Raw genomic sequence first — 72,089 nt, 5'->3', positions numbered from 1 at the left:
AACTTTTTTTTTTACATTTTCATTCCCTCCACACTGAGACTTCCCAAGAATACCAGTCAAATACAAAGGAAACCACTTAAACCATTATTTTAGTCACACCAATTTACTTAAAACAAAAATAAAGAGAGAAAATTATCAAATACTTATTTTGAACACTATAAAAATGTGAAAAAATTAAGTATTTCACAAATGGCATTTTGGTTCAAGTTATGCCTAAATATCACATTCTCAGAGTTAAAAATGACTTGAAAATATGTGGGGTTTTCTGTTTTGTCAATAATAAAATATTTTGGTTTTGCAAAAAAAAAAAAAAAAAAAAAAAAATTACCTTTATAGAACAGGGGGAGATAAAATTACCTCCCAATTGATCCAAAGTAATTTTCCCAACTCTCTGCTATTGTTCAACCATTACAGAAACAAGCGTGATACCAGAGCACACAAAGGCAATAAGTTGTGTAAGGAGCAGATATAAGTATTAAAAACACAGGACCTGTAAAGGAGCCCTACTACCCTACTTTAACTGCAGTGCACATAGCTCTCATGTCAGATACTTTGTGCATAATGTACTCCAGAACTTTAAAAGGAAGGGGTGCTGTGCTCCAAGGCTCAAAAGGAACAGCAGAACCATGATGATCAATATTTCTCTGCGGGAGCTCCAACAGTGTTAAGGTTACCTCAAGAAATCCTGGTAATATCTCTGAGTCTTTAAACAGAGTCCCTCAAACACAGGTATTTTGGGGAGCCTTGTGCAAACTCACAGAAGATTTTCTGCAAGGTTCCATGTTCCCTTGTTGATGCACATAATTTTTTTGTATGTTGTAATGTCAGGTGAGAAAAACTTAGGAGCTCTGTTTTCTTTATTCTGGCTCTAGTGCCCAAAATGGTCAGCAAGACACTTCACCAAAGCCCCAAGGAGAGAACAAATCATAAGCAAGCTGCTCCAGCACCTCTGATTAAGGGCTAAGTCTTTGCCAGCTATAACTATTCTGCCTGTGAAAACAGTCAGACCTTTTTATCACTGTTTCTCAATGCATTGGTAAATGTTGTTGCATAGAAAGGTTTGAACAAGAGTGTGTGGACAAATTCTTGCACGGTGATGAGCAAACGTCCCATTTCTACCATGCTATCATGAATTAGGGTGGCATTAGTAAACTTTACTTGCCCATCAAATTTGACTAAAACATCCAGACTCCTCAGTAGCTGACATTACATAAGGCTCTGGTTACACCTCTATTATCTCAAACAGGCATCCCTTTGCAACAAGAATATTGTATTTTACTTCCCTATGTCCTTCAGTGGCAATTCACCAGTTTGTTGAATTTGTCTAATTCACCTACAGCAGAGTTGCAATGACTAAGCTCTAAAAAAGAGGTGATTCCTATATTTTACAAATCACAATTTTTGGGTTCATATTAAAGCCTTTTGCATTCTTCATGCTTTATTTTCAGCTGGCCATGAGTAACTGATGGCAGGGAAATAAAGCAGGCAGTTTCAAGACTTTTTTTCTGCATTTGTTCTGAAGTATGAAAAATGGTTCTTTGGCTACTCTTTCAAAATTGATCAGATAATAAGAACCCATGAAGAGTTTGCCCTGCTGTTTGTTTTTACTCTTGCAGCCCCAGTTCTTTTAGGAGCTCATACATTTGATTCAGTGAACAGCTTACAGACCAACTGGATGTGTACAACAAAGTCCCTCCATCCAGACTTGTTTGGAACACTTCCATACACTAGAATGTTCCCTTTAGCTCTCAGATTTTGTTTATTTTAAAACAGCATCACTTATTCTAAGTGTCAAAGCACATGGACTGCTGCTTCTGAAATTACCAATGGGGTGGAGGCTACCAGAAGGGTGTTGAACTCCTCAGTCTCAATGCAATGCTACTATTACATTGTACTCCAGAGTAATTAACCTTTACTTTTTTTTCAGAAACTCAGGTTATAATCCATTCCTTTTCAAAGGGCTATTCTGAGGTCTGTCTATGCATCATTACAGTTTAATGATGTCTGTAAAGTACAGGAGGTACTCAAACGCAACATTCAAAGTTAACAATGTAGTCTTGCAAAGTAAATATATATTTGCTTTTGGTTTAGAATTTGTGGTTCATTCAGCCTTCTACTCCACACATCTTCTGTATTTTTTAAATTAAATGTTAATTTTTAAAATAACTATCTGCCTCTTTAAGTGTTTTTGCTATATTTTCTCATTGCAGAAAGGCATAAATTGCCATTTTGAAAACTTCACTTCCAGCTGAGCTCTCATTTAGCCCAACAGAACTTTCTTACACTTTTCATTATGATGACAAATCCTTTTTTTGCTTGAGGTGAGTGGAACACCTCATGGTAAATGCCCAACAGCATCCCTGAGTGATAAGATTTACAGAGATACTAGTTTTGCAAAATTTCACATCAATATATTGAACAAACTACTGCTTGAGCTGGGCTAAAGAGATGTAATAGTGTTTAAATATATATTATTTTCAGAGGAAAAGGAATTTTGATATAACAATGGGCTGCAGGGGGAAAGCTACTGGTGCTGGAGACATGGTGTACAGAGTTATAAGAGTAATTCAGATATTGAGGGCCCACATCTTGAATGCCTTCAGGAAAACAAGGCAAGTACTATCCTCTACTCCTCAGCTTGTGTTATTTCTTAAGTGTTCCCATAATGTCATCTCAGTGAAATATTCCTCTGATGAGGAATATTTCAAGAAAATTTTTCTATTTTAGGAAAACAACTTTAAATCTTTTTTTTTTGGTCATACTTTTCAGAAGGAATCCTGTAAGAAGGGGTTCTAGAGTCAAAACACTAATGATTTTGGAATTGGAATACACTGTCCATCTGATTTGGAACAGCTTCAGAACCTAGATATTCTGCAATGGTGCAAGTGAGTACTCCTGAATCAACAGAAGTTGTCGATTATCTACTCCTCCTAATGACAATTCTTCTCTCCAAAGCAGAACAAATTTTTTTTGAAAATTAAATACCTTCTAGGCAGTACTCATATCCATCCAACATCTCATGCCCCTGTGTTGGTAAAATATTCTCCTTATAAATTCTTACTATGTTAGTAGAAGCACAACTAATTGGAGCTTGGAGCAGTGATTCCCTGTTTTTTTTCCCAGCAAATACAAAGAAACAACTCTACAGTGGTCAAGAAAAATAACCTTTTACATAATTTTTCTCTTGCCTCCCATTAACCCTGGCACAAGCACCCTCTCAGCTTTGTTATTTAATTTTTTCAATCACATCTACGACATTGCTTACCATAGCATATATATATGAACATCACCATAGATTTGATGATTTCTATGTTTTTAAGAGACAACGTTCAAGACAACAGTCATGAATGAAGCTGATTAAAAAACAATACCAGAAAATCTTAAGCATCAGTAAACCACCATTTTTACCAAATATTTAGGCCAAAGGAAACTAACACACAAAAAAAACCAAAAAACAACAGCAACAACACCACTCTAGAATCCAAGGCCAAGAGTAAGCAGAATTTTTGTGGGTTTAGTATCTTTGGAGTAGAAATAGACATGACACTTGTAAATTATGGATGTTTCTATGAGTCATCATGCAGCATCAGATGTTCAGATGGGAAATAAAGTTTCCTACTAAGATACAACATCTAATGTTTTTACATATGGAGACCACAAGCCAAGCTGCTCACACATAAGCTTTTCCAGAAGTAATTAATAACAAACCCAAAAAAACAGGGCATCTCTGCTCTGACTTTAGATCTTCAAAACTGCAACATCTATTTCCTAAGTTCATATAACACTAATTTTTAAATATTTTAAACAATAACACACATTACTTTCAATACTTGAAGTGACAGAATAATCTTCTTGGTGTGCTCAGAAACACTCATCACTTGACTGAGCTGAGCAGCTCAGTGGATTTCTCACATCTAAGTCCCACTAATGTGCATTAATGAAACACACCTTTAACTTCTTTTCCTGTCTGCCATGCAACTTGTGCTCCAAGTCCACCTTCAAGTATTTCAATATTTTATGCAGTGATCCCTTAATGTAGAACAAAGAGTTCTCCAAGCACAGCTGAAACACAGAATTTCCATCTTCAAGCTGGATGACCCAAGCACTTTCCTACAGACTCGGTCTGCAATTTTTTAATGTCTGTCTGGCTCACTGAATTATATAGAAAGTAAACAAATTCCAACATGCCTGCAGATCTGTAGAATTGAAAAGATGGCCATTTGCCCAGGGGCACTGAACTCAAACCTTTAAGGTTGCTTTCATCACTGCTGCATCAGCAAAAGTGAGGAAAATGGGCAGGACATCCTCTCTAAGCTCCTCCTTCTGAAGTGAGATTTAATTAATTAATGAAGGAGCAGCTGTTTCCTTTCAGACAGACCTCCTTGAAAAAGGAAGAGCTCCTGTCTAGTAGTGGTAATGTGGCACCAACATCCCTGAAATACCATGGTCTGATTTAAATGTGACCATGTCCTCAGGGAATTCTTTTGTTTATCTCAGAAAACTCCTCATTCTGAGACACCTAACATCTTTTGAATATCCCCTGAAGGGAGCACAGCTCTCATATTCAGCTCAAATGCCAATGCTATTTTGGTTTTAAAATCCCATTATGTAAGTTCAGAATAAAACCTAAATTACTTCAAAATACAAATTGATTCTAATGCAGACTGTGCTCCTAAATCAAAAAAACAAAATACCCACAAAAGATATATAGAAATTTGTCTCACATCCCAGACTGCCAGCATGGACTAGAGACATTTAAAAATCCATTTCTAATTCAAAGATCTTAATAGGTGATATATTTCTCAGAAGTACTGACTGCCAGTCACTTAATGCAAAAAATCTTTACTGCCTAGAAGAAGCATTTTAGAATTCTTTTTAAAGGGAACTTTAAGCCTTATGCAACTATTTTCCACGAATGCACAGATTTTACATAAACTCTGGGTGGGATTAGGCTCAAAAGAAGCAATTTCTTGTGAAAGAGAGACAGAAAGTGGCTAATTACAGTTCAAATAAGAGGTACTTTCTCCTGGAAAATATAGAGTATCCATTTAGCCCATACACAGATAGCCTACATGAGTGTTTGTAAAGCTTATAAAAACTAGATTGACTAGTGGTGATTATTTTAATATAATACAAACATTTTTATCTCGCTGCAGCTCTTTAAGAATGATATAAATTTAAGTGTTTACTGCATATTTTCAATTTTCTTTGAAGTAACTCAATTGTGTTACCTGGTCTGTATCAAAAGAATTCATCTAAATCAAATATAAAGTCAGCATTTAGTTTGACAAGTGTCAGTTTTATTTTCTTATCCCTATCCCAGTTTCAACGCATCTTTAAACATATAAGTAAATCCTTTCTTCTTCACACACAAAAGTTTGAATTTCTGCTACTACTCTGTGTTGCCATAAACAGTCTTTAAAATTCCCATATTTGGAATTTTGGCATTTTTAAAATATCTATTTTAGCATTTAATGGATAATACATGTGTATTTTAAAATTCATGTGATATAATTAAATATATTAAATTATTAATATATTTAAATAATGTTAAATATTAACATAATAATGTTTAAAAATAGCTTATTTTCCTTCAACTAAAATATAGTAACACTAAATAAAATCTATTTATATTGTTTGCACTCTACACACGCAATGTACAGTATTGGTCACAGTATACTATACTCTTTTTTACACTAATAAAAGATTTACATAAAATCAAACAGATACAATAAATCTGAAAAATGGGGCATTTTTCTGAAGAGAAATGCAACACTAATGTATCCAAAATCAGATTACATATGGGGCTGCCTTTAAAGTGAAATCTTGCAAATTGTCATTGGATTGACAGATATCTCATAAAGCCAAACTTTGCACTTTTGCCCAAGTTGTGGCTCTGAACTGAGACTGACAGAGGTTTGGGCTGAGAAATGACTGCAGGTTTGTTGCATTTAGCCTGTTGACAGACATTTTAGTTTGTGGTTAAGACTATCACAGCATTAATGAAAAGAATCAGATATATCACAGTCTGCCCTTGAGTTTTGTTCCAGCTTTTCTCCCTGATTTGACTAAGTGTGCCATCTGTGCATTCTATAGAAAAATTTCAGTTATTTAAAAAAAAAAAAAAAAAGTAGGTAAATTCTGTGGGAAGGTTTTCTTGGTGGTTAGGAAAATAAATAAACTGCTTGTGATTCTACCCTGGAGACAGATGAGTCTTATTACAGTCATAATAACATGTTGGATTTATTTACTAATTCTTGATTTTCAGTGGTGTACTTTGTCTTGGAAGTGCTATTTACTAAAAAGTGTTTCTGTCAGCTCCTCTTTTTCTTTTTTTCTTTCCACATGAATGATTAAAGATACATTATGAATTTGGTCTTCCACTCAGTGAGGATTTTTAAGGTCCTTATTGTGTGGCCATAGAAGATAAGGTACCCAGTCACACCATGTACACAGTAATTTTGACCAGAATTTTATCCAAAGATCAGACACTATTAACGTGTTTTTTTGTGGTTTCACATTCCAAAATAAAATAGGTTAGCTTTGCTAAGTAAAGAGATCTGTCCCAATGAAAATTTCCCTCATGTTAAATTAATTAGTTCAGGAAAAGGAAAAAAGGATTTTCTGGTTTTTTTCCCCCCAAAAAAAACAGGTTTTAAATGAAAGCAAAGCAAACATTGGGTTAGTTTGGTATTTGCTTAACTGGAATCTCCAATGTTGAAAAAAAGCTAAGTAAAGAACTCAAATCACCTTTCATTGGGATTTAAGCTGCTAGGTGAGCAAGATGCTTTGGAGATTGTTATGATCTGCAGAGAAAAAATGTCAATTTTCAAAATGAACAAATAATTGTCAAAATTGTTCCTGGTTTCATAAAAGATTTTTCTGTGGGCAAAAGCTTAATGGCTTTATCTCTTCTACCTCTGCTAGCACAGAAAGCAGGCTTTTCTCCTGAGAGCACACATTTCTGTTCTGGGGGAAGATTACTGAGTGAAAGGTCTTTTATCTAACCTTTTCACACCTGCTTGCAGAGTGGGACCAACAAAAGAAGAGAAGACAAGTACTTTTCACAAAAAGGGCTGTCTGTGGGCAGAACCTTGTGTAGCAGCTTAGAGGACAAGGTCCTAATGCTGATATCTCAAACAGCAATGGTTGAAGAGTCGTGGAGCCAACCAAGGACTGCTGGTAGTAACATCCTCTGAGAAAGAGCAGGATGTGGCTGGGGAAGGGGGACATGTGGAGGTAGGGCAGCGTTTTTCTGTGACAAACATCCTTTTTCTGGCTCCTGGAGATAAGCACAACACAGCAGAGCACAAGCAGAGGAATGAGGTTGAGAAGTAGGCATGGACTGCTAACCAAAGGACGACCCAGGTGAGGGGAACAAAACCAGCCCTTAATGCCTCTGACCCATTTCCAGAAAGGTCTAGAAGAATGGACTGTGCATAATAACTAATTTGCTTAGATAACAAAAAAAAATTAGCTCCAGGGTGAGGGACTAACTCACCAGTTTCCATGCTGCATATAATTTACAAATCAAACTTTTTGTGGACCCTCTGGCTTTTGTTGTTCCCTTTTGACAACAGATATCTATGAATCTTGAATGCTCCCTTCTGTTTAAGGATGGGGTGCCACACCTGTAGCTATGTGGAAAAAGTATTTTCTGTTGGTGTGTCTTCCACTGTTAGGCAATGCAGGTCTGCATCTTCTCTCATAGTTTACTCTGGTGAAATAAAATAATTGATTCCAGAATAAATCAATAGGGTTGATTTTTATTGGGGTTTTTTTCTGTTGTCTTTTTTAGTTCTTGTTGGTTTTTTTTGTTGTCTTAGTTTGTTTTGGTTTTTTTTCTGACACCAAGTAAAGTGAAATTAAAGTGAAATGACTTTGCCCTTAGATACATAAGGACACAGGAAACAACATGAAATCTAGATAGTGGAATGTCCATGCACACTTGCTGATTTCTTCTAATCTGGATACAAAAATCCCTTTTAAAAATCCCTTATCAGTGTTAGGCCGTGATCTTAGAAACAGAAGTAATTGTCTCAATGCTTACAAGTTGCCTTTCTTGTTTACCTCTCCTGTGCTTTCAAGGGGAAAGGGTGATAAGCAGATTCTATCTTGTTCTTTTCAGACTACCCTAGAAAGAGCCCGAGATTAGGGCCCTTCGAGAGAAATTATATTAGAAATTCAGTGTACAGTCTACTTGAGATAATGCAGGAGTTTGGACTGTACCTCTCATTTCTTCCTGAATCCTTCACAATGTGGAGATAACATAATACCATCCAAATCAAAAGTTTAAAAATATATAGCATACTGAAAAGTATGAGTATGGGCATTAGGGCTGCTCATCAGAAGTATTTATTTGTTTCAGCTTCAAATTTGTTTCAGAAAATGTTTAAGCACATTAAGTATTTGGGAAGAAATCTATAGCAATAATACTTCAAACTGTAATTTGGATTTATTGTCTGCTTGAAGACAGAATATATTCAAAATTTATTTAGGATCCAACTGACTATCAAAGCCTGACTTGTGTAAAAGGTTTTTTGCACCATTTCCATACCAATATTTGCATCCCTTTGTCCCAGAATTACTGAATCACAGAATAGACAAGATTGGAAGGGACTGCAGCAGTCTTTGATCCAATCTCCACGCTCAAGCAGGGTCATCCTAGACTCAGGATTGTCCAGAGATATCCTAGTTGCCCTGTAATTTTAAAAATTTTAAAGTCCTTTTAAAAGTTTTCTTTGCCTTCTGATGTTTACATATTTCTACTAGAGTTCTCACGCACTGTTCATGTAAATAATGATTATTTTGCATTCTTCTTTCTGAGAAGAGTGAATTGATGGATTGTTAGTTTGACCAGTGTGGTTGGAGAGGTGGCAATTTCACCCTCCAATCCACTGTCATTTTTGGAATTCTATATATTGCGAGGTCAGAAATAAAACTTCCTCTTTTCCTTCTTTTACATCTTGAGTGAATGTGTGAGTTATTTTGTGTCATAGTGCAACAGATCCTGAATATCTTCAGTGAGGAAGATCCCATCACCTCTCTGGGCAATCTGTTTCAATGCTTGGTCACAGCACAGTGAAGAAATTCTTCCTCATATTCAGGTGGAACTTCTTGATCACAGGAGCCTGGGCTCTCCCAGAAGAACTGGATGTGCCAGTACAATCCATCAGTGTTCCCTGGGATGAAAGCTGCTTCATGGCCCTTCCAGGATCTTCTTGACCACATGGCAGACCAGCTGAGCTGTTTGAGGGCAACCAGCCCGTTTGGCTTCTAGTTGCACATGATTGTCAACCAGAACATCCACAGAACTTTCACCCTAGTCCCTGTCTTCTGAGCCTCCAATCTCCAGCTCTTCAGAGCCCCAGAGCAGGCTAGCATGGCACCGTCTTCTGCCAGAACAGCAGGGGCAGCAGTGCAGGGTGCAGCCCTGCAGCAGGACAGGGGGCTGCAGCACCCCTGCACCATTCCTGGCCCAGCACAGCTTCAGCCCTGGCTCCAGGGATTACAAGTGAGTCTATGGTCAGGAGAGCCTTGTTTCAAGCATCACAACAAATAAACTTCTGCCTTTTCTTATCACTGACACTCATGCCCCTGTCACACTTTGTGGAGAACAGGCAGAGGCTGTTCTAGTATAGGCAGAAAATCCCCATGCAGACATTTCTGAAGTATGTTTCCTCTGTTCTGGACTCATTTTGTCTTCCCTCCCCACCCTTTCCCTCCCATCTGGCACTGACAAGGAGTGATGGGTACGGTTTGTCCTCCCACAGCCAGAGGCAAGCTGTGCTCCCCAGAACGCTTCCCTCATTAGTCACAGCCGAGGCTCACGGCAGAGCTGGAATGGGAATGTCCCCTGGGCAGTGCCAGCCTGACCTCCATGGGGTTTGCCTCTTGACTCTCATCATGACATCCCTAACCATGACGGCTCTGCCATCAGAGGCCATCCCTGGGCGTTCTGTGGCTCAGGTCCCCAGGAAAAAGCTGTGACGAGCCACAGGGGCTGTGCACAACCTGTGGAGGTACTGGAGGTCACCTGCCCTCGGAGGCAGCGCTGCACGTGTGTGGCTCAGGGAGGGATGATCCCACGGCAGGCTGAAAAGCGATCTCATACTAATGATTCAGCCAGAAATCAAAAGTTTGTCTGCCTTCTTTCATCTATGCACTGTACAGTCTGCATACAAATTCCTATTCAAATATCATTAAAGCTCAAATATTGAATTATTCAGTGTAAGCAGCTTTGTGAAACACAGACTTCATGGCTGATTACACTTTGACTACCCCTGACTCATAGAAATAATTTAACTCCATGAGTTCATGTACCAAACCACACATGAAACTGAGTTTCATACACCACATCATAAAAACAGTGTTAAAATTAAAGATTTTTCTTTCACTTTTCACACACAGCAAGGTGAGAAAATAAATGAAAGTTTATTGCTATATAAAAAAGTTTTAAAAAATAGTGGGAAGAAAAAACATTTAGAAGCAGTTACAAGACAACAGTTACAGCACTGAAAATCATGTAGAGACTATTTTCTGGCCAAAAACAACTAAGGAATATAAATAGTGCTTTTAGGGAGGAAAAATCTGTTTTTTTAGGGAGGAAAAGCACTCAAGTTATCTGAATTTCAAAACATTAGTCGTGCACGCACAGAGAATAAAGTACTTCCCTAATAAACATCTACAACACAGTGTAAGAAAAAAAAGACTAACACCCATTTCTCTTGCAGAAGTGCACATTGAAAAATATTCAAATTAAATCAACTGTAGTGACTCACATTAATATGGTATGCAGAAGTAAAGGCATGTGTTCATGCTATCGTTGTGTCCTTAACTTGATTACAGTGGATTAAATATTTATGGGGGCAGCCAACTTGGTTTTATATCTTTTACATTGAGCATACATAGATGAACCAGAACTTTGTGCATTTACAGAGTTATAAATCAAAGATAAGTGTGCACAGCACCTTTCCTCGAGATTATGCAGTCAGTCTTCCATGAACCAACATAACAGCAAATCACTGTTTCATTCTACTTGGATTTCTACTGCCAACAAAAAATTCTGAGGCAGTAGTGTTAGATCCCAGATACTATATCTGAAGGGAGAAAATACTCTATTTTATCATGCTCCTATCCAAGAGTTGCCTTTTTTTTTCTACAGCTCTTTATTAATAAGTTTATATTCTACAGATGTAATTGATTCTTGCAGCAGCACCAGAGCATTTTCAAAGGCAGGCCCTATATTTATTAATTTACAAGTAGATCTTCTTTCTCAAAACTGATTACAAAATATGAATATGTGTTTTCTCATATACACCAGTTCACTGTGTTAGACTGCAGACCCAGTGACCAAGAGCCAGCAAGTGGTTTCCTGTTTCTAAAAGACATATGTTTTCTTTAAATGGATATTTAATATCCTATCTAGTCAGTGCTGCTTGCAAGTGGTATTCTAATTAGGCATTATTTTAGTAACAAATAACTTGCCTGCTGAATAAGAGAAAGAATAGTCAGCACTCACTTCCTGCAGGTAAGTGTTATGGGTCTAGTGAAACCCATATTTTTTAGGATCGGGAGGAATGAAAGTAATTCCATTAGATTAGAAGCTGACACCTGTAATACAGCAAGCATGCCATGGATCTGCTCTGCAGCTCTCTCATTCTGGTGTAGAAATGATCCCACTCCAGCACATCTCAAGAGAGACACTAAATAGGTTAACTTTTGGTGTTTTATGCTTTTTTGTTTACCCATATGGCAAATAAGCACAATGACAGTTACCTCTTGAGCAGTCATCTTGCATTGCAGCAAAAACTTTTGCCCTTTTAGGTTGCAGGTTCAGTTGATACATAATAAAAAGAGGGTCCCCCGAGGAAACCAATATAAAAGGGACAGAGACTGAAAAAATTTATTTTTGATGTCTTTTTTTGTTTTGTTTGGTTTTTTTTTAACCTAGTGGAATTTCTCATTTTCTAACTATATAGAGCACTTCATGGAGGGAATGACAATCATAGCTTAATTATGAATGTGATCAGTCCTGAAACATCTAGAACCTTGATGGTTGGTGAGAAACAGAATGGCAAAAAACTTAATACTGTTAATCAAAACCAAGATAACTTCCTGAGCCCCAGACAATTTCATTAGAGTCAACAGAAAACTCCACAGTGAAAAAAAATTAAACTATATAAAAATTAAAAATACATTTTGATGTATTATAGTAAATGTTGAGAGGTCTAAGAATGAGTTTACAATAATCTGAGAAACTATTATTTACAAGGAAGAACTTTCACTAGAGTATTTTGCCAAGAATTAACCAAGAGATTGGCAGACCCACCTGCTCACTTTGCCAGTTTTACCTTTCCAAAGGTCTTTGTGATGAGGGATGACACAGATTCTAGGTCCTTATCCTCTATAAAGACATAGAACTGCTTTTAGGGTGAAAAACTTGTATCAGATATATGGATGTGGAAGAGCAAGCAATACCTCAGGGGGAAAGGAAAGATATCCATTTAATGCAATCGAATTGTAGCAATTTTGGCCTTGAGGGAAGTAAAGGGAAGCTTTGTTATCAATTATAATGGAACAATACATTTTTGACCTGTTACCTACAATAATTATGATTTAAAAGTAAATTCTATTTGACAAGCTCTCTACTTTTGCAAGATATAGTGATGTCTGCAAACTCGACTTCAGAAAATCAGACGAAAAGCTTCCAGGAGACATCTCAGACAGCTAAACATTGTTCCTTTATGTGGATGATGCTTCTTTTTAATATGGGACTTTTTCAAGATTGGATGGGTGAACTGTTCACTGAGGTGAATATGGAAATTAATATGGGGACTTTTTTGCATATCTATTTACCTGTGCATTTTATAATCACTGTTTATTTTCTGTACTCTTGTTTTAAACAAATAAAGAAGGCTAAATGTAGAGTCACTGGTGGAGTTTGAGAAAGTAACCTGTTCTCCAGAACTGTTCCTGAAAAAGGCTATGTACTTTAAAGTCAGCAAGGATTAAGAATTTTACCGGTATACTGGACTCACTCACCCCCTGGTTGCTGAGAGAATTAATTTCAGCTCTTTCAATGCCTTTGACCATTTTGTGGATATTTTATATAGTATTTTGATTAGGTTTTTTTTATTGACTAGTCCTCTGTGTGGCTGGCTGGTGCAAGAAGCTGTTTCCAAGATACAGTACAACTGTAAAAGAAGTTCAAAGAAGTATGTTGACAGGACTTCTAAGTAGGTCTAGAATAGCAGAGGTATACAACTCCCAGGGGTTTTGATCCAGGTGTGATGCAGTGAAATAAAATTGACAGTAAGCATTGACTGATTGACTCAGTTATCCAATAGGTCAGTGTATGAAATTCCAAGTATGCATTGTCATCCTCTGAGCTGAAAAGAAATTATGATGCTGCATCAGTAATGCAAAAACACACTCAAGAATGAAGAATTTTCCACATACAAGAATTTTTCTTTTGAACTTTTTCTGTTTGGATATATATTTTTATAGAGTACTTTCTGTCTGCCTTATAGAGGACGTAAAACCTGAAGTTCAAATTTCAGCAACATTTTTCTCATGCCAGTAGCTTACCTGACTCCCCATGGGCTACTTATGTAAATACACCATGTGGAGTCAGGCCCTGAGCACACAGTACCCAAAACTGCTTTGATTCAATGGATAAGAGCAGGTGCACTGACAGTGAAGTGCACAGGGGTGAAAACAGCAGATGTTTTGTCTTTCAGAGCTCCTTTATGGTTCCTTTCCCAGGTAAGAAATTGATCAGGGTTTAGTCATGGTAGCAGGATTCCATTTGATCAATTTACTTAATTATGAGCCAAGAAGTCATGGATATAGGCTTGCCATTGCTTTAAATAAAAGTCACCCACCCCACATAAATCTCCTATGTAATTAGGACAAAAGAAAAAATTAAGAAATTAAAGGATTCCTATTTTCAAGCAAGGCTGCCTGAGCCAGACCATTTGTCTGCCCTGTCTGGAGGAAGTCTATATTTACCTGAATTGCTAGAAGAAGAAGCATAAAAAAAGGGATGTGGGTAGAAAGGGAATATGATGAGGCAGCAGTGGGGTACAGAAACTGACAATCAGATGCATAATTGTTGCCTGAATGAGGAAAAAAATGTTCTCATGTGTTTCTGTCTGTTCATTTCATCTGTATTCATCTGGGAGGAAAGCAAAGGGTAGGCAAGTAAAAAAAAAAAAAACCAACAAAATAAATCTATTTCCCATACATCTTGCTAAATGTGTGCCTGTATCTCCACACTGACAGAAATTCAAAGCTTTCTGAAACTCATTATCTCAATGAGAAACTACAAATTATTCAAGAGCAGCTTGATTTTAATTCATATTTAAATAATTTCCTACTAATTTGAGAATTCAAGTAAACCCATACTACAGGAAAATATAGAAAGTATCCTACTACCACAGAAAAAGCTTTGCTTCAAAGCCAATACATTTATAATGTCAAATTATACATTACTTGGTAATTTTGAGTTTGAATAACTTAAATTTTCACCTATATTTTTTTTCTTTTGAATAGCAGAATTATAATGAATAAATTAACTTAGAAATTATGGAAAATATTCCTGGCAAATATTGGGCCTTCCACTTTTTTTTTGATGAATTTTATTGCTTTTATGAGTCCAGAATGTTTAACTGAATAAGAAGACAAACAAGTTCAATTATCTCATCAAAATATGTTACAGTTTAGACTTTAGGAGAACTATTTCATAGCAAGAGTATTTAAGCAACCAGGAGGTAGATTATTAATTCAGTAGGAGGGTCAATTATCTTAATAAGGACTGGAGGTGACATAGCATTTTGTGATTTTAATCTGCAATAGGTTATTGTGAAATTGCCTGAGGGTGAACATAATCAATTTGGAGCATCTAAGCAACATTTACTTTGTACTAAACCTGACAAACAACCTGAGGAAATTCAGCCATGCAGTCAAACAGAACAGGAACACACAGAAGAATAAAGATATTATTCTTCAGAGATGGGTGAAAAAATTACACCAGGCGTAAGATATTTACAGAAATTTTTGCATGTGCTATCATCTGCTATCCTAAAATACATTTAGTTCCATAACAGACTTGAATTTACCACCACCTAACCCACAAAGAGGTGTCTAAAGTTTTATGAAAAGAAGGAAAAATAATAGTCACAAAATATAGAACTCAATATATAATAATATCACCCTCTGCATTAAGAGAGAGATATTAGCATGTACTATGAAAGTATTCAGGCATATTATTTATTAAACCTATGCTGAGTGACTACAAGTCCATATTTTTACAGCTAAATTATGTATTAGTCAGCATCACTTAAAGAAGCTGCTGAGAGGTCACTTTTTGGAATTTCTTATGTCTGACAGAAAAAAGTTCACATCATTGAATTGCAAGAAAGTGTTCACAGTACAAAGCTGCCTCCTTGGTCATTTGGTGTAAATGGATAATTGACAAAAGTATCTTGATTGCATTTGAAAGCTCAAACTTTTCAAACAAAGAGGAAAATATATTTTAATATATTGTACCTAGCTGGAAAGAATTAATATTTTAATTTGACCTTTATGTCTACATTGTGCAAATAGATTCTAAGTTGTTCTGAATATTGACTCACAGAAACCAAAATCTCAGATTGTGTAATTAGCTTGGCTTATAGCAGCCAAATCACATTGGAGTTTCTCATCATTAAAAGTGCCATTGAAGAAAGGCATGTCACGGATCTAGTAAGAAAAGAGAAGTGAGTTGTTTTTTATTTTTATGTTGTTCTTTGATTTTCATCATGAAAAGCAGATAGATTGACCTTTTTCCTTCCTTCAGCACAGAATCAATAAATTGAGCACAGTTGTGAACATTGGCTGAATGACTAATATCAGTGTATCTCATGTGGTGACCCAAGCCAGTCTCATTCCCAAAAATGCATCTCTGTGGTTATTTTATAGCTATTAGTGAAGCATGCCTTTAAGAAGAAATATTTCATAAATCCTGCCTGTGTTCCCCGAGAGATGGCACATTCTTTATCCCAATAATGAAACAATTAGAACGCTTAGCAGATATAAGAAAGATAACATACTACATATCTTCCAAATCTATTACAGTCTTTTGGACTCCTGTAGACTTTCCAACCTGCAGCAAATAATTTAAATTAAAAAAAATCCTTTGGTTTATTTTCTCTAAATTCAAAGGCTTATTTATTTAATTGCAGAATGGTTTGAGTTGGAAGAACCCTTCAAGGTCATCCAATCCCCCTACCATGGGCAGGGACACCTTACACCATGTTGCTCAGAGCCCCATCCAACCTAGCCTGAACATCTCCAGGGATGGGGCTGGAGATACTCTCCTTCAGCCTAAAGTCATCTCTCCTAGTTGATGTTCAAGATAATTCCATTATACAGCACTTTTTGGAGCAATGAAATAAAATGTCATGCTGTCCATCAGCCAGCAACAAAATGGGTTCTAGGGTTTGAAGAAGTCTACATCTCTCATGAATAGAAACAAATTTCAAGAAAAATCTTCTTTCCTCCTGGCCCTTACTCAGCTGTGTATTCAACCTTAGGCACTTCATGTCTTAATGCAAACATTCAGTAGCAAACCTGTACCCACATTAACACAACCTTGCTGTTTGTGAACTGACACATTTGATTTGGGTACTTTCTGTGGAAAGTCTCTAGAGCTATTGCCTGTACATCAAATAGGACACATCCTCCCTACAGCATTTGTGCAATTAGAAAAAATTAAGGATTTGGTTGAATACTTGTCTACAAATTTAGTGTCTTCTAAAAAACCCTTTTAAAAGTTATTTCATCCCTCTTTCCTTGCCCATTTGAACAAACAAATGTTTAGGATCAAAACACAGGGAAAAACCCCAAACTGCTGTGTATGCAAAATAAATGGGTGTGTCAAAAATCATATACTGAATTACAGAGCTAGATTACAGTAGATAGTTCTTGAGGAGGTCTGTAAGAAGCAATCATTAGAAGATAAATCAGTACATAAATACCAAAAAGCACTAAGGAGAAAGGAAATTAAGGGCAGAAATATCTGAAAAATCTAAGAACAAAACTTTTTAGCTAGCTTTTTACCAAGCTGTAGAAAAAAAGAGAAACATCATATGAATGCCCAACACATGAGAACAGTACTTGTGCTCTGAGAATAAGTAAACAGAAGGACTGCATTATGCAAAACATTCTATAAGGATTTTGATTTAGACAAGTTCACAAAGAATCAAGTAGAACATACTCTTTAAAAATCACCCCAACATCTGTAAAAACAGATGTGAATTTTGGCTCGTAGGAAAAACCTGACTTGCTGACACTAAACTGCTCTTGCAGGATATATGGAGTTTAAAATCTGATGTCTCAAGTGTACCACAACAGCTAAAGCTGATTAAAAAAAAATCAGTGGGAATGTGTCAAGGTAGTCAAAATTAGCAGTCACAGTCATTAAGCTTCAGACTGAAAGAAGAGAAGGAAATGAAGATCTTGTTCTGAGTAAACAAAGAAAAAAAAAGAACTATGTCTGTTAAGAAAGAACTTAGAATAAACCTGCAAGTCAGACTTTATTTATTGTCAAAATACTGTCAGATAAAGGCTTTTCAGATTCCTTTTCTCTGTTTTAAGTATTGGCAATTTATCTATCACTTTGTGATCTTTCACTGTCTCTTTCCTCTTTTCTTTCTGAATAGGTTTCCATATAGTCTTCCATCCAAGAAATCTCTTCATTACGCAGAATAGGCAGGGTTCTGCTTTTATCAAAATACAGTGGACTAGATTCTTATTTTTATGCAATAGTAGCAACTAAGCCAAATACCATACCATAAATATTTAAGCAGTTTATATTCATATCATCCAATTTTTCTTTAACACAATGAAAATACCATAGCAACAAAAACCCAAGTATGAATAAAATACCAGGACTAAAGAAAGTTAGTAAATTTAGTCTTTAGTGAATTTACATTGGCAGTTTGAAGCTAATTGTTTAATTTTCATTGGGTTAAAATGTACGTAATATTGAAGGAAATTTGCCAATTAAAATAATTTCTGCCTGAAAACATTTTTCTTGCAACTGCTACAAGGAATAACCGAAATGGTAGTAACTACAAGAGATAAACCAATAATTCTTGAATATTTTTTCCCATTTGTTTGACATTTTTACATTTGGCAGTACACTGTGTATTGACAAAGTAACTGTTTCCAATATACACTCAGTTTGTTAGTCAATTCATGTGTTGCTGGCACAGATTTTCCACACAGCAACAGAGGAGCAAAATATGAAAATCCTCAGGAATATGTAACTAGAAGCCCATAAAAATTGGCAGAATTATAAAAGCCTATTATATAAAATAAGTTTGATTTTGTAGGCAAATAGGCACTTCTGGTTTTCTGGTTTGTCTTTTTTTTTTTTTTTTTTTTTTTTTTTTGTTTCAGCTTTGCTTTTACTTAAAAACTTCTTTCAGAAGATTTACTTCCAAAGCTTAAAGCATTAAATACAAACCTGGTTGTGTGTTTTCCAAGTAAAAGCAGATTTTGACTGAAAAATATGAAATTGTCAAAATTATGAAAACAGGCTTAACAAACTTGTGGCAAGAGGCAAGCAAGGTATATTCCAGCAGCCCATTCTCACCACATCAGATCAGTGAAGAATGTGGCTCAGACAATTCCAAGTTGCAGTTGCAATTCCAGCTGCAGTGAGGGCTCTCTAGGGGAGCTAAGGTAGCAATTTTCAAGCTTCTGCACTTCCTGATGAAGAACTGCCTCCCATGCTTCAGGGATGCTGGATAACTCTTGTGTTTCTCTAATGTTTTTGTTTCTCAGCTCCCTAGTGTCTAGAGAATTAACAGGAAACTGGAACACAGAAAGCCTGAGAAACCTCAAAGCTCTCCAATTTTAAAAATTTTCAAGATAGACTGTGTAATGATTGTTAATGTATTTGTCTACACTTGCCTTCTGCTGGATATTCCTTTATGTAAAAGTGCAGCTTTAGAACACAAAAGGAATTTTCCAAGGAATAGATAGTGTGACCTTTTCCCAAACCCTGTAAGAAGCATTTATCTCTTCATAATCTAAAATATATGTTGAGTAACTTTTGGTAAACAACCCAAAAAGCAGAAAACAGAGTGCTACCAAAATATGTGTTTTCTTCTTTTTGCTTCTGTCAGACTGTAAATATTCGGACCATGGAGAGTCTTTCACAAGAGGTTAGCATTTCTGAGATGTCCCACTGACAGCTGTGAAACTGCTCATGACACATCCACACCTACGGGACAGAATCATGGAAAAGTGAGTCTGTAAAGCACCTCAAGAAGCTTCGTTTGGCACCTTGCCTCACACAAGGTTAATTTTATCTCTGTCACTCTTGGCTGATGTTTATCGAACCTATTAATAAATGTTCCCATGATGGCAGCTACAGTTTTCCCCAGCAATTTATTCTGTTCCTTTCTATATCTTTATCATCAAAATCTTCATAGTATCTGATCCATGTTCCTTTGTGCTGGAGTCTAATCTAATTACTTTTTTATTTTATTCTTCATGGTCATGAGGAGCAAATTTTTTAAAATTTTTTCCCTTCCTTTTCCCATGCTATGAGGTTTGCAAATATGTGTTAAAGACTCAAGACAAATTTTCTTTTTTTTTTTTTTTTTTAGCTGTAGTCAGCCAGAGTTTATAAAAAAATAATAGGTCTGGGTATATAGTTTAAAATTTAGCAAAACAGTAGCTGTAAGAAAACTACAGGGAAAAAATGTTGACATATGTCAAAAGTGAATCAAGTAAGAGAGTAAGAGTTTATCATCTCTGCATGTTACTAAGCAAAATGGAGGGAGTGAGAGGAGAGAAATTGTCTTTTGGAGATTTTGCTCAAGGTTTTCTGGTTTGGACTTCTTTAATGCTAATACTTTGATTGAAAGACAGCAAAACAACAATTTAGTAGAATGTTATTTTCTGTTGGAAATGGCTTTCAACAGAAGATTTTTGACCAGATATGTTACAAAGATTCAAAAGATAATGTCCTTGCCAATCTTCATCAGCCCCTGAATTTTTTTTTTACGTTTTCCTCCAGCAACACAGCACTAAACTTTGATTTAGGTTCACCGTGTATTTTATGTTCCTGCATGAAACACTTACTAAAACTTTATCAATTAGAACTATTCTTTGAAAGAGTCTTGGAAATTTCAGGTTGTGCCTCTATTTATAGCTGTCTACTTAGCAAGTATTTCACACAGGGGAAGTAATGGCACATCTGCTGCATGGTCTGCAGTGATTTATATCACATTCAGGGACATGGTTAAAGCACTTGTGTTCAAACATGGAAAATTTGAACTTTAGAAATTCCATCTGGGGCAACCAAACTGAACACCCAGGAAGAAAACTCTCAGGTACACATTTTGTCCTAGCTTCCATATATTCAGCCCCCTTATAGTGGCTTTCTAAATTTGATCACTTTGAAAAAGCTGTCATAAATCTCTTTGAACCCCCAATCTATCATAAATCTCAACATTTATAACAATTAAAGACATAGTTTAGTTCTGCTGAATTCTACAAATAGAACTTGTTCTAAGCATATACTTAAAAATCATAACAAGTTTTAAAATATCAGTGAAGTTAAAAGTTTTGTGCATTATAAAATAAAATAAAATTTATGACACCTAAACAACCATACATATTTTAAGCACTTGTCTTTATATATCTAAACAAAATGTTGGACTGTCCTGACTCTAGTGCCAGAATAATTTTACTCAGAGAGCATTCAGAATATCTAACTTAGCATGGCATGAATTTACTCTTTAGTCATTATTTTTCCTGCTCTGATGAGCTAGTGAATCTTACCTCTTACTGTGCTTACTGAGCTCTGGAAATTCTTTGTAACTTCTAAATATATTATCATAACAAGCATAGAAAATATGCCCAACATCAGTGTTTAGAAGATCACGCTCATATCTTATGCGCAATCTTTTTATAAATAGGGTGAATCTCAAGCTAGAGAAACTCGAGGACTGCTTTATTGCAAATGAGCTTTCATTAGCTATAAAGGCCTGAAAACACTGACAGAACTCCTACCAGACATTGTCCTTTTTTTCACAGAAAGAAGCAGAGAACCCATCTTGTCTTTACATAACTAAAATACTCAGCAAACCAGAATCCACACAGTTTAGCACTAAAAAAATCAAACTAAACATCTTAGGGGCAGCTGAAGAGGGGCTATGTCATGAGTGACTTCACTGGCCAGAGGGATTTGGAGAAAGAAGTCTAGGGAAAACTGAGACAGACATTACAGTCAGTGTTTCAACATTTTAATCCACAAATATTCTCCTAATCATCCTATGGAAGACCTGTATTTTTAGTGACTTTCATTATTGATAGGTCACTCTTATAAGCGCTGAATAAACCTCTTTTACAAGCCTGTGTTCTTAGCACTCTCTTTATAGACATTATAGAAAAGTTTCAAATGTCATATTTGATTTGTGTTTCATTTGAAATGGAAATAAGCAGCCCACATAGGTTTAATAATTTATCTAGTGTATGGTTTGAAACACCAGGGCACACAGCTTGGATGTCAAAATACACTGTTTGGAACTGAATTGTTTGTTAAGTCTTAAAGGCAGCTAATCCAACAGTCATTCTAAAGCAAACTGCTTTTTTCTCCTAGCTGTTGCGTCTATGGGACAAGTCCAAATTTCATTTTGTGGCTGGACTCTTTTTGGTGCAATCTTTTGCACAAATCTAAAATAAAGAATGGGGAAAAGTGACTTTTCCCTTCCAGTCACTGCATAAATTCCTAATGAATGGTTTCAGTGTTGTTTTGGTGCTGAGTATTGCTTTAAACAGTTGGACATACACAACAGGCATCCAACTTACCTTCCTGAAGCACACGTATGCTTTGCTAGACAGAAAACCGCAGCTGAACTCGATCCCAATCCGATTCCACCGCCAAACTGCAGAATCTGTAGAAAGCAGTAGAATTATTCTAATTGCGCCTGGTAATTAGAGGAGAACATGAGTAGCTGGGAGAAAATTGCTAAGGTGGGAAACAATTTAACACAGAAAAGGAAGTATATTAAAAGCAGACTGAGCAAAGTAAAACCATAACAGCACTGAGGCGTGCTGCCTTCCCAGGCACTGGGGTCAGGAGTTTGAGCTGGGGCCATTTCTCCCACGTAAGGGTGTGATGGAAGAGTTGCAGAGAACACAAAGGTGACTTTGTTGTCTCTGGTGGAGCACTGGCAGTAGAGCTTGTTGGAAGCTTCACTACAGATCAGCAGAAGGGTTTGTCTGAAGGAGCTTTTTCCCTGCTATCCATCCTGAGAACAAAGGGTTGGTGCTAAACATTGTAAGCAACAGAAACAGGTCCTGATACCAGGGGAATTGAAAAGACATGAGTCTTTAATGGAAAAAACCTTTGAGTCTTTTTTTTATAAGTTTGCAGATGACACTAAGCTGGGAGCGTGTATGGATCTGTTGGAAGGTGGGAGGGCTCTGCAGAGAGACCTGGAACAGTTGAATGGATGGGCAGAGTCTAACAGAATGAAGTTTAATAAGTCCAAGTGCTGAGTCCTGCATTTTTGTCCACAATAACCCCCTGCAGTGCTACAGACTGGGGACAGTGTGGCTGGACAATGCCCAGGCAGAAGGGGACCTAGGGGCACTGGTAGACAGCCACCTGAACATGAGCCAGCCCTGGTGGCCAAGAAGGCCAATGGCACCTGGCCTGGATCAGGAATGGTGTGGCCAGCAGGAGCAGGGAGGTCATCCTTCCCCTGTACTCAGTACTGGTGAGGCCACACCTCGAGTGCTGTGTCCAGGTCTGGCCCCTCAGTTTGGGAAGGACGTTGAGATGCTTGAGCATGTCCAGAGGAGAGCAACGAGGCTGGTGAGGGGCTTGGAACACAAGCTCTGTGAGGAACGGCTGAGGGAGCTGGGGGTGTTTAGCCTGGAGAAAAGGAGACTCAGAGGTGACCTTATCACTCTCTAGAGCTTCCTGAAGGGTGGTTGTAGTCAGATGGAGTTGGTCTCTTTCTCCAGGCAGCAAGAACAGAACGAGAGGTCACAGTCTCAAGCTGCACCAAGGGAAATATAGGTTAGATGTCAGGAAAAAGTTTTTCATGGAAAGAGTGATAAAGTACTGGAATGGTCTGCCTGGGGAGGTGGTGGAGTCACCCTCCCTGGATGTGCTTAAAAAAAGACTGGATGTGGCACGTGGTGCCATGGTTAGTTGAGGTGTTAGGGCATGTGTTGGACTTGATGATTTTGAAGGTCTCTTCCAACTTGTGATTCTGTGATTCTGTGACCCTGGGTACAGCTGAAAACAGTGCTCTATACATCATCATGCAAAGGTTACAAAAAAGTAATTCAGATCATTCTTTCCCCAATCCCAAACCTAGTCATCAAGTAATGAACATAGAACCTATTTCCTAAAAACAGACTTTGCTATTTGTATTACCTACTTTGTGCATAAAGGGAATGCAATATACATGTCTGGAATCTAGTGAAGTGTTATGATAACTTGCAGACTTCTACTGAAAATTACTTCCCAATGACTTGCAGAGAGCATTGTCACAAGGGCTGAGAGCTGGCTGTACAAAAAAGGGCTCAAAGTATTAGATTTGGAGTGTAGGGGAGAATATTTAATAGCATTCTGTAGAGAGTCATTCAGTTTAACGTCTTTATTAATAATGTGCGTGTGGGAGTAAAAATACATTAATGAAATATGCAGGTGAGAATAAATTAGAACTTGAGGTGAACACCAGAGAGCAAAAAGGCATAATACAAATGGGACCAAGTGAGATTAAGGAATCAGGCAGAAAATTACAAAATGAGCTTCAAATGGGAAAAATACAAACTAATATGTTTGAGGAAAATAATATATAAAGTACAGATATTCACAGAGTCTGAAAACTCGGGATGAAGTGTAACACTGAAAGGTCTCAAAGCAGTAGTTTGTTGAAAACTGAGTAAAAAATTTCAGCGTATCACAGTCAGATTTTTTAGTTCTCTTCAAGGCTTCCCTCATCAGATAACAAAGATACAGTAGCATTTCTGACTTCAGTACTGCAGACTCAAGAATGCTTGACCTCTTTAAAAGTAAAAAAAAAAAGAAATTAATTATCAGTTTTCAATTCCCACAATTGAAAAGATAGTGACAAATGTGTTTATGATTTTTTTTGTTGTATTTCTGCAGTGACATAACTATAACAATCAACCACAAAGTACCACACAACAAGATGATCCAAGGACCCTGACCTGAGAAACGGAAGGCAGATCCACCACAAGCAAACCATGGTTTGATTCATTTGTGTAACCAGATTGCTTTTCTTTTCTGGGAGTTTGGATGAAGAAGTGATTGATTTTAGGCTGGATCCAGATTATATCACAGTGATTATATTACTGTGATTATATCTTGTGATTTTAAGTTATACTGAATACTATGTATTGGATTCAGATATCATCTAGGTCTTTCCCCTGACATTACAGAGATCTGTGACTCCGCACATATGTTTTCCAAGACCAAATGGAAGAACATTTTTGGGGAAATTATTGGGATTTGTTGGAATGTATCAATAAATCAACCATGCACAGGACAATAGAAAAACCATCTTGAAAAATACATAGAAGAAAAATAAGTCATATTTTAAAGAACTAGTAAATATTTGTGTCTGGAAGTTTTTATAACATTAATTGTTTTATTCAGTTTCACACTTTTTAATTTTTTTTAATTCCCCCCATTAAAATTGTTATGAATTCTTATCCTCCCTCCTAAATTAATAATTCTGAGTGAGAATCAGATATTTTCTCAGGTATAATCATTAGCACTTGTTAAAGCTCTTCAGATGCTCTAGGCTGTGTCTTGTTAAGATTATTAAATGAATCTTTCACTTATCTCCTGGTTATTTTCCAATTTGTTTGAAGATGGCTGCAATTAAATCTCCTTCATAAAAGACAAATTCCCCTATCAAGGGGCAGTTTTCAGCTCAGAGCTCCAGGTATGTTCTCCATGATCCCAAAACAGCTTGTGTAACATGAGCTCAAGCAAGAAAAAACTTCATAGTCTGCTTTTTTTTTTTTCTTTCTGCAGTGCTCAACAGTTTTCAAGGCTTCTGCTTCGTGAACTCCTCTGTTTCATTTGAAATTCCTACAGATCTTTCTGGTGCTGTCTGACCGTTGTTCACATCTAAACATATTTATATAGGTTGCTCACTGTAAACTAGGCTGTAAGATAAGGGGGGCAAGAGGCCTTTAGTAGAGTTTATCATTCTTTTGTTCTCTGCACTCAGACAAAGGGCAGAGTGAGAACTGCTTAAAAGCCAACTAGTTCAGATTTAGTGGCACACTGTTTAGCAAGCTGACAGAGACAAAAACAGGGTGGCATGGTGGTTGAGAAAGTATTGAACTGATGGGGATGCAAAACAGAACGGGGACAAGGAAAAACAAACAAGAAAATTAGAGCATGGGTTAGGTTTTTTTGGCAGGGAGAGGTGAGGGAGGAGAAGAGGAGGTGCTGGTGCTTTGTATTTTGCTTATAAGCTTACAAGTGCATTACACTATCTCTGTTAACAGGTTTTCTGTTTGACACAAAAAAAAAAAAATCAATCACAACATTATATTGTGGTTTTGGGTATTGTAGGAAATGTTGACATCTCCTGAGATAATGGTGTTTTCTGAAGCAAATATCTTTTTTTTTTTTTTTTTTTTTTTTTGACTTTCAGTGCATAACATGAAGGAGTTTAGATGCAGATGATATACTGGATCTCTTTGGAAGCTTGAAAACAGATTGTTACTTTGCATAATCAACTTACTGATACCCAGTGATGAGTAACTCTATGTGAACCACAGACAAACATTTCTAAAATAAAAGTGCAAACATGTTGACTTGTTTATTGGCATAAACTGCTTTGGGTTCCTCTTAAACACCATTTCTTTATCTCCTAAAAATAGCAAATAAATAATTTCAGCAATAACAGCTGTCTTGATACCACCAGAGAAAGGCAGGCTGGTAGTCAAGGCTGTGAGGACAAACCCACACTACACTTGGTGCTCTGGCCATCAACAAGTTGATTTAAAACTGTAAAGCACAATTTAAGTGCTTTAACTGCTTATTTTGTCTTGAGCTGCCTAAGACATGAGCTGCATTTTCTGAGGACCAGTATTTGTCTTGTTGCTCAGATATTGTCTTTATTAATAAAATTCTGAGAGAGCACACATGCTGTAAGTAGTATTTAAAATTTGCATAGACCCATCCATTCTGGAAATAGCATTGAACTTTGTTCATTAGCTCTGCCAAGATTATCAGCTCTATTACCATAGTGAATATTCTGAGTGTTATGAAGTAATTGTACACTACCATGCATTTTCTAAAACAGAAAATTGAAAACCTCAAGAATGAGGTACCAGTATTCACAAAGAACAAAAACATTTTAAAAATCCCTCAAACTGTACATTAAATTGTCAAGAGCAAAAGAAGAACTAGTTTTTCCATATCATGGACATTAGTCACAATTGAAGCATGTAGGAAAAAAAATCTGTGATTGTGACAGTTATCAGAATATAAAATATATGCCTAGGCCCAGAATTAAGTAATATGATATCAAAAGTGTTTGACATGGGAGAGGGGATTAAAATATTAAGATGATTGACCTAATTTCTATTAGTTTTTATCTTATTTCATCATTGGATTTTTACATTTTATTTCATTTTGTTTTATTTATGTCATACCTTTTTCTGCTACATAGCTGCAGTGTTGTAAAGATATTAAAAAGATCTCTTCTCCCAGATTCATCTTGAACATTTTCCACAGCCTGGTCTCATAAACTATTTGGGGAAGATGGTGCTAACTTGTAATCCTGTTGCTAGATTATCTAAATCTCTCTCAAACAGTGGCAATATTTTTTTACTCAAAAAATTAAACTTGACTCACAAAATGTTTGCAAATACAAATAACTCTTTCTTCCCCCTTGATGGATGTACCTTTTTTGGCACTCCAATCAAAACTAGCAATTCCTTCTTGACTGGTGTAACACATTTATTTCTATGGAATCAGGATCATTATTATTTTCCAATTAGTATTTTAGAAACTGATACTACTTTTCCAGTATCATCTCTATGGTAATATATTACAGATTCTTCAATGCACAAATAATAGATGTTGTTCAAAGCAGTCATTGATTGATCAAAATTGCCCAAATGCTTCTCCAGCTGCTTCCCACTTTTTATTGAATGTTAAAAATGTGTTGGTGTCTTTTAGATAGGTCTTGCTACAGACATTTTGTATTTTTGTAACTTGAACTTCCACCTAGACATTTGGAGTTCCTTATGTTGTTCATTTCTTTTGAGAGGGGCACTGCTACCACACAAGATGATGATGAGACAGTCTAAGGATAAAACATGTTTGGAAGGCACTTGGCATATATTATTAAATGAATAGGAAATGATCATTTAAAGCAGCAGATGATTAGAAAGGAAGGCATATTTTAATTGCAAATAGGGCACAAGCTGGCAAGTAAACTTGAACAGGTTTTAATACTATTGAAATGTCATGTTAGTACTCTGTGAACATTTGCAGGAGGAGCCTTTGCACCAAAACACTCCTGCTAAAAGGAGTCCTGGGAGAATATTTCTGTAAGGAAGAAATGGCTCTAATGAGGGAGATGCTATGAACTTGTCAGAAATATTGTTAAATTAGTGGACATATGCTGTCTCATTTCAACATATCTTGTGGTAAATAAATTTAAATTTATTTAAATGTCAGAGCAATTTGTAAGGAAGTCTTGGAGGAAATTCACGTAAAAACCAAAGTTCAAGCTCCTTTGTTAAATATTTGATTATGTACGCCCCACATTTTCAGCAATAATGTATCCATTTAAGTATACAGTAATCATCTTTTCCCCCCATTTTGTTGTTTTGGACTACTTTTCAGATAATTTGAAAATTAGAATTCCACAATTTTAAGGTCTGAAGATTAGTTAATGGTGTACGTTTTTCTCCTGAAGAAAAAGACCCCTGTGTCTGAGGATGGGAAGGCAATTTGGAGTCAGGAAAAGAATCTGACAGAGTCAATACTGTTGCTGTTCTCTTCCTGTAAGACTTGGAAAAAAAAAATTCCTAGTTTTGAAGTAAGGAATCAAAGGCGGAAGCAAAAATCCCAAATTGTTACTGATCCTCTTCAGTGTATCCCATCCCATCAGGTAAAAGGAAGACTTGAGGAAAAAGGACAATGTAGGGAAAGGATAAAGAATGGTGAGGAAAGATAAAAAGAGGGATCTGAAAAATGCAGTCAAATGTCAAAGGGATCCTTGACACAAGCAAGGAAGTAAATGGAAATCCATGCTATGTGTTGCCTGATGACTTAAAATCAATGCAATAAATAGAAGAAAAAGTATAGCAGGAGTAAGCAGGAAAATGAACACATTTCATAGCCAATGGCACATAGATTATAGCATTTTTTTTTAAGTTGGCTGATACATACATTGATTGAGGCTGTAAAAAATAGTTTGTTATTATTAAAATAAAAGTGTTTATATCATTTGGGATTACAAAGGAAAAAAAAGAAATCTAAAAGACATATGTAAACTGACGTGATATTACCGTTCCATATTTCTCAGGCAGCACAGAAATGTAGATCAGGAAGTGAATTACGCCTTTACTCCAATGAGATTATGGATTTAGGCTTGAAGTTAACAGTAACATTTCATGATTCTCTCACATCCTCAAAATTATAAGAGGATTTAATTGAAGGACAAGAAAAATCACTGTAAGACTGACATTTCCATATGCATGGACACAGTACCAAATTATAAGTATTATAATATTATTATTACTATACAAATAATATATAATATTCTAATATAATACTCATAAGTGTTATTCATTGACACAAGAGGATTTTCTTTCCCTCAGTCCTATGTTAGCACATCTAGAACACATCCTGTTGGTGATCAAACAATTTGCCACCTGAAGTTTAGATGGCAACTTTAGATACTACTTATTTCAGTTAGGTACAGAGTATTACAAAAATCTAAAATACAGCCTGCCTTTGACTACACTAGAACTCTGTTAATCACAACACTTTTCATTTTTGCTGTGATATTTTTAATGGTATCTTTTCATCAAATTAATTTGTCATAACATTTACTTTGCGATGAATATCAAGACACATAATGGGTTGTGTAACATGGTTTTTACAGGATAAGTCACCCTCTGGAAGATAACAAAGAGAACATTCCAAATGAGAGGGACTGCTAAACCCTTCTGCCTGAACTGTGTTATTCTCCCTATTTATAAATTATACCATACCAGTATAAGGCAAATCCTATTTTATTGTCCCAGCCTACTTCTCATAAAACCTCTCCCTTTGCAATACTCCACACACCTTAACTGTCACAGAAAAGCATTAATGAAAATAGATACCTTTACTTATGTGTTTACCTATGGTTGATACTCTTCTTTCAAAGGCAACAGTTTTGTAATATAGAAATTATATCACTTTTCAATCAGTTGCCCTACTTTTCCATCAGTAATATACCCACGTTCCTGTGGCATACAAATTTAACAAAGATAATCATCTGAGATGGAAATGTTACATATGGAATAAAAGACTGCTTTTTCTTTTCAAGTTGAGGGATGTTTGGGGTGGTTTTTTTGTTTGCTTTGGGGGTTTTTTTTGTTTCTTTTTTTGGGGGTTTTGTTTTGTTTTGTTTTTTGCTTGTTTTGTTATTTGAGAACACGGAAATATTTGACCTGGCTTTAGAAGTTTGATAATAATTTCATTGAAAGAATCTAGTGCCCTCACTCTTTTGACCAGACAAGCATTTCCTTCTGGCAAACATGCTGCAAGTCCTGAATCGGTGAAAATGTTTGTTTCTTATACTTTACGCTCAGAACCAGGAGTACATCTTAGGCTGGTGCGATGTATTGTACGTATGATATTCCCAAAGTATTTGTTTCTTCTCCTGCAGTTGTTTCCCATGTACCATGGTGCAAGGCTCTCTGAGCGATGAAAAAAAATTGAAACACAAAAGAAATTAATAAGAAGAGAAAATGACAGAACCAAATCTTAATGTTGCCATTAAGACAGTGAACCTGGGTGATATTTACTATACAGATTTTCATCCTAAAGTAGCAATATTTTTACTGCATTTAGTGCTACGATTTTTTAATGTTTCACAGAGAGGGTTGAGGAAACACTGCAAACATTACTTGTAGTTCCTAAATTTCAAATAGTGAACCTCAGGTGGCACTGAATTATTGATCAGAGCACATTCTGAACACAAAGGCTGGAGGGAGAATACTCACACTTTTCAAACAAACCCCATCTTGATATAGAACATTAAGTTTTAGGTAGTCTCATATCTTCAATATTCTCCTAAAAATTCTTTTTCGAGGTTCGTGGTTATTTCTTAATCAACTTTATCCATGATTTCTAAAATTTGGCACAGTTTTTCAGAAGGCAGACTGTTCACCTGGTTTCTAAGCTTGGTACCAATGTTTATTTTTGCTATCTCAATTTGATTTGATGGTATGAGGAAGCTGTCACCATCTGCTTCTATCTTATGAGATTTGCCTAGCCATGTGAAAAATAATGAATGTGACCAGAATGTGCAGGTTGGTGAAAAAAAATCACCTGGATATGCTACTTTGATTTTAATGAAAAAGGAACAAATAATATAATGAGCATTGTTGAATCCCCACACTCATTTTCCGCATTTAAAAATGAAGCTACTGAAAATAATTGTCAAAGAAGAAAGATATTTGTTACAAAAACACTTTCAGAACCTAGAGCAGAAACTTGATATTTCTATAAATGTTTAAGTTTTAAAGTTGCAAGTTATAGTACTGCATTGCATTTGGATGAAAGGAACAAAAGGCTTCGATATCACCTGTAAAAGCATTAGCAAAGATATTAATTTTTTAATTAAAGTATCAGTCAGAAATCTACATTAAATTTCTGTAAGAAAGAAAAAACTCAATCTACATATATACACAGGTGTAAAATCAGAAATATATGTAAATGCAGAAAAAGAGGATTTTCCTGTGAGTAGCTAGTTCATATCTAGGGTTGCTCAAATGGCTGGAAGCCCTGACTTTTACTATCTCTCTAGTGTGTTCCATTTGCAAATGGAAAGTAAAAGCAGAATTGTAGATTTTTTTCTGCTAACACCAGCACCTGAAATATTAGTTAGGACAAGGATGCAGCAATAGCATCTATCCCCCTCATACTTCCTCCTGTCAGCTTCCTTTCTGCCCAGTAAGTTAGTCACAGAGGAAAGAAGGTAAGAAAAAATCCCTTTTACATTGTGATGAGTCTGTCAAAGTCATTTAAATTGGCTTGGAACAGCACTGCTCCAGGGCAGAGGGAGAAAGCAGCTGTAACAAATTCAGGAAAGAATCAGTTGTTCACTTGCCACCACCTTTTCTCATCTCCCTGCTCAAAGATTTACCATTTCCTTAGATATACAAGAAAATAGACTGAAAAAAAAGGCTTCTGGTTTAATTTGTCAGAGATTCATTACTTTAGATCCTCTGAGATCTATTCAGGAAAACTTGTGATTTCTTTTGGAATCTTTTTTGCCTGTTGGAAGGCAACCAGCAGTACCTAGTCCAACTTCCGTAGCTGCTATTCTTTTTCTAGTTTAAAAAAATTTAAATACTTAGAGAAAGAAAAATGTCTCTGCCCACTTTACAAATAATCAGAAGCTTAATTTTCATGCCAAACTTAGTTGTGTTTTCTTTTGAGTCCCTTTCAAATTCAGATTCTTCAGGCTGAGAGGAGCATAAATGTACATCCTACAGGGTTTGCTAAATCTTTACGTAGGTAAAAGGAAAGAAAATCTACTTCACCCTGTTGAGTGTGTTGAGAGGAGGGAAGGGGAAACCAAAACCTGCATATTTCAGCTCTTTTCTTCAGATAAGTGTTGTTCATGAATGCAAAACTCCACATGTAAAACTTCCATTATCCTTTTGTCCAAACTACCCCTTGAAGCACCACTATTTTCATCTGCATCCACATTCTTGCACTGTCAAAGCCAATATTAAGTTCTGTTTTGGTTTTAAAAATTATAGCTATATTATTTTGAAAAATAACCTTCTAATCACAATGATATTCACAAGTCTAACATTTTCCCTTATCCTTCATAAATTTTTCTTTCTTGAATGTTTTCCTGGCAGAGATCTTCTTTTAATCTTATATTTGCTAACATTAATACTCTATTTACAACAATTACCATAATTCATTCTAGCTAAAGGTTAAGGCCCGAAAAAAATATTGTCTATCTCCAATTTTTTAAAAGTACAAATCACAATGAATAATGTAACTTCAATTCCAATGTGGAAGCATTATTTCAAAGCGAATGACAATAATGATCTTTAAATTACATGACCTAATTCTCCTCTGACTTTTATGTTTTCCTGTAAATCAGGGGTACATTTTTGAAGGCTATAAAGTTGCACTGACCTTTAATTATAAAGGTAACTGCAGAATCAGTTTGTGTTTTTAATACCTTCAGGCAGAAATAAGACATGGATCCCCATGCTTAGAGACTCTATTTAGTTCACCTTGATGAAAAGACCAGGCAAGATCAGGGACTGCAGATAAGTCTTGTAGCATTTCAGAGGGCTGAAAACAATACCCACTTCCTCAAACCCTTGGGCAGCAGACGTCTGGTATCCCCTCACCATACAAAAGCAGTGTCCCACTCCGTCCCTTACTGTAGGAAAGTGAGAACCTCCAGCAGAAGGCTGGAACCTTTCAGTCATCATGGGAAACTCTGCAAGTGCCTTCTTCTCTTCTTTGGGGAAGCTTTCAGATTAGAAGGTAGCATACTGTGCCATAGATTTTGTGTAGAATTGCAGTTGCATTACAAATATAATAATAATTGCAATTAAAATCTCCCACAATCCTTTTCCCCAACAAAGTAAACAAACACAATGTTTGTAAAGTCAAGTATTGAAGTTGGAAATCTTCCTTGTAGCCTTCAATGAGTTTATGCCTTCAGTTTTCAGCCTCTGCAATTATTTATTTTGTTTTGCCTCTACTTTTCTATTTCTCTTCCTGGTTGCCTTTCCTCGTGTAAATTTTAGTTTCTTAGGTGTTAATCATGTCATACAGCAGTAACAAGAATTGGTCGTTCAGTGTAGGTGGAATCTTCTAAGATTTTACTAATGAACAACTCCACAGATTAAATGTGAAGTGTTTTCTTTTAAAGGCTGTAGCCAGCATCGAAACTTTTGATTTTGGTTTTGTATGATTTTGTGCATGGAAAGAAAATGTACAAAAGGGTGTACAGAATGTAAGGACATGCTAACTTCCCATTCCAGAGGGAATGGGAAAATTATGGTTTTAATTTTGGTAAAACTATGGATGTTTACAAGACTTCATGCATGAAAACGTTACTATTATGTGATGAAACTGGAATATTGCTGCCAGCAGAGCCAGGTGAAATTCCAGTTTCTAGTGCAGAGAAAATTCCATTAATTTCTTCCCTCAAAAGAAGGAGGACTGTAATGATTGATGTAGTAACAACAATATTCCTCTTAAATCTGAACTTCTTTCACACAAATTACCCAAACCAACCAAGAGTATTTGAGCCTTGTATTTTCTCATTACCTGCTTTGGTTTTATTTAGTTTGGCTTTTTATCAGTGCTCAATTCTTAAATACCAAAAACTTCCCTTGTCATCAACTTATAGTCTACTATGCCTGGGCATTGCCCAGATATAAGGAAAGGTGACCAAAATCTTCCAGCTTGATCTTTTCCTAACATCAATATATTGACATCAGTAAAGTCTAAAGGATTATGACAGTTGTGCTCTCTGTGCCTGAGAAACTACAAGGCAGAAGACAAGCTGCAATAAGCATTTGGGTCAGGACTTGTGTCAGTGGAAGCAGGGTGAACTTTCAAAAGAAACAGCAAGCAGTCTAGGTTAGCCTTAAAAGAGATAGGGAACAAATAGAGGGTTAGCTGTCTTGGCCTTTTGGCCCAGGGACAAAAAACCTCCGGTGAAGTGTTAGGAAATTCCTATGGGGATATATCTTAACTTAAAAGAAGAACATTTCTAATGCAATGGTTTTTAAAAGAATTTAAAAGGAATTTATAACTACAGACTTGAAGCCAGACTTCTTTCTGAGATTGCATGTCAACAGATATTTACAGTGTATTGTGGTCAAACTCACAGATGGTAGTAAAAATTCAGATTGGTAGTATGAAAGTATCACTTTAGACTTAGCTTTTTTTTTTTCCCTAAAGCATTTTGTAATGTTAAAATTGTATTTAATCAGAGAGGACATTTTCTGTGAAATTGAAGGCAATGGTAAGTTAAAAGAACCTCAGCTTCAGCTGTCAGAAAGCAATTTAGTTATTTTTGTAATTCTGATGTATTTCCAAGGTCACAAACAAGACTGATTTATACAGGAAATATGAGTTAGAAAGGCTGTTTAAGGGAGCTGTAAATACTTTGCTTAGATGTGCCTAGATGGATTTATTTCTTCCATCAGCTGCACTGAAAAAATTATGATTTACCAGTAATCTTATTTCACAATTCAGTGATAGTGATAACTTTTCTTCAAAAGAAATTATTCCCCCCTTATTCTGCAAAATAAACTAATATTCAAAGTAGATCATTCAGAATTTAAAAGGATTCCCTGGAACTCCACTTATCCAAGGGACACATCTGCTAAGGAGTGCTCAGCATAACAGAAACTTGAACTGAAAAGGTCTAAGAAGACTTTTACACAAGTGGTTGTTAGTGAGAATGTTCCCTAAGTATTGGATGAAAGGGAAAACACACAGATTAAATGAAAAATAAATTACCACACCTGACATGCTGCTTCACCAACAATACCCTTCCGAACTTCTTTTCTCATGATTGTCTCTTCATTTTTGAGAAAAATGTCACTACTGAACCCAGCCAAATGTTACCTATAATGTGGACCATCAGTTTTTATTTATTTTCCAGAGATTCAGTCAAGATATTCTAAGTGATGTGTTCGAGGCAGAAAATATTAAGCATTTGTCTCAAAAACTTTGTTATGAAAAGATATCCAAAGTATAATAACCTCTTTCACCTCTTTCAGAATTTCCTAGAGATGGAATTCAGCTCCCACTCCGTGCTGTTAAAATCAGTGGCGCCTGAGTTGCAGAGCTGGCCTTGGCAGGCAAAGACAACAAGGCACACGTTCATAGCATCACACAGCTTAACTTGTTGTCTCTGCCTCAAGTACAATATTCTCATTTTTCAAAGCTTCTCCAGGTCTGGGGCAGGAGATGAGTTGGTGCAAAGGAAAGGAGATTGTCAGGTGTCCTGCTAAAAGGAACAGAAAAAAACATGATCTCCTGGAAAGAGCCACCTCCTCCCCTCTCCAGGCTTTTCAATATGCCATAAAGGTAGTAAGAAAAACTTAAGAGAAAATACTGAGAAGGTGACAAAAAAAGAGATAGGCACAACTATTTATTTGTTTAAAAGATATTCATTCCTATAGACCTCAGAAATAGGGAAAGCAGTGATGAATTACAGGCATGTTCAAGGAGGGCAGGAAAGAAGTCAGACAAATGAAGATGGTGGGAACTGTGATCTCTCCATAGCAAGCAACCTTCAAATGAATAATTCAAAAATAAGTGTTCTGAGATGGAGTAAGGTTAGTAAAAAACTTCATTTCTATAAGTTTACTGAAAAAGAAACTTATCTCTTATGTCAAACAAAAAGAAGTACTCTAAAGCAGTGTAGTTAATCTGCACAGGATTCTCAGGTTCATTTTCAAGTTAGCATTTGGACTTGGGCTTTTTCCCTTTAAAGCAAAAACTTTGCTTTAGCTTTTTTTAACAAAATTGCTCCATACTTAACTTTAACCCCAGTAATTCAATATCTGCTTTCCATAACTGCAGCAGCATCTGGAACATTGCTTAAAATTACAATACTAGAGAAAAAGCAGAAGGAAAGTATCTATAGCTGCTCTGAAATGCAAACAAGGTAGATGGTAGAAAACAAACATAAAAGTCTACAGGCTGATAAAGTTTATTGGTTTTTCATTACTTACACTCATTATTAATACAAGAACCTGTCACTGTAAATTTATTCTAAGACACCTATTAACCAGTAGACAAGAGAAATATTTAAATCCTTACTCCTAGTTTGTGGGTAGAAAAAAGCATCATGCTAGACAAGCCACTAAAATGAACTGATCAGTGACTAATTACCACTCATAATCACTATTCTGCCCCATTATTTCTTACATCTTGTAACACCTGGATATTTAAAACTCACCATGAGTGCAAGACTAAAAACGGATTAAAAAAAAAAAAAAAAAAAGGTTTGTCATCGTCTTTCAACGGGCTGAATTTTCCAAAGCTCTTCCTCCTCCTTTGTCTGTTCAGGAGCACAAATCAAGCACAACGAAGCTTGTGAAGTGCAAAGAATTTTAAAGTACTCAGACTGGAATGAAAACTCGCTCTTCATGTTGTTTGTATGCCTTTTCCTCTCTAGCTAAGAGCATCACATCCACTGACTAACATAGCTTTCAGATAAATTCAAGGCACCAGCCACAAGAACACAAAGGACTGAAAAACCTCTACAAGAAGAACAACAAATCAGTTATTAGTCTTTTGCATCAAATCATGTGTTATTCTAAAAATTTTACTGCAAAAAAATAAGCTTTCTGCCAAAATGTCTGTGACATATTCCTGCATTAGAGAGTATTTTATCTTAGTAGGAAACATATTTTGAGGGAATGGGGAAAAAGACATGAACAATGACAATAAAGAACTAGGATTAATTTTATACTTTTTTCCTTTCCCATAGCTCCTCTCTGAATGACATTTCTATTTCTTCAGTACCAATGTCCCTATGCTTATATTTTCCTTTACTGTCACTGTTCTTTTTTCCTCTCACATGCCTTACTCTCCAATAAATAGATGCTGTTTTTCTACCTGAAAACCACTAACACATAACATAGAAATTCCTGCACTGCGTTTGAATTTGGACTCTTGGGGTGGACAACACTGGGCAGCCAGTGAGTAGCACTGGTCTCAAAGTTCACCATGCTCCAACAGGAAATGTGAAAAGATATCCAACAATTTCCTACCACAAGAGAAAAAACTGAGGTCGCTACTCTACTGGAGAATTGTGATCTTTTAGCAAAAAAAACCCACAAACAAACAAACAAACAAACAAACAAAAAAAAACCCACACAAGATTATAATTCATCTACTATAAATATGAAGGCAATTTCCTCCCTATAAAATTGCTTTCCTGTTTCCTCAGAATTCACAGATTTATTCCAAGGCTGATGTTCTGGGGAGGTGACAGGTCACAGGTAATTTTAATCCAAATGCAGGTAAATATAAAATAGCAAAAACAAATAAACCCTTTGTTTTCTTGAAAGAAAGTGAAATCACTAGGAAATCAGTTGAATGGGAAAACGAAAGCCAGAAGCAGTCATTTGAGAGCCAATAAATAAGGTTTAAAATTCAAGAGTCTCATATTGCAGCAGCTGATCCATTACTGATACTGAGACAATACGTCCTCTTGCTGTTATTCTTGATTAATGAGAATGTGTTTTCTGTTCTCAGTTACGGCCCTTTCTGGGCCCATCCTCTTTAATTTTAGCCATTATGAATATTTCTCAGAGTTCAGCATGTGCAGTCCTGAAGGAGTATGGTAAAGGACACGAGAGGAAAATTCCTTGCCCAGGACCATTATAAAAACTCCCTCAAGCAGATTAAAAATAAAAAGACAATAAATTTACTGGAACTCCAGGGATCTTGTTTAGTGTCAGAATCAAATCATTGAGTAGCTTTTCTTAGTGTGGACTTGAACAAATTGGAAAGCAAGATACAGTAGTAGCACAGTTCTGATATAACAAATTGCTCTTTATTTAAAGTTACTTTTTAAATACGAATAAGATTTTAAAGCCTGTCAAAGATGGCACGCAAAGATAAAAATAAGTGTCATGAACAAAAATGTTCTTTTCCTCTTCCTCTGAATTAATTTGCATGTCAGTCAAGAAATCTGTCAATGCATATGCAATATAAGCACCATGACTTACACTATTGAAAGCGTAGGAAAAAAAGAACAAGAAGAACCGAAGAAGACGAAAGCAACAGCTGTGATGAGCAAGGATTCTTCCCTTGTATAGTATGTATTCAGCTATAACAATACACCCAAAGATGGTGAAGAAATGATGACAGAACTGTCAATTATAGCTGAGCGGAGTGTAAACAGAGATACAAAATCTGCTGAGCAGAACCGATGCCAGGTGGTGAGGCTCCTCTGCCGACCCACCCCACCAGGCAGAACACAAACCCTGCTGAGCAGCAGGGATCCCACTGCCTGGTGACAGCCTTCCCAGCCTAAGGACACGGTGGTGGGAGCAGCTTTCAGCAGAGAAAAGGCTAAAATAAAAAAAGTCCTAATGGGAAACACTAGGCACAAAAGGTGTTGGTTGAGACGTAAATCAGATTATTGATGCAGCATTTCAATTTCATCTGAACTCCAGGAAAGGGAATTACTTGGGACTCTCAACTAAAGTCTTGTTTGCCCAAGTGAAGAAGAAGTAGAGGTTCAGCTTGTTTAGAGGGTTTTGTAGCTTGCTTAGAGGTGTCTTTCAAAGCTTTAATTTGAATTTTGCTTCATAAAAAATCATTCTGTTTTCTAGCATTCAACATGCTGAGGACTGAGAGGTAAATGAATGCTGTTTACTATACCATTATTCAAGGTAAAACTAAATTTAACCATATTTAACACAAATCCCACAAACTCCTTGATTTGGAAACTGGAACCAAAGTAACTCCAGGCTTTGTGCTTATGAAGGACCCAAGAAAACAAAGAAAACTTGTCTTCAGTTCCCACTGAGTTAGCCTTGAACATGACCAGCAACTCTGCTCAAGTCATAATAAGGTGGAACAGAATTCATTTTCAGCATTGTCCCAGGAGAAAGGTGCAGCAAGGAAGAATGGGAAAAAACCTAACCCACAAACCCACACAAAAAATCTTAACATCACTTTAGTCTCGAGAACAAACAGCTGCAACCAATTGCATGAAGAAAGATCTGTTGAATAATGAGTTCCTCTTTTTTACATGTATTCACATATAAATTGTGCTCCAACTGTGGATTTGAAGGTACCAACACAGGCAGCAGGCATTGCTGGACTGGAATTTTAAGTTAAAAGTAGTGCTGTGAAAAGTGAGACATGTTAAACATCCTTTTAGCCATTAAGGTTCCTTCATTCTGAGCTTGTTGCTCAGAGTAAACAGCCATGCCTTTATTCCACAAATGAACAATCAATCAAATTCTGGTCCAAGAAATAATATTCCTGTGATAATGTTTTTAATTCACTTCTCCATAACACTCGGCCTTTATATGGGAGTTATGGCTAAATTCCTTTAAGTGAGCAGTTTCAAACTCCCATTTCCAAGCTGAGAATGAAGTGCCTTACTCTGCTATTCCAGACTTCATAGAAAACACTCAGATTCTTTTGCTAATGTTTTTTGCAAAATTGATAGACTGTATCTTTGAGGTAGAAAAGGTGAGGGTAAGAATATCAAGGAATTCACCAGGAAATTGAAGGTACCTGATTTTCATTCTCTGGTCCAGTGCCTTTTGAAGATTTTTGTATTAAGTAACCTATGAATAAAATACAAATACTATTACGGGACCCCATGGGAACTAGAGAGCTCCACCAAACCATATCAGTTCATACATATTTGCTTTTTAATTCTTTCTCTTGGAATGCTAATTTTGTCAACAACAGCAAAAAAAAATCAAACTTAAAACATGGTTGATAAGACAGACTAGTGAACAGCAAGACATCAGATTATGTTCCCTTAACATTAAAGGTACTGCTCTAAAAGCTCAGTTATTATATTTAAAAGGTAAAGGAAATGCAAGGAAAGGAAATTTCAGCTGTCAATTATTTTTTTGCAGTTCTTCTCTACAATCAAAGAGATGCCTAAAGTGCCTATTCTCATAGGATTTAGGCATTAGGAGCTCAGCATGAAGCTACTCAGTCTCAAGTAGACTCAGACTTCTGTGCCAGGTAGATGAGGCTTTGCAGTCTCTAATACAGAGACATCTGGGTATTATTCATTTACCAGGGTCATAAGGAATGAGTTGCTGAGAACCCTACCTTTGGCCTTCAACACTTTGAAAGCAAATAAGATTGTGGAGTTGTAGCAACAGAACAGCAAAGCATCTCTCTGGTAGCAAGGGTGATTTTATTTTAGAATAAAATTGTTTTCGCCCACAGACTTTCATACCAGTGGGCATATGCTCAAGTGGTCCTGATAGCTAGCTTTCCTTGGGATGATGGCTGAGAGGGGAGGTAGTGCCAAGGTTTAGTTAGGAAGAGAAGGGATGGTGACTATCAAGATTTTATTATGTCTTCTTGAGAGTTTTGAAGCTAGTGATCATGTGCTGGTTTTAGATGTGCCTTTTTCACTCTTTCTGAGCAGATGGTGATCAGGACATTTTGCATCTCTCTAGTATTTCACCTCCATGAGTCACTATCATCTGTTTACTGTGTCATCTCTTATCTGGGTGTGATAAAACTTCTGTCATGTCTCACCTTCTTACTGCTGCTTTCTGATGACTTGTGTCTTTTGACCAAGCTGCCCTCTTCCTAATCCTAGAGCTGCTGAAAAGCTGCATGGAAATGCATCCACATCTTCATAAGCTCCTTAATGTAGATGTTAACCAACTGTGCCAGTCCTGAGTAGCTTCTTCTGGTCTTTCCGTAGTCATTCATATAGTCCCATTCAAGCCTCTTTTAGTGTTTAAATTACAGAACTCTTCAGTGTAAAGTCAGAAAAGATGACTCAGATTATCAGATCCCCTCTGTGAACCTTAATTTTATTGCAAAATGAAGAACGAATATGGTTTTTAGGAAATCAGAAAATATGATGAATTAGAAAAAAAATTGCATTGCTTTTATATCTTTGTTAGACCATTCTTGATTTTAGAGGCTACTTCAGTCATCAGTAATAAACTCAAAAAAGATTGGAGTTAAAAGATGCAAGCAAGGGGAGTTTCCTGCAAGTAAGAATTATAAATAAATTCAAATCAATGAGACTTCTGTTATGGTCCTAATATCTCCATTTTCCCTATTTCCCCATCAGCGCTGGCAAAGAAAAACAAGTGCATATTAAAATACTGCTACAATTGACAGTGCAAGCATAGCCTAAGAGACTGGCCCACTGGTCTGGATGTAAAGAGGTATGGTAGCCCAAACAGAACTGTTGAAAAATTTAAAAAAACAAACAAAAAACCAACCCCCCAAAAAACCAACCAAACAAAAACAAAACAGACAACAACAACCACAAAAAAAAAAAAATTAAACCAAAAACTGTTCCCGTGTTGTGTGAAAGTCCAAATAATCTAATCTGATTTATGGCATAGATAAGTACTGTGAATGCACAAACCACTAAAATTATATCTTGAATATTCTCTTTCTGACTCTTATTGCTCAGCAGGCTATTACATCTGGTTTTTTTTCCAAGCTCCCTTGCATCCCACATAAAAACTCACTATAAATTTATTTCCAGTCCTGTCAGGTCTCACTTTCATTATTTTCTGGAACATATTTCTCCCCTATGAAGCGTTGTTTAGATGAATTGAAAAGTTCAGATAAATGTACAGACTTTAAAAATAGAAGCATTTCATCATGTTGAAATCAGGCTGTTGTCAGTTTTAGAAATGCTCATTTAGTACTAAAAGCTTTTAAGAATGCATGCAAAAGAAAATCTAAAATTTAAAGCTTTAAAATAAGATGGATTTGGATTTTTTTTTCCTTGACTGTACAGATACTATCACATTTTTATTTTCAGGAAATTTGCCTAAAAATGGAAAATCTGAAATCCTTGTCAGGGATATTTATTCTCTGGGGTTTTTTTTTTTGTTTGTTTGTTTGTTTTTTGTTTTTTTTATTTTTTTTTTGGTTTTTTTGGTTGGTTGGTTGGTTGGTTTTTTACAAACTGATTCAAATTAATAGGTAGTTAGATTTGAGTTGACTTTGTGAACCTACATTTGAAGTTAGGGCATCTAATTGGTCTTCTGGGGTCTTGCTAAGGAGCTTGTCTTCAAAATCTGGATTCCTACAAGACCAATAATTCAATAGGAACACAGGTAAGTGTGCTACAATCAGTTTTTTCAAAAAGATCAAGCAGTTACCTGTGAGAATAAGTTCAGGCATGTCAATGCCACATTTTCAACTTTCCTATGATTTTGAATGCAAATAATTTAAAAGGCAAAAGTTATTATTACTACTATAACTGTAAATCAAATATAATATAATATAAGGCTATATATTTTAATGTTGTGTGAACTCTGCAAGAAGTTCAAGGTCATAATCTCAACATGAAAAATAAATTCACTAAAGTTACTGTGTCTGTTCTTTGCCTGCTTCATAGGCCAAATGTTTAAACTATGGGAATTTCAAATAATTTTGAGCACATCAGATTTCACTCAATGTAAACTCATACATATGTGATTTTTACCAGCACAGCCTTCTGTGCATGCAACAGAACCAGAGCATTCCTTATCCTACCTCAATGTCTATTGTAAAAGCACCTCCTCTGAACACAGTAACTATGATTTCTAGGGATTCATTCCACCTAAGGTCTATTTTATTGAATTATATACAGTAATTTTTGTGAAGTTTGAGCTTCCACAGAAGGACCTGAGTTTTGAGAGTCATCATCTCTTCAGGTAGAAACCACCCACACAAGTGTGTTGAATTTATCAATGTTAATTACATTAATGCTTACCTTGGCAAGGAAACAGAATATAGACATGAATATTGGTGAAAAATTCATAAAGCACACTCTCCTGTAAAGTAGGTCACATGTTAATGAGCTAAATCTAGCCCCAAATACACACAAATATATGTAGCTTTAAACAAGACTTTCTTGAAGTCAGCAGGACTACCCAGCATGAAGTCAGGTATTTAAGTGTGAGGGCCTTGCTGTGTTGGGATTAGAGCTGCAACACTAGGATGAAAAAAAATATATATGAACTGCCTCTTTTTTTTTTTTTCAAGGATTAAAAAAAAAAAAAAAAATTTGAAACCCATGATATTTTCATCAGGAATGAACATCACAAATCAAATATGTTTTACTTACATCATGCACTCTACTGTCTGAAGATGAACCTGGTAACATCTGCTTGCAGTGAACCCACTCTGTGACAAGATACTGTGATTTCAGTACTGCTATTAAAAGGAACTATTATTGAGGTTGTGGCAAAAGTTTGTCAGTCAATCCATAATTCTAAAATTGCACTTTTTCCTGAACAGATGTTTGCCACCTACATAGATCACCTTGTAATCTATCATTTTACTTACCCTTTACAAAATAAATTTCTTAAGAAGACTGTATTAATATAACTGAGAAGTTACAATAGTACCTCAGCTTGCTGGCAGATGTAAACATCCCTCACGAAGGATAACTCTTTTAAAAGAAATAGATATCACTTCTAAAATTCTACCAACGTGTCTCAGTACCTTATACTTAGGTACTGTAAATAGAGGATTGTGTGAAGTAAAACAGAAGTACACACAGATACACTCTCCAGCTCAGAGCATCATGTATCACCACAGATTCCTTTAATCCCACAAAACAGAAGTGCATCCACAATCAGGGAAAAGGGCACAGGCAGCTGGTTCTCTGAGCAAACAGGGGTTGAGAGAAAACAAAAGTGAAGGGCAGGATCACACATACAATGTGAATGGGAACGTTAGCATTCATGCAGAGAGGGAAAAAAAGGGTTAATTCAAAATGTCTCTGAATTATCCACATTTATCCATTTTGTCTGCTTTGGGCTACAGAGGTTTTGCTTGTTGCTGGGAAGCCACCTTGCATTCCAGAAGAGCTACAGTAACATTCCAAACCCCTGTTTTAAACTAGAAAAAAGATTCTTTCTGGAATCAAGTGCTAATCCTATCTTTGATCAACTGACTTTTTTTTCCTACACAAAGGTAAATTATAAAAATGTGGTGGGGGAGAATGAAATGTAAAGTAATTCTTTGTTTTCCTGCTGCCATTCCAGGAATTTAGCCTAAATATTTGGATAAAGAAATTAAGTTGCAAAACCAACAATGAAGCAAAATAAGGGCCTTTAGAAATACCAATAATCATACTTAGGATACAACACTTTTAATCTGGGATACCCCTTTTAACTACAAAGTCATTTAAATACCTTTTTTTATTTAAGAGGATGGACTGTTTTAGATGGACCTTTTCAGAAGGTAGTCCATCAGGCACAATTAAAAAAAAAAAAAAATCTGAGAGGCGTTTCAGAGGTGTTTGTTTTAAATTATATTTTCCTAAAATTTTCAGAAAATATATCTACCTTTTGCTTCATGTAAGATGGAAGTCAATATATATTTTCCTTTCAGAGTCATAACTAGTATAAGAAAACTGGAATCCTCATAACAATAGGAACATGCAAAATGCCTTGGAGCACAGGGAACATACCCTGTGAAGAAGATGTCCACATGCAAGGTCAGGATTGCAGAGAAAGAAGTTTTGGAATTGCATAAGCGTTTCCTCAGGTTACGTAAAAGAAAATAAGCAATTCCTGTTGTACGCTGCATGATGCATTAAATGTGTCTTGAGAATACTTTTGAAAGGAAGGAGATAAGGGAAAATTTTGTTTTGATCATTGGGGAATCTCAACATTAAAAATGCATCGTGGAGTACACTCAGAAGTGTACTCAGCAGTGTGAAATCTTCAGCTGCAGCCCAGCTTTAGACACAGGCATATGAAACCTGAGAGCACTGTGAACTGGGTGAGAAAATTTCTTGCTGGATATAGCCCCAAAAAAGATGTGTAGTTAGGTAAAGAAGCAAAATCCAGAAAAATAAAAATAAATTAGTTTTGAGAAGAATTTCACCTGTGGCAAACCATGTGACAATATGGCCATAAGGCAGACTGGCAGAGCAGTTCCAACTTCATTTTTTTGTCTAAACAAGGTATCCCTTTATCCCCAGTGATCCTCTGATTTATGTTCTGGCTCTAGCAACATGCAGAAATTATGAGTTTTACAATAGAATTTGAATCCAAAGAAGCCTGATTTCCACATAAATTACAAGTATAGCAGTAGATTTGGAAGCTGGAATTTCTACTCTGCTTTGATTTTCTTGCAGTTTTGTTACAGGCTTTATAACTGCTATTCCTGTCTTTCTGAATCCTGAATGTTTTCCTGACCCCCAAATTCACAGACAATGCTTTAAAGCACACAAGCCACTTTTTGAAGGTACATAAGAAGAAATTAATTTCTTTGTACTCCCTACTACCAATCTGTATTGAAAGACATCATTATATTGCAGTTTTATATGCAGAAAGTTAAAAAAAAATAATCACGATTATATGCAAGAACATTCTGGTATGTCTTGAAGATACTGTTTAAGTCATGGAAGTAGGGGAGGAACCACAAGTAGCTGAAGAGCTTCTTCTGGTACAGACAGTGAGATGCAACTCATGTAGGATGGAATTCAGCAGTTCAAGAAGTACCATTGCAATACCTAATAGGAACAGAATTAAAAAGAGAAAGGAAAAAAAATATAAGAAATAATGTCAAACTAATAATATTTTCAGACTCTAATATTTGTGTTGACAAATCTGACCTTGTTAAAATAAATCAGCTGCTATCTATGACCCTACCCTCTATCTTCACAAAGATATATTCATAAATATTCACATTTTTGAGATTCTCATTGAAAAAAAAGAATTGCCAAATAACATCTGTAAGAAAGCTGATAAATGATAGACCACCTGCAGGGAAAAACAAATTAAAAAGTCACACACAATAATGCAAAAAGGAACAAAGGGAATATTATAGGTGCATAACAGGAAGTGGATTAATGGTCTAAATCAAACAGGTTAGAAATCCAAATAGGAAAGGGTCCAGGATCCACTGGTATCACTTTTATCTCCCGCTATGGTATTTCTTTCTCATATCTCACTCCTGGAATTATTTTCATAGTAGATAATTTCTATCTGCATCTGTGTTGATCCTTTTCCTTTCCTTATCTTTCTTTGGATCTTGGATCACTTTTGTCTGCCTAATCTACTTCACATTAAGATGAATGAATCTCCTCTGCACCATTTAAAAGTCATTTTATTGCCCTATGTTCTGAAGTGTAAAACTTTGCCTTAATGCTGCTCCATTGTGAACAGGCTGTTGACTCTTATCTTGAAGAGCAGGAGATTTGTTCTCCAGAACAATCTTAAGAGTAAGGACCCACATGTGACAAGAATCTGTATTTCTTTCCTTACTTGTTTTGCACCTTTGATAATCTGCAGGAGCACTGTAGCAGGAATATCACCAACCTCATCTAAAAATTTTATTTTATGGACTTGAAAGCTAGGATTGCTGGCACAAAATATAGCTTCCAAAATTTAAATCTCTATATTAAAATTTATATAGCAGGAAAACAGTGGAGATTATAACATTACTCATTTTTACAGCTGTAAAAAGTTAGTGAGAATTCCAATTAAAGACATGGCCAGCAAAAGGTGGGATCCCAGCAATCAGCAGGGAGACATGAAGAGACTTTCTTATTGCAAAGAAAACAGTATAAAGGAAAATAAAATAAGAAAATGGAAATTTGCTATAAGCTTCCTTCTGATCATTCAGAAAGACTAAGTATACTCAAAAACTGGAAACTTATTTCTCCTAACCACCAAGCATACTGATTAGGATGAAGGCAAATGTTATAGAATGTTGATTTGTGGATTTAGATATAAAAAAATCCCAAACCTCCAAATCCTCAAGTTGTTCAAAAAACATATAAGAGCTCCTTCATTTAAATTTTCCTGAAAATACAAGGCATACATTATTGAGAGATGGAGTATGAATTACACAATATTAGACCAAATCAAACTTTTAAAAATAACTTCCCCAAAAAAAGTCAGTTAGAAATTATAACTGGGGCTTGTAGGCAACCTTTACTACAGCATTCAGAAACAGGAACAAAATTCAATAAACTGTGGCACCTTTAGCTTGGCAATATTGCAGTAATTCAGAATTACATATTTTGTTTTTCTAGCACAAGCTGTTTCTCTGTAACTAGTCAAAGAGCAAACAAGTATCTACACACTGTATGTCACTCATTTAATTTGTTATGATTGTGGAATACCTCATCAGGAAAGTGAATACATAAGTCATGAAAACACTGGCTGTCATTGAGAAATATGAAATACACATTGTAAAAATGTTCCGTCTGAGTGTGCAGAAGCAAATGTGAGTAAGACACTGCAGAAACCATGAAGAAAGTAAACTACAGAGAGTGGCGTAAGCAAAATAGGAAAGTTTTACAAGACATGCAAATGGATGTAAAAAGGGCAAATATAGTTTCATTTGTATAGGTGTTTAGAGCTATATCAAAGCATTTTTCTATGGCAGAATGAAGAACTGAGGTTGGTAAGACCACTCATGGGCAGTGAACAGCAGTAATTCCATGAATAAAGGATATTTGTCATTCTGTAGGCACATTAAACATTACTGTGTGTAGTCTTTATTGCATTGCCTCTAAAAAACAATAAAGGGGGAACTGTGACAGCTGAGAGGCCAAAAAAAAGCAAACCCAAACCAAAATAACCCTCAAACAAACCAAAACATTTTTTCAGTTGGCATACTAGAGTGCGAATGTTACAGCTCTTTCATTTAATACTGTAATCAAAAAAAAAATCACTCTCCTGCCCAATTAAGGCAGCGCTCATGATCACTTTACACAACTACCAGCAAGAATTAAAGATAAACAAATGAATACTCTGATTAAAAATGGTAATTTGTCCCCAGCTGTGTAGAATTTGGGAAGCAGAACAATAGACAAGTTGCAGAACACTTTGTATATCCCAAACATATAGAGAGTTCAAAAGAGGTTCAGGCTATTACAGCAGAGTATTGTTTCCCCACAGGACAATAAATATGGACAGCTCTTCACAGAACACAAAAGATGAAGTTGTCACTATAAAGTACTCAGAGCTCAGATTCTGTAGTTCTTATTCACAGGCATAATGCCACTGGATTCAATCATTAAGTGCTCATTGATGCAAAACTCCTGGGCTGGTGGTAGCCCGTTCACTTGGCTCCAGAAGAAGGTTTCCCCAAAGCTCAGCCTCATTAGAATTGAGCATTACTCTGTTTGCATGAAAAAAAGTGTGAAGTTAAAGCTCCAAACGTTCCTTCAGAGGTTTCAATGGGTCTGAGAAAGAACACAACACTTGAGAAAGCTACCTGTACCCTCAGAGATACTCTCACAAGACTAGGTATCTAAACTTGAGGTCTCCACATATCTGACTTGCATAAATACAGCAAAATAATATAACTCAGAGTCATATTCAACAAGAGAAACAAGATCCCATTTCACAGCAGTAACAACTTCAACCTGCCAATAACTTAGCTTCAGAAAACTAACTACGTAATCAAAGGGGAAATGTCTTGCACTTCTAAATTCACAGGTGAAACATAGGAGAGGATATTTCAGGATCTGGTTCTTCTGTCACATTAAGAAATATTATAAATGACAATATAAGTGTTGACTTTCACACGTATGTATTGGCTTTTGCAAGTTATTATTGATCACAGAGATTCTGATGTAGTAAAATTTGTAATTCCTTTTAAACTGCTTTTGAGACAGTGTAATCTGTCAGCTTTTGTATGCACTGTATAGCTTATAAATAGTAGTGTGATAAATATATTTTAGCTTAGACCTTTGCATAATATTAAAGTAGAGACTATGTACTGCTAAATACTTTAAGTTGTGTAACAAACTCAGATAATGATGTGAAATAGCTATGTTGATTCAATACTTTTGTGGACTATCTTATCTGAATGATAACAGTGACAAGAAACAGGACACCAAGAGAAATATTTACTACTGACTCTCCAGTTATCAGGAAGTGTCAAAACAACAGAATGGAAAAGAAATAAAATATATTTATTTAATATACAGGATGGCGTGCAGACAAGTCAAAGATTAAAACCAAGCAAAAGAATTCCCAGAACATATAAACCCACAGGAATGTTTGAATATGTATAACCCTCATTAATATGCCTTTAACTACTATAATGAAAAGTATATTAGAAATTATTTTAAGCTAATAGGGCATTTTTGGCAGATTGTCAAGCACCCTAGCACTGGATATTGTCCCTTTTATGTTTTATTAAACTTTTATAAAAAAATAAAGTGAGACTTGTTTTTCACAAAAAACATTCCTGTTTGTTTCTTTTAATCTACAGTTTAAATGCTAAAGCAGAATCTATTGCTAAATCCAATAAAACTCCAGTCTGCTGAGATTATGTAATTTATTCAACTGCCTTTCCTACTACATCAATTAGGATAAGTCTACCAATCTTTAACTTCTGAGAATTAAGGCAAAGGGCCATTTCAGAAGAAATTAAAAACTCACAATAATTTCTTGTACTAATACCCATATCTCAAGTAACGTGCCAGGCACAGGATAACAGCATTGTCTTTCTCCTAAGTCCTTCACCCACTTCAGATCTTGCTCTTTTTAAGTCAAGGGTTCACTGAAAGATTAAGTGCCCCAGGAAAAGTGAAACAGCTACAGCAGAAAGAAACAAGAACGTCACTGACCCAGGTCGTTTTAGTCACTTTGGGAGATGCAGATTGAACTCTACTCAGGAAGAGAAAGTAATTGAGCCCTGTTTTCCAAACCTGGTGCTGTCCTTTTAAAAGCAGAGCCTGGGTAAGCAAGAAACATCCACCAAGTCTAGATTTTGGAAAGTGGAAAAGAAGAAGAAGGGACGCTTTGCGACCTTTCCAACAGAACCCATCTGTGCAATTTGGCATGATTATACAATGTTTCTTCTTGGATCACAGCTACTGGGACTTTTCCCTGAAATCAAAAGACATTACCCCTTGCTTCATTTTGGATTGAGCTGCCTTAGAGGCTCTTGTGGTGCAAAGTTTAGGCAGGAGAGTATTTCCTCGCTCATCACTGCATAAGAGGTCTGTGATAACCTTGACAATTGTAAGATGTTTTCTTAAAAAAAGAAAAAAAAAAAAAAAGAAATCACGTTTTTAGCGGAATTTTTAGGCATTTTAGGGGACTGTTAATCCTGGAGCTGTACATTTGGAGGGGAAGCAAATACCCAGGTGGTTGGATGCCAGGGTTTCTAGATTCCATTGAGGTCATGTACCCAACAGAGAAACCCTCAGTGGACAAGAAAGTTGAGTAAACACTTGGTTGGTGAAAGAAATAATTCTTATTTACATGAGCCATGGTTAACTATTTCTTCATCATAGAAATTGAGAGGCCATCATGTGCACTGTTCACTTAATCCACTGAGTAGTTTGGGCAGAATGTCATGGGAAATGATTCTGTATCAACTTTTCCCCTAAGCATCACGTTCCAGAAGCTGTCAATTCCTAATACAAATTCCTATTTTTTTTTCCTTTATATTGTCCAAGTTTTTTTTCTTTATTATGCAAATTAGACATACAGAGAAAAATCATATAATTTCAAGTAAAAAAAGAAGCATTTCTGAAGAACTCTCCCTGTGGATTAGCACACAGAATTCAATGAGGTATGACATTTGTATTTCACCATAGGGAATAGCTGTTTGATCACTTAAGGCCTATGATGGCATAAAATCTGCTGTGCTGACCCAGTCGGAACTGGTGATACAGCCTCAGAAGATTGCTTAGAAAAATTTGGTTGCAACTCTGATATTGGGATAGAGATCAATTACCCTATTTAACAAAGACCACACAAAAATCTTTAGTACAACATCGCAACTATAAAATATTGTTATTTGTCTCCCATCTTCTGCCTTTTGAATAATTTCTTTCTTTGGCTCTGTGGGTCTATTCCTTTTGAATTATTACACTATTTTCTTTAAAATATCCCTGAAATTTGACTGGGACTGTAGAACATAACAGTAAGTCCTTTATTATAATTTAAATTCATATCAGTATTTAGATGGTGTTCTCTTTAATGTTCTACTTGAGCTTTCCATTTAATCTCATTCTACCTCCTAAATTTAATTTTAAATCAAAATGATCTTTCATAATGATAAGCTGGGTGAATCCATCCCTCTCTACACGATGTAGCTTTTATCATCATTTAGATCTAAGCAGAAAAAGGTTTTCCTTAGATGAAGTTGAAAACACTTTAAAAACATAAAACCTGAACCAAAAATGACAATAAAGGCAATGCCTTTTAAGGATAAAATACAGACCTAAATGCCAAAAAAAAAAAAATAATAAAATGAAATAAAAAAAAAAGCTAAATCATTTCAAATCATAGAGGAAAGGAGACAGAAAAAGAGTAAACCAACTCCAAGTTTAAAACTTTAGTTTATTTGGAGAAAATTTTCTTAAACAAAGAATGTATTTGTCTAATTCAAAATATATGCAAATTTAAAGTAATGTGCCAAATGGTAGAATCTTTTCTTTTTAACATATCTTTTTTATATCATTATATATTAAATAGTTTAACAAAAAATTTACAAAACATTGGTCTGGTGAATCATCACAGCTCTTCAATTCAAAATAGAAATCTAACACATGTTCACCTAAGCCATCTTCTGTCTCATCCTTCTCCTGCCATAATTCATAGAATTCAGTTCTTTTATTTAGCAAACATTAAAAAATTACATAGAAAGAATATAAATTATAACTCCCCTTGCAATAGAACAAACTTAAAATCAATTTCAATGGATCAGATCATAATGAATGTCTGTTTTTTTAATGACTGGAACATTGAAGAACAGCAATATTCGCAGCAAACATAAAAAAATTATACACTTTGTTTTCCTGTTTTCCCTCTTAAAATAATAATATTTCCTAGGTTATTTACTTTAAAGGAAGAACTTTGATCGAATTTTATTTAGTTGAATACTGATTAATCAGGAAGAAGTTGGAACCAACCAAACATACTAAAGATTATGCTGCTGCATTAAAGAGATCTCAGGAAAAACTTCATCTAGTCCACAAAAAAAAAAAAACAAAAACAACCTATTACAGAGGAGATTTCAGAGCCCAACATTAACCCCCAGATGCAAATATCTCTGTGTATGGGCCTTGTTCTGATGAGTGGGACTCACTGAGAGTGAGAAATTCACTTATTTGCAGACGTACTTGTCATATCAAGTTGTTGGAACACAGTGCCTCCTGCAGTCCTACCTCTCAGTCTAGCATCTACCAAACCCTTACCTTGCATTTTCATTCACTATCCTCAAGCTGATAACATAATGACACTCCTGGGGCATGTGTCACAGATGCCAGGTGGCAGATGAGGAATTATAGAGTAGTTTGGATACAAGAAGGTCACTAGAATTAATTGATATATGAAACTGGATCTGTGTATTTGATGTTTAACTTTGATGTACATGTGCTCCCTGATTAGTCATCATCTTGAGTGATTACTACTGAAGGAAAACTTTAAATATTCAAACATTTGATTCTTGCTTCATTTGTAAATATTCATTCTGGCAACCCTATTTGCTGGGATATTTGGAGGGGAAAATGACATTTGGGGTGCAAAAGTAATTAAGGTAACTTCAGTTGAAACTTTAGTGAGTGATAGTAGAACACCTCTATTAGCATTTGTTCAACTAGAAAGGGAAGTCTAATTTCCATACAAAAGTCTTTCAGTTGAAATAACAACTCATGAAAGTTAATACTAAAGAGATACTAGTACGAAAAAGATGATGCATACTTTTTTTTAAATTAAAAGAGCATTGTGTAATCAAAGCCAAATTCCTTCTTTTGATCAAAGTTTTGATTATTTAATATCAGCATAATTCTATATTTGTGTGATGATTATTTAAAATTACTATATCCTATATGAGAAAAATAGCTGGATATTATTACCATTAACATCTCTATATATAAAAAGTGTTTTAGAAAAATGAAAAATTAAGATCAAATTTTAAGACCACACATTTTCACTTAGACATATGTATTAAAAAATAAAATTAAGATTCCTCTTTTTAAAGGATTACTGTAATGAAAAATATTTTTCAGAAAAGTAGAATATCTACATCAGTTTCCCTAGCCATGCGAAAGGACCAGACAATTTTATGAATCCATCACTTCCCAATTTTTTACAAAAGTTTTGGAGTTTTTTTCATAGACCAACAGGTTGAATTTTACCTTTTATTACCTCCTGTCTGATGTATGCTAATTACCCAGCAGTGAATACTCACAACTAAATGATGAAAAATATGTAGTGCAAAAACCAATGTGAAATGTTCTCAGAGCTATAAATAAAACTAAACTATGTTCAAAATATCAAAGGAAAGTTGAATACAAGATTTATAGAGAAGAATATTGCTTAGCCCTTAGAAATCTCTGTTTTATTGAAGTAAAGCCCACAATTCTAAAGACATTCTTTGTCTTCTTATGCCTGTGTGTGTATGCAATGTCTGCTTGCCTCATTTCTATGTCACATCTATAGAAAAGCAAAGTTGAACTTTCTTTATGAGACTGAAGGGACTGAAAAGAAAAATTGTAAAAAAACATGCCACAAATGCTTGCCAGCAAGTAGCTCATAAGAAACAACTAGTAAGTAAATCATAATAGTAGTCACAGGATATGTTTGTGTGCTGGTTTTTGCAGGGAAGAGGTTCCCACAAAAAGCTGTTGCAAAAAGCAGAACCAAGAGATGGCCAATGGGACCAGAAAAAAAGAACATTACACAACATTCTAGATGGAAGTGCAGCTGCACAGCTCATATCATATCATAACTGCTCTAGGACCTTGACACATTAGCTTTTTGTACTTTAACTCTCTAAGCCAGGTCACCATTTAGAGACTGTCAATTCAATAAGTTAAACTTCCAGACTTGGATTTTGACCAAAATGTTTCTGTGCCTCTTCAGCCCTTCTTGCAGGATGGTGGGGATTTCCTTACAGGCTTTCAGCACAGAAATCCACTATCCAGGTTTTTTTTATCCAGCTCTTTGGTATCTTTCCTTACATCTTTTACTCTTTACTGTTTATAAATAGAGACAAGACTGAAAAAGTAAAAAATAGCTATCAAAGTTATTAAATAAATAACCTAGGAAAAACTAGCAATCAAATAGTTATCAATAGTTACCAATAGTTATCAATAGTATATCCAAAGTTATCAAATAGTTTCATTACTATCAATAGTTATCAAAAAATAGTTATCTGCAGTTCTGAGAGAGGTCCTGCTTTGCAAACAAGAATCGCCCACCCCAGTAACATGATTACCAATGCATGATGAGGAAGTCCTAAGGTTGTGGCTCATGATTAACTTAAGGCCTCAGGTTGATCCCAGTGTTAGTATAGATTTCCTCTTTGAATATGGTGCAGGAAAAATAAGAGCAATTGTTCAAGAAATTAGATTTGAATGTCCTGTTTCATTCCTCTCACAAATATTGACACCAATTTAGTGGTCCATAAAGCTATTCAAATTATTTCAAAATATACTTCAATAACTGAACATTCTATTATGAATATAAGCAAGAGTTATTTATATTTTTTTTTCCTGAGCAGTCCTTGACAAGTCACTTTTCTTTATCACCTGCTAAAAAGCTTCTGGCAGCTCAGTGTCTTACAGAGTACTGGCTTTAGAGTTATTCCTCATGTACTGGTAAGGGTTGTCAGAAGGAGATTTTGACCCTTGCTATCCCATTAAAGATAATTAGTCAATTCTGAGCAGCAGCAGCTATAGGTTGTCTATTTTTCAACCCCCTGCATGCCTGGCATTGGATGAGATTCACCCATAACATTCAGACTGTCATTTTCTATGTCATTATACTTTACTCACACTAATAGTCTCTTAGAAATAATATGAAATAAAATTCTCTGAAAATGTGATTAAAAGCAATGCTTCTCTGGAAGTTTTGGGGAAAATAAAAACCAAAACAGCCCTAAATCCAAAAATCTCACCACCCTAAAACACAAAGCTTTCTCTTCCTCCTCAAAGAGTTAGAAGCCTATGCTCAAGTATGAATTCTGATAAAATAGAAATTTATTTTATCCTATTGCTATTCCATGTGAAGTGCACAAGTAGGACTAGAACCCTAAGAGCTCCCTCCTATCTCAGCTGATTCTGAAACTGGACTGTTGTCCCCTCTCAATATTTTGTGGGCAAACTGAAGCTGAAGTACTGGTAGGAAGGGTGATGGCACAAAGCCTGGTATTGAAGGACATCTTCCTTCCAGCATGTGCATTAACCTGATTTGGAAACTCCCTCTGCATGAGGGAGATTAAGCGTGAATTCCCTCAAGAAGAGGAAAAGCTTGTCCTCTGACATCCAGCTCCGATTTCCAGGCAGGTAAATAAACAGAGTAAAGGTAAACATCAAGTCTGTTAATGCTGACACCATGTTACCTGCATAAACTGATTTTTCAGAAGGTATTTGACAGCATATTTTGAGATTTAAGCATATTTGCAAAGTGTGAGAAATATGCAGCGCTGGCATTGGACTGCTTAAACTCTATCAAGTTCCTTAAAAAAGCAGCTCAAGAACTTGAGGAGTTTTCATGGTGTGACACTTAAAATACTTGCAGTTTACATATGGATATACACATTTACATGCAAAATAAGAAAACCACAAGTCTTTACTTAATACGAGTTTCAGTCCTTCTACAGCCTCTCTTCCTCAGATGTTTTTGATTTTATAAGAAACATACATGGCACTGAACAAAAGCTTTTACCTCAAAAGAAAAAAAAATAATCTTTAACCAGACTCTTTTATTTCATTCTATGGTATTTGTGCTCCCAAATTATTAGCACAGTGAACAAACCCAGAAAAATGAGCTGACATAAAGTCATTATGATATGGCTTCTGCATTTTGTGGCTGAGAAATTTTTGTAACTATAAATAGAAATGCACCAAAGCAGGATAAAAATATGCAAGCATAAATATTTCAAGATTGCTTCCTTGTCTCCTCTGTCCATCATTCCTTTTTATCCATCAAATATCAGCAGAATTCATCTCCTTTTTAGGGATTCTACCACTCTCTAGGAGATATTGCTTAACTCCAAGGTGCCAGTCACTGGACTTGTATCTGATAAATAAAAACTCCACCGCCTTCAGAGAGCTCTCTGAATAAAAATTGGTCCTTCCCTATGGAAAAAAAAATGCAAGATTATTACTCTGAACTATTTTAAAGATTTGGCTAGAAACTGATTAAATCCTCCTGAAAGAATTTTTGTATAGTATACAAAACCATTTGATCAATTTATAAAGAAATAGAGATTTCAAAGGCAAGATTATATATTTCCCCATCATTCAGCTCTTTTTCTGTACTGTGTTTCAAGAGATAAGTTATGTATGTTTCAGCTTGATCTTAAAAAATCCAAAATGAGATATTTTCTACAATTGAATAAAAGGCAAATGAGAATTCACATTGAATGTTTTGCCAAAATCAATGAAAACTACAGCAACGATTTTGTCTTTCAGGATCACTTAGTTTGTGTCATTAGCAATCCTTAAAAGAATGGATTTTGTGTAGCACATTGGCTGTGATCCATATAGTGGAAGAATAGGAATTGAAAATAGCTCTCTATTTAAGAATGCATTAAATTGATTGCAGCCAAGTTCCTTGATCTTTTGGGCACATGACTGCAATTATAAAAAATTAAATTAGCTAATTAATACATTGGTAGTTTAAATTATGCCCTTCCATAAAGCAGTTGAGACCTCATGGAAGGCAGACAAGCGTTCCCTGTACTGATGGTTTTGAAGATAAACATCTCAATTTCTGGAACAAAGAAAGAGAGTAAAAGCTTGTATCTAAGCCCTGATATCATCACCCTGAACTAGGCTGAGAAGGAATCTCCTGCATCAATATACTGAGCTTCTAAAAGCCCCTAAAGCCAGTACATAGAGTATCTTAAGACGGAGGGGGAGCTGGACCTACAGGAAGGATGCAAATACATAGAAATATCCAATAAATAAAATGTTCTGGAAGATTTGACATGCTTGCAACGCTTACAATCTTCAGCAGAGATACCAAAGAAGCTATTTCTCTTGGAAAATTATGAATAAAGGTTAAACAAGGAAAATACAGATCCTATTCAACCTTAGGAGCCAGTGGGACACTGGGAAGGTGAATATCACATGAAAGAAAAGGGTGACTATTTTTTTTTTGTATAGCAATTATAAATTATTATTAATATAATCAATGCCTTTATTAATTTGGCCTATTGTATCAAATAATGCATAATTATTATTGGACTAATGGTTTGGACTATTAAACTGTTAAAATATTAATTTCCTCATACAATTTTTGATTTCTTGGGTGAGGTGAGCCAGTGGGACACTGGGAAGGTGAATATCACATGAAAGAAAAGGGTGACTATTGTTTTTTTTGTATAGCAATTATAAATTATTATTAATATAATCAATGCCTTTATTAATTTGGCCTATTGTATCAAATAATGCATAATTATTATTGGACTAATGGTTTGGACTATTAAACTGCTAAAATATTAATTTCCTCATACAATTTTTGATTTCTTGGGTGAGGTGAGTTTTGTCACCAAACTCTTTTGTGCTGTAATTTAGCATTCACCAATAGTCAAGATAATCAGAATAAATTTGCCTTAATTTCTGCTACTATTAAAATTGTATGACAATGGTCAGGATAACAAAGGAAATTAATATATTTATTGCTGATTTCAAGTCTTTATAAGTCAAGTTCTGTTTTTTGGAGGGAGGCTTGTTTGGTTTCATTCTTAGAAAACCTAAAGAGAGGAACAAAGAAGGGAAATAGTCAGCTGAATTCTACTGAAAAAAACTTGCTTTGCTCCATCTAAGTAGGTCTTTAATTTATCTTCTATCTGAAACAAATGCATCCATTTGGCTTGTTATTATACAGCATGAACAAGAACTGCAGGATAAGATTTGATTGTTTTCTTCTACTTGTGGACTGACAGCAGACCAAAGTTACACATACATAAAATACTTTACAACAGAGTGGCTTTAAAATTTAATAAGACACAGTGAATAGACTGAATACATTATTGAACACATATAGCCACCCAGGATGCAGTGCACATTGTTAGGAAAGTGACAGAGAGAGGTAGGGAGAAGAGAGAGTAAAAGTAGGGTAGCAATACCAGTTAGGGTAGGCAGAGCTATGGCCATATCTTCATCTCTGACTTAAGAAATTTCAGGATATAATGAAGACAAAGTATTAAGCTCAGTCTGGAAGCTCCTCAGTCAGCAGAAAATACAACCTCCCCTGGCAAAAATCTGAAGAAGATATTGACTCTATGTTGTCTACGCACACACACACACACACATTTATGTTTCACCATACAGGAACCTGGCATCATCCTCCAAAGTGCCAAGTTAGACATCACTTCCAAAATTAAAAATGTCTTTCTGCCTATAGAGTACAGGGCCAATGATGTGGAGAACACCAGCAAACAATTAGTCATTGACCTTGTACTGTCTTTATTTGGACAGGCTAGTTAGTGATATTGCTTCTAGCAAATGGTTCATCAAGATTTACTAGCAAATGGAAGAAGGGGTGATGATAAGCTTTTATTTAAATTTCCATAAAAAGCACTCTTTAGAAACAGTTTATTTAAATTCCTCACAACAGGGTTGTGGAGCACTACAAGGAGGTATTACAGAGAAAGCACTGCATCTGTACTTGGCAATTCAGAGTACTGACAAAGTGGCAACAGCAGGAATACCTCATTTATGTCATTTTCCTTAACCAAATTGTCTCCCTCAACACTAATCTCTGTCAAGTACTTCACATCTTTAAAGAAAGGGTTGATAAAAGAAAAATATTTCAAGTAAATTTCTTCTTTGAGGCAGTGTTCCAAAACAGCATTAAAAAGCCCTGAAAAATAAGTTCCCTTCAAGATCCATTTTTTTAATGCCCTTTAACTGAAGAACACTGGCAGGTGAGAATATCACATTTCATAATACAAGATACCCACCAGTTCCAATATATCCAGGTTGCTACACTTGTATGTAGTGCAGCAATGGCACATAAGTTGGGAACTGAGAACACCTGGAATAACTGGGTTAGTTCTCTAAGAATACTTGAATTCAAGATTTCTAAAGCTATAAGAGACCAACAAATGGGTTAGTCTGACTCAGTGAAATATTAATTTACTTCCAATAGGTGCCCACCCCCCCCAGCCCCCCAACAAATTAGCCAGTAAAAATATTTCAAAGTAAGTAAATACTGGAGAATGTGTGCTGGAAGTTAATTTTGAGCTTACAACATTCAAGGGTTGCACTTAAGGGCCAATAATCTGTTTTGAATAGAAAAAAATAAGGCCAAAAGTGGAAATTTTGTTTGCAATGAAATCTAATATTAAAAAAAAATTAGTAGACATAATTAATACTCTTAGTAAACTACATCTGTTCTTAAATAAATCAACTGGAAGCCAATAATTTATCAGTAAAATTTCTTATTAAATGATTTTGCAAAATGTTCGAAATCAAGACAGTTTTCTACTGTTCATAGATAACCCACTAAGGGTAAAATAAAATAAATAAGTTGCATGAATTATTCATCCCAACTGTTTAGAGAGTTCTAGTCAAACAGTGATTCTGCTCTAGTATTTTTTTCATTCACAAGCAGTTCACAGAACAATCTGTCCTCTCAGAAACCAGTAAATTTTAAACTATGCAATTTGTGATTAACAAAATGCCTATGGCCATTGAAATGCATGCACTGACATAGCATTTGCAGGACATGATAACAACAAATTACCATGATTTAAAACAATGTCCAAATTTAGCTTCCAGACTTATTGTTTCTTTAATTGGACACACTTGGTTTAGGAGTGAGTAATTTTACTGATCTTCACAGAACTTTCAAAGCAGTGTGGTTATATGTGCACTACAAACATACATGGTTTGAGATGTGCAAAGCCAACAGCTGTGCTAACATCTGAGTCTCCCCCTCATCCTCACTAAAAACCTCTCTCCTAGTAACTGCACTAATCCTTCAACTCTAAAAATGATTATTTGCTTTCCAATATTTCAGAAATTTCTAAAAAGGCAATACCTCTTATTAGAAAATTAAGTATCTCGCTCATGCTGCGTGAACAAACTTTCTTATATCTAGTCTTTCAAATAACAGGAAAATTAATATTAACTTTGAAAATTTTCCCATGAAGAGAAAAGTTTGGTTTGGATCCGGGATTGTAGTGTAGAACAGATCTTCCCCATCCCACAATTACCCAAATAACATTCTAAGTTTCAAACAGCTGTTTGTTTAATACTCATATCAGCACAGATTTTTACTTCTTTTATTTATATTTTGGATTAAGGTTAAAAAAAAGTGTTTGTAACCAAGTATGATACCCTTACAAAGGTAATTACTAATATCATTGTTTCCTATATTTATTAAAAATACCCACAAATTGTAAAATTTGTTGGAACCATTTTCCACAGACACATTGTTTGGATTAATTGAAGCTATTATTTTCCTACCATAAGTCATCAGCAAATTGATTTGCTTCACACAGTGAGGTCCATTCCAGGCCTGAGGCATTAGTGCTTTATGGAAAAGCAATTGGGCAGAATTGGACATGATATTTCTCTTTCAGGCAGATTTTAGAACATTACCTGCATATAAAATTGTTCAGAGGAGTCTTTTTTCGAAGTCCTAAAGAGTGTTTCCTAGTGGCAGGTAAAAGCAGATGAAAGGCAGAGATTCGCAATAAAACTACTCACCAATTATAAATCTACTAATAAAAAATCAAACTACTCATACAATTTATAACTTCTTAAGTACAATGTTTTAAAAATTTCTTTGGCCATTTTGTCTGTCTTTTAATATATAGCCCCTCATATACTTCATGACAAACAAGCCTCACATCCACAGCATTTTAAAGAAGTCAAAGGTCACATATCCATTTTCTCTTTCTTGCTAGTAGATTGAATACAAGCAATAAAGGGGCTATTATTGACTTGTTTGTGAGTTACAGCTAAGGAAATGCAAAATTATGAGTATTTCTCTTGAAGAGAGCCACGGTAAGAAGGGGATTGTGCTACAAACACCTTGTTGAGAGCATCAATAAGTGAAAGCAAATATACCAGAATCCTACTACAAATTCCTTGGCAGCCTGCCACGAAAGCAGCCAGTTCTGATGGCTGCAAGGAATGAAGCAAGCAAACAAAAGAGTCTGGACAGGAGCCAGACGAGGCATAAGGGGTACATAAGAGAAAGCCACTTCACAGCTGGAAATTGCAAAGGCAAAGTGCTTGTAGTGGGGGGAAAGCTAGGGTCCAGGCACAGCTTTATCTTCCTTTGGCATTACACCATGCCCCAGGAAGTCAGCAGATATGATTTTCAGGTGTGGCCAAGCTGACAATGCAGCTGTAACACATGACCAGAAGACACAAATCTTATCTTGCAGCAAATAAGAGCCTGAGTGATATCTGAGGGCTGCTCTGGCAGCTTAGGGATTGCGAGCCAGAGGCTGGTTCTGCTCTTTAGACACAAAACCACTTCTGAGGTTTACATGTCCTCCTTCCAATTGGTGCGCAGTGTGCTAGGGTTCAGAAGCAGGGGAATATGATAGTGCATGCTGAAGTGCAAAATCACATCAGCTCAGGACTCCCAGGAAAACCTTCCAGAAGTCACTGTTATCACTTTGAGTGATTTTTCTGTCAGGTTGGAGTAGAATGCTTAGGCACTACTTCTCTAGGTGACAATGTCCTTAAGTGGTGAGGAAGTTGCTTCAGCCTACAAAAATACACCCAGAAACTGTGACTATGTGGACTTCAATAGTCACTTAAATATTTAATGCAGGAACACATGCTTGTGCAATAACAGTATCAGGATGTTTATGTCACAACAAAGGCCAGGAAGTGGGAAAAAAACCCCACAGAAAATCCAAGGTGCCCAGCATCAACCCCAACTTCTCTGCTTATCAGATATTTTCTACTACATGTTCTACAATTCTGAACACCCTTTGTAGAGAAAAAAGAAGAGAAAATATTTATGATTTTGGAAAAGTGATTGCAGAAACTTCTGCCACACTACTCTTGGTTCATGATTTTCCATCAGTATCAGCAATGTGCTGTTAATGTAGTTTTCCCCTTTTAACCTGAGGGGAAAGAAAAGAAAGGAAAAAAGAAAAAAGCTTATTATTAACAATATTAACATTTAAGTAATACAAATTAACTTTGAGGTTTTGCATATAAAAAGGTGTAATTAGGGCCTTTTTCTCATTCAACAGATACTGGTTGGAGACTTCTTTTTGAAGCCAGGTTCAGTAGGGTAACAGCACTTCCTGTACAGAAATAGTTGAATCTCCAGAATGGGGCAGGGAAGAGTAATAACTTGATTTCTCAAGTCTTTTCCCTCTAGATAGGATGCATTTGGCTTCAAAGAAGTCACACTGATGTAAAATTAGCACAAGTGAGAGCAAAAAACGTGGCACTTCTATCTGGAAGATTGCAAATTATTATATTACTCAAGAAATCCCAGAGACATTATAATAATGGGATCCACCATGAATTACCCAGCAATTCCTTTTATCTTCTATTAAGGCAATTAGGGAGGGAGAGAGGGAGAGAGAGAGAGAGATCTGTTCTTGTTTTAGAACTCAACAGGCTGCAAGTCCCTGCACAGAAGCTGAAGCAGTCATGAAGGAACAATGATTTCATTCCTCCAATGACCAAGCCAGTGTAAGCAAGCCACATAGAGAAATAAATTACTTGGTCTGGAAAAGCATTAATGTGCATTGATTCCTCTTTTCTCATTAAAGGAGATAGAGGGGGAGGAGAAGGACTGAGTTGTAATTGAAACTTGAGATGAAGAAGTTTGCCTGCATATTTGCTCAGGAAGACAACCATAGGTACACCTGACCCCTTCTGAGCTGTGTCACAGCCACAGTAAAATGCAAACATTTCCTGACTTAGCTCTTTGAGCAGAACAAAGCACAGACATTAATAACTTAAATGATCATCACATATTCAGAGCATGATTTAACTGCAGCAGGTATGTTACACAGAAAAGTAGTCACTTTTAGAAAGGTGGATTTAATTCAATACCTGCTGACTACTGTCAAGAGTAGTCCCATAAATTTTTGGGGTTTATTTCACTACTACTTCCTGAGAGTGTCTGAAGTAATTCTGACTAAATCAGGTTCACAATCATTGACCTATGCATGGCGTACCATGTACCATGTATGCTCCTATAAACAATTCCATTTTGTGTTTCCTGTTCTAAGTTTTGCTATTCTTTACATCTACAAGCAAGTAGGAATTGTGAAATCTTCAATCAAACCTTTAATCTCTAAAAATTCAATATTGAAAAATCTTTAAAAATAAAACAAAATTAATTTACTTTTCTTTTACTGGGGCTGCCTGTTGCTGCCATTTTCATTGCTATATGATTCACCTACACACCTGCTCCTAGACTTCATGAACAATAATGCCAGGGATACCAGAACAGGGCTCAGAGCATGGTTTTGGACTGTTCAAATTCCCATTCCTTAAGATTATGGAAGGAATCGTGCTGTACCTCTGGGAAACATGTTTTGCTTCTTTGTGCTTCCCAAGTATAACATGGCTGTAAATTGGAAGAGCTTCAGAACACCACACAAAAAATGTCGCATGATAAAGAAGGGAGGGGAGGGGAGGGGAGGGGAGGGGAGGGGAGGGGAGGGGAGGGGAGGGGAGGGGAGGGGAGGGAAGGGAAGGGAAGGGAAGGGAAGGGAAGGGAAGGGAAGGGAAGGGAAGGGAAGGGAAGGGAAGGGAAGGGAAGGGAAGGGAAGGGAAGGGAAGGGAAGGGAAGGGAAGGGAAGGGAAGGGAAGGGAAGGGAAGGGAAGGGAAGGGAAGGGAAGGGAAGGGAAGGGAAGGGAAGGGAAGGGAAGGGAAGGGAAGGGAAGGGAAGGGAAGGGAAGGGAAGGGAAGGGAAGGGAAGGGAAGGGAAGGGAAGGGAAGGGAAGGGAAGAAAGAAGGAGCAGAGAGGGGAAAGGAAAACTGTTATTCATGAGGCAGATGAGCCTGTATGTCAGATGAAGCCTTTTTTTAACTTCTACCTTGGTTCTTGTTGCTTGGTTGACATCAGTGGATGGAACATTCATTTGCTTGGTCCTACCACAGTCCTGAGCCACTGTTCTCATCAGATCTGATAAATGGTATGGGAACCAAAGAAATAAATGGTTTCAGCATTGCAGATTATTGTTTTAGGTTTAAGAGACAAACTTTGTACTTCCCTGTATGACCTTAAAAAGTCATATTTTTCCCCTCCCAGGCAAAAACCTAGGGACAAGAGAATAATGGCTGTAATGAACGCAAGGTTTAAGCACACTCCTCTCAGCAGTTTTGGGAACAATTCTCACCTCTGCAGCTCTAGTAAATGGTGCAAAATTTAGGAGGCTAAGAGACATCCCTTAATACACAACAGGCCCTGTTTTATCCTGCAAAATCTGACAGAGCTTGAGGCAGAAATCATCTGTTTTGTCTTCTGAAAAGTACTACATGTAACAGGTAGTAAGAAAGGTTCTACAAGCAGTGTTAATTAACTGGAGGCTGAAACAATGCAAAATGCATGTCTAAATAGACAAGACAATTTCTCCAGATTGTGAACTCCAGCTCACATTTTGAGACTGAATGCCTGACACTTTTCCTTCCAAATTGTTAATCGCACCACTGGAATGCAATTAGCCACAATTCTACCGTGCACATGAAGGGGTTTCTGCACAATGGCCTACCATAATTTGATCCTGAGGTTTCTGAGGGAAAGGAGGAATCAAACTCTTCCTTAGAAACTAGTTTATTTTTTAATTTTTTTGAGAGGGAATATTTCTGAAGTTTTTAAGGGTCATAGGTCTTCTACTTAAATATATTGTTTAAAACAGAATTAATGTTCTAAGCAAGGAAATTTACCTTCACCACTGAGCTGGTTTCAGCTGGGGGGTTAAACCATGACACCCACATCACAGGTCCTGCAAAGTAGAATTCAGAAGGTCAGACTTTCATCCTGCAATAGATCTTTCCTTTCATAAGTTCATCAAAGAATATTTTCTTTTTCTTTTTTTTTTCCCTCCCTGAAACTAGATTCAAGGTTTCTATAAATGTATTGTAGTGTTCCCATTCTTCAGAGATTTTTTAAAGAACTAGATAGGTTTTGGCCAAAACTCCATTTGTCAGAGGCAGCAGGCTCTATTACTTACTGGATATAAGACATTTAATTAGTGTCTTAAAAGAATTATGAGCAACTCAACCCAAGCTGAATAGACCACTTCCATTTCTATATATAATAGGCCCCACACTGATGTAGAGTATGGATTAATCCCTCTCACTATATAAAGAATTTTATTTTTTCTTTGTGTTTTTATACAGTATTAATAACTTGGCCATCATGCACCTGCACACAAAATACTTAAATAGATGTTTAATGGCTAATTCCTTTCCTAACCAAAGTATTAAAGTTATGATGAATACACTGATTTGAACTTGCTCCATTCTCTAATTTGCTCATCTGAAAAAGATAGAATCATATTCAAAATCCAGTGCTGAAATCTCTATTATTTATTTCAAAGACATCATTTACTTTGGAGCTGGCCACTTCTACAAAGTGTATGAGATGAACTTCTCCTGACTCTGTGAAAGTCATGGTTGTAATTTCAGACAAAATTTCTATAACAGAACCAGATTATTTCAGGGACTCAGAAATAAAGGAACTGGGAGTGCTTGAGGAGTTTGCTAAAGACTTTAGGAGATATTTTGCAAAATTCATCTGCCCACAGCTACAGACATTCTCCATTAACCACTTATAACAAGCACCCCACCTATTCTCCTGATGATCCAACAGGATCAGACTCCCCGACTTGCAGCAAGTTCCTGGTACTTCTGTTCCCAGTCTGCATCCTCAAACAATGAAAATGAAAATGAAATTTGAGCCTTTCCAGCCTGTTTTTTCTTGATCCAGCCTGATTCTTGTTAAATTCTTGGTCTTAGTAACTCTCTTGATCACTATTAGTGTTTGTCAGAGCCTAGTCATGCTGGCCTCCATTGTAGTTTTGTGGTTTGCCATCACTCTCCCAGTGATCTCCTATATTTAAAGATCAGTGACATCTTTACTTTCCGGTGTCTTCTCATGGAAATGTGTTTGTTAAAAACACATGCATACAAAATATCCCCTTAGAATAGGCTACTTAAAGTTATGAGACATTATGTTAAATATGGTTTAGGCCTATCAAGCTCATTTGGAAAAGATTATCTCAAAATATTCAAGGTCCAACAGAAGACTGCAGATTACAGAATGGCACTATTTATAGAATAACAGATTAAACTGCAGGAATGAGAAAAACCCTATCATATATTGCATATCTGCCATAGCTGGATTAATCCTAAAACTATGTTCTTTGTTTCACTTAAATACTCACTATTATTTGTGTTTTAATGTTCTTGTACTTGGAAGTTTTATATATTGCTTCCTATTAGATAGTTTGGCTACATTTACATTTTTTTTTGAGAGCTATATAAATTACAAGGCATATATTGTATCATAAAAATAATTTGGAGGAGGGTTATATTTAAATATTTACTTAGCAGTCTTGATAAATATGTGATAATTAAAGTATTCCAAAGGAGTAAAAGCCAATAGAGGAACACCTACTTAATAAAAATAGAAAATACAATCTGGTATTTATCAATAACTGAATTACTATAGAGTCATACAGTTTTTCCTCAATATCTTTGAGGAATATAAGAACACTGACATGCGACTGGTATATGACATAAATCAAGAAGGCAAGGCAGAAAATGGAGAAGGTACTTTACCTATAATTCTTCTGTAAACAGCAGCTCTCCAAAATGCATGGAGTACACTTCATATAACACTTTCTTTATAGTAAGAGAGCCCGGATGATGTGAGGGTCACATGCATTAATGAGCCTAACATGGAGAAACTTCAATCTCTGTTCCTTCATAAATTGTTCAGTTGGAGTCAGCTATACTGATTTAAGAAAATGAGCAAAGAAAAGGTAATAAGGTAACATATGGATTTTTTTCTCTTTTTTTTTTTTTTTTTTTTAATTCAAACACTGCTGTATGTATTACCTATAGAAATACATCGGACTCACACTGACTTTTTTTCAAAGGAAAGACAGGTTTTGCAGTTGACACATAAAAAAAAGAACAAAGAAAGCAAGCAGAACTTTCTTTGTGGATTTTTACTTGATTTGGGATATAGTTCTTCTCTTTCAACTAATACAATCCAAACATGTTGCTCTTTAAAAGTAGACTATAAAAGCCTGTATTTTATGGTCACAAGGCAAAATATATGACAGCACTTACAATCTTGCTCACTGAAGAAAAAAGGATAATTTCCCACTGTTGTGTTTATCCTATTTTATTTCACCAGTATTGGCAATAATTTTATAGTAAGAGATATATTTGAAACATAATTCTGTACAAAATGCAGTATATCCACAGTATCCATATTTGCTTTTCCTATATACCCATATTTTTCTTATTTAAAATAACCCCCAGACCCACACATATTTATTTCCAACAATGCTCTCTTAAAAGCTGCAGGTTTTTGTGGCTGTGTTTCCCAAAGAAGTCCTAACTATGGTTTTGAGCTGGATCTTAGGAGCAGTAATTTGATTACACCTGATTTTCTACAGGTTGTGCAGATTGTTATACAGGTTGTGAAATCTGTATATTTTCAGTTACTAAACTGAATCCTCTTCTAGTAAGGCACGAGTGGGTACAATGTAAGGTGCAATAGAACTGTGATGACATAGATGGATGGTAGTAATAAACTGAATTTTGACTTTGGTATTATAGAACTCTGAAATTCTACAATATTGCACCTGGGCATTTAAAGGCACTTCTCCAAATATCAGCTCTGCTTCATAATGTTTGTCTTTTGAATCAAGGAAGCATCATCATGAACAACATTTTACAGGCAAAGAAACTGACAGATTAAAATAATCCAATCCCTAAAAAATTCAGAGCTTTTGATTTGGTCACTATGGCTTAGACATGACCAGGTAAGGACCAGCACTTCCTTACCTATGCCACCTGGCTTAGAACCTTAATTTTTACATACCAACATAGTGATATGCTAACCATCATGAATTCAACGGTGTTTAGCCGCAATAGAGGACATTTCCCCAAAGATATAAAGCCACATCAATTTCCATTGTTAATATTTCAGAAATAGAAAAGTTTCCCTTGTTAGGTTATAGAAATGATCAATAATTGACTTGAGCTGTTCATGAATTTTATATATGCATTCAAACTTGCACAGACAGCAAGGACCTATTAGCTAGAAAACACAATGAACCCAGCAAGTTTGAATTAAAAATCATTTATTGCCATTGTACAGAGGCAAGGTCAAAGAGAATTACTATTTTAGGCAGCCTCCAGGTTTCTTGGAGACAAAGGTGTATATCTGCATAACCTTGTTCTTGTCATCTGCATAACCTTCAGACCTGAGGTGCTCAAGTTTAAATGAATTGGAATAGATGAATGAAACATATGTTTAGCATTCCTTAACCTTCACCATGCCGCAGGACCAGCTGCAGTACCATAATTCAGTTGACCAGAAGCATTTTGGTCTAATTTATCTTCATATATTTACATTCATACAAAAAATCAGCACCAAGGGCTTTTAAACAAGTAAACATACATTCTTTCAGTTTAGGTATCCTGTTCCAACACATTGCTATAAAACAATACTATCAGAGCATGGGCAATATGGTGAGCAGAAATAAATGCTTTTTATTGTGACTTTTTTTTTTTTTTTTGCTTAATTTGAAAGGGGAAATGTTAAAAAAAAATTGTGTTTCTGAGGAATATATACCTGTCTGCAAAGACTTAGAGACAAAAACTCCAGACCTAAACTTCAGCATTGCTACCATAGCTTTGGTACTCCTTTTTAAGCCCACTTTCTCCCTGTCAGAAAACAACTAGGCCTCTTTTCTAAGTATACAAAAATAGATCCATATTATTTTTGCATACGTTTTCCCTCCCTCTCCACACCCTCATTAGGCTGGATGAAAACTGGTTTTCTTTTAATTAGTTGGTAATCTACTAATCAAATTAATTTTCAAAATAATTTTTACAGTGGCTCAGGTATTTTGAGTTGTCTCCAAATTGCAGTTTGGGTAGAAACCAACTCTATGACTCATGACTGCATTAAATGAACTTTCCATCTTTTTTTTTTTTCCCTTTTTCTTCTTGAATGAAGCAATAGTGTTTTTCTACAAATACTTATTACTGAGTTTGTCACCTTTTCTAATGCTTTAAAATCAGTTTAATATTTTAGAATTCAGTTGCTGAAAAGATTGTACTGGACAGAGGGTAAAGAAGACACAAGACACATCAGTTCAAACAGTGTCATGATGGATTAATCAATGAATGGATCCAGTCTTCCTCCTCTATGACATAGTAAAAGTTAAAATTCCCATGCAGCAGGCTGAGGAATGAATTCTGCTTGCTGCAACCTACTACTGAGTATCATCCAGGTGTTTGCTCAACACTTCAGACAGACACTTTCAAAAATAATACACTTACACAATATATATTACACCAGTCCCTTTGCTGTGATGATATGGGCTGTGCTAAGCCCTTATCTACAGCCTAGGAGATGCTTTCTCCTGCTGAAACCCAGCAACTTTCAAACAGAGATGAAAGGAAGATATTATTGTGTTTTGTTCCTTAAGCTGCTACAATGCAAAGGAAAATTAGAGTATTTGTTTCCTTCCTGTAAAACTATATATATGTGTGTGTATCTGTCTCTGTTACAGAAAGTGATAGATTGTTCCTAAAAATAGATCATAAATTGAACACTGCAATTTAGCCTGTATAGCTTAAATTCAGCTAAGCTTTTCTTTCCTGAAAATCAAGCCCATTGTTTTTCTCCTTCACAAATGCCAATCCACACTCCAACCTTTTTTGTGGAACAGCATCTGCTGCACAAAACTGAATATAGATCAGCAGATCCAAATATGTTCAGCCCAAGTTGCAGGGGTATTTTTCCAAACAGCAACTCTAATTTATAAAGTTAAGAAAACAAACTGTTTTTACAACTAGAAAAGTCTTTATCTCTCTCCTTATCACGTACTTTTTCCTTTTAAAGAACACTATTTTTCTTAAATCCAATATCGTTTCATAGGTAGTATTAGGTATTTTTTTTTAAAGATAATTCTCCTATTTGTATTGATTAACTGCATTTTCAAATAATCTAATCTAAGTTTCAGGAAACAGGTGATATCTATTATACTAAGAAAAAATGGATGTTACTATAGTGCAAATATTTTTGGCATTGAATCAAAATCTCCATTTTAAATTTTTCTGAGGTAAATAAGAAGATATAGACAATCAATAATTTTCAAGTGTCATTGTATAAAAGTTCAAAATTCCACTGAGTATTATTCTTTCCTTCTCCTTTCTTATTTTTCATCATCTTTTACTTTCACTTCTTAGTGTAAAATTATAGAATACCTAAAAAATATTTTAATAAATAGAAAATAAAGAAATCACATAAATATTAAAAATTAATAAGCACAATTTGCAAATTATTCTGTATTCTGAATATTTTGTAACCTGAAATCAACTAAAAAAATAATGGTAGGGATTGGGTATTGCTTACTTTTCCTTTTGTGATCAGAATTGAGGGTATCACACTGTTCTTTTGGAATCTGTATAAATCAAATTACCAAATTAAATAATCATCTTCGTTATAGAGCCTTTTTTCCTCCAATAGTTCGTCTTAGAGGAAACACCTAACACATGCTGAAAACAGACAAAATGAACCTGGTCCTAATTTAATGAGCAATCTATTTTCAAATTAATTTTTTAACAACCACTTCCTACTCTATATGTATTTATATTCCTGATTTATATAATTCTGAAATCTCTTGTAATAATTTACTGGATCTACCTATGCAGCATCTCTATTAAATAGAAAAACATTTTCCCCTTGACACATTTAAAACAGCATCCGTGATTTTATGCTGCAGATGGGAGTATTAGGGATTTAAAAGTATCTCCTGCTTTTATAATGAGGAGATGGTGGGAAGGGAAAAGTAAATTAGGCTCCCTACCAACCTAATGCAATGGTGAGCTGCTATGGACATCATTTCAGCTGTCCAAGTAATGTGTTTCCTATTCTGAAGATTTTGAGGGAGAATGAGAGACTTTTGTGTCAGATCTGTTAATGTTCACAGTGCCAAGGAAACCTACTTTCAGCTTCTAGTAGCAGAGCACAAAACACAGGCTGGCATGAACAAGCTCACCTGCAAGCACTGCTGTTCTCAAATGTTCCTCATAGCCCTGCCCACTTTGTTAGGATTGACATCTGCTCATGGACCTATCTGACTTTCTAAATGATCACTCTGCATCTTGCATGCTCATAATTGCAGCTTGTTATAAGAGCAGAACTGGAAATGGAATGGATCTTTCCTGCAGTGCTTGGTTTAATCAATTTCTATCTGTGTTTTCAAGTGTTTGTTTACTGCCTTCAATTGCTAGTGATTTCATCAATCGGTGGAACTTTGCTGTTTGATCCTGTCCTTTCTGACTTTTTCATGCCTGCTCCAGTTTAGGTGTCCTGAAATTTTGATCTAGATATGTAATTTATACCATACTATCAAAAGGATTGCCATGTTTAACCCCAGCCTGCTAACAAGTACCAGGCAACCACTTGCTCACTTGTCACCAGTGGGATTAGGGAGAGAATCTGAAGGGTAAAAGATAGGAAACCTGAGTGTTGAGATAAAGAGAGTTTAATAGGCAAAGCAAAAGGCATGCACACAAGCAAAGCAAAAAAGGAATTCACTCACCACTTCCCATGGTTAGGCAGGTGTTTAGCCATCTCCAGGAGATCAAGGCCCCATCACACACAGCTGTGGCTTGGGAAGACAAATGATATCACTCCAAATGTCCCCCACTTCCTCCTTCTTCCACTCAATTTATACAGTAAGCAGGATGTAATGTGGTCTGGAATATCCCTTTGGGAAGTGTAGGTCACCTGTCCTGGCTGTGTCTCCTCCCAAAATCCCACACACCCCCAGCCTCCCTGCCAGCGCGGCAGTACGAAAAGCAGAAAAGGCCTTGGCTCTGTGCAAGTTCTGCTCAGAAACAACAAAATCATCTCTATATCATCAACTCTGTGCTCAGCACAAATCCAAAAC

General features: G+C 35.9%; 1 pseudogene; it reads left to right on the top strand.

The window, feature by feature from the left end:
* Positions 1–19,196: 19,196 nt before the first annotated feature.
* LOC137468521 (uncharacterized) lies at positions 19,197–23,231 on the top strand (annotated as a pseudogene).
* Positions 23,232–72,089: the final 48,858 nt, after the last annotated feature.

Source organism: Anomalospiza imberbis, chromosome 2 (genome assembly GCF_031753505.1).
Source record: "Anomalospiza imberbis isolate Cuckoo-Finch-1a 21T00152 chromosome 2, ASM3175350v1, whole genome shotgun sequence".
NCBI classification, from domain to species: Eukaryota; Metazoa; Chordata; class Aves; order Passeriformes; family Viduidae; genus Anomalospiza; species Anomalospiza imberbis.
Note: the sequence above shows the minus strand (reverse complement) of the source record. Positions and strands in the feature narration are given on the sequence as shown.